The following is a 72,089-nucleotide window of genomic DNA, read 5'->3' as shown; positions in this document are numbered from 1 at the left end:
AGATTTAGTTCCCGATCCTATTGAAGCACTGTTTCCCCTACTAGCAGTTGCTATATATGGGATTGAAGATGAGTCCGGTAGAATACTGAATTATGTGGAGGAGGTGATCCCGACATAAAGTGACCACTCCTTTCGGTCTCAGTTTCGCATGGGTCAGGAGAACTTCCAGGTAATTTGCAATACATTCGCATATTATATTTTGTATCAGATGTATTATTTATGATATGTGCATACTCCTCTTTAATAATACAAACAAGCCCAGCCTCAATGATCTAGCTAGCTTGCCAACCACAGCTTTGCAGTCTCCATTTGCGTTGTTTGGTCAGTAGAATTGCCTCTTATGCAACTGAATTACAAGAAGGGGAAAAAAAGTATATTTCCATATCAAAACATAGGCCAATACATGATGTTTCACTGTCCAGATGTAAAAAGTAATGATTTACCAATGATTAATTAATTTAGTAACACCATCCTCATATGTTATATCCTACCATTAAAGATACTCTGCACTGTAAAACTTTGTAAGCTGCCTATCAATAGGCTACTGTCTCCATCTACTGGCAGATTTTGCATTGCAATTGTGCAGTAAATCAACAACACCAATGAATAACAGATTACTCAAGATTGTTGAGTGTTCTCAGCTGAAAGACAGATCTATCAGATTCTTATTTTGCTTTGTTCCAGATACTGTGTGAGGACCTGGCTCCTCTAGTGTCTCAGAGGTGGACCCATTGAAAATAGGGTGTTGGCCTCCCTGTGGCTGATGGCCAACCAGGAAAGTTTTAGGGGAGTGGTGGACCAGTTCAACCTCAGCAAAGGAACATTGCATCACCACTTCATTCAAGTGGTCACAGGCCTCACCCAGATGGTGCCTGAAGAGCAGCTGCCAGTGGTAGAGGCCACGTTCGAGAGAAAGATGAGGTACTGGCCCACAGGCCCTCTGTGTGTGTGTGTTTGTAACCTCTGCAGGTGTTCAAGGTGTGTGTGTGTGTTCTCTCCAGGTGTGTCCCATCATGTCTCTGATCATGCTGTTTCTCTGTTACCTGCCTGGTGTCCTGGCTTCCTTCCTGCAGCTCTACAGAGGCACCAAGTACAGGTCAGACCTCTGTGTGTTTGCATACATGTATGCATACATGTATGTTCATACAATGTTGCGTATTTATTTATGTTGATTGTAAGTGTTTATGTATGTTTAACATCAGGCGCTTCCCTGATTGGCTAGACGCTGTGCAGGAAACAGCTGGGTCTTCTGGCACTGGGGTTCGTTGTTATGCACATGCTCTATACACTGATCATACCCATATGCTGCTCCGTACAACACACACTTTCCTGCAACCCGCCTCACCCAATGTGGAACGGATTCTATTATTTCTTTATTTTTATCAAGAACCTACGGCTGAAAGTAGCCAGCTAACTAGCTACTTGCTATTAGCCACCGTTAGCGGTCTTCACCACTGTCCTTGGCCTGCACTACCTACCAGCCAGCTCTAGCCTGGACAATTATCGGCCAGTCTGCACAGCGTGCTATCGACCCAGAGCATATCGGATTTTCTACCGGAATCACTGTATCACTGGACCTTATCACCGGACCATCGCAACTAGCTAGCTGCAACCGAATGGCTGTTGTTTGCTAAGCACCACTTCCCGATGTACCAGTTAGCCTTGAGCTGGCCTCGAGCCAGGCCCATCTCCCAGCTATCTACCTCTCTGTCAACCGGACGGAACCTCCTAGTGTCGACACAGAGCCCCGCCGATCCATCACGACTGGTCTGCCGACGTAATCGTCTGATGTGGTTTCAACAGGCTTCCCGTTGCGACGACCACGAAGATCCATCTGCTAGCCCCAGCCCGCTAGCACGCGCAATCAACAGCCGTGCCTCCTGCTCGCCTGTGCTTTAGCAGCCTACGATCTGCTCCCGGACTTACTTAGTGCTGTTCACTGGACCTTATGATCACTCAGCTACACAGCTAATGCCTGCTAGACTGTCCCTTTACATGGTACCCCATCCTGTTTATCTGTTTAGCCTCAGCCCAAACTTTCAACGCCATTACCAGTGGTTGTCTTAGCCCTCTCGAATAACACCTGTGATTGCGTTATGCCTCTCTCCCATGTCAATATGCCTAGCCTATTGCTGATTGGGTTAGTTCTTATTATACAATGTCACTGTAGAGCCCCAAGTTCAGCTCAACCAGCCTCAGAGAGATCCTTTGTCCCACCTCCCATTACACGCGGAGACCAGCTCAATCGGTACCTCCAGTGATGCTCTCTCTTTCATAGTTAAAATTACTAAGAACTAAGAACAGATATAGGCCCTGGTTCACCCCAGACTTGACTGCCCTTGGCCAGCACAAAAACATCCTGTGGCGTACTGCATTAGCATCGAACACCTGGCTACCCCTACCCTGGCCACCAACTCTGCACCCTCCGCTGCAACTTGCCCATTCATTTGCAAATTATGGTGGAAAATAAGTATTTGGTCACCTACAAACAAGCAAGATTTCTGGCTCTCACAGACCTGTAACTTCTTCTTTAAGAGGCTCCTCTGTCCTCCACTCGTTACCTGTATTAATGGCATCTGTTTGAACTTGTTATCAGTATAAAAGACACCTGTCCACAACCTCAAACAGTCACACTCCAAACTCCACTATGGCCAAGACCAAAGAGCTGTCAAAGGACACCAGAAACATAATTGTAGACCTGCACCAGGCTGGGAAGACTGAATCTGCAATAGGTAAGCAGCTTGGTTTGAATAAATCAACTGTGGGGGCAATTATTAGGAAATGGAAGACATACAAGACCACTGATAATCTCCCTCGATCTGGGGCTCCACGCAAGATCTCACACCGTGGGGTCAAAATGATCACAAGAACAGTGAGCAAAAATCCCAGAACCACACGGGGGGACCTAGTGAATGACCTGCAGAGAGCTGGGACCAAAGTAACAAAGCCTACCATCAGTAACACACTACGCCGCCAGCGACTCAAATCCTGCTGTGCCAGACGTGTCCCCCTGCTTAAGCCAGTACATGTCCAGGCCCATCTGAAGTTTGCTAGAGTGCATTTGGATGATCCAGAAGAGGATTGGGAGAATGTCATATGGTCAGATGAAACCAAAATATAACTTTTTGGTAAAAACTCAACTCGTCGTGTTTGGAGGACAAAGAATACTGGTTGCATCCAAAAAACACCATACCTACTGTGAAGCATGGGGGTGGAAACATCATGCTTTGGGGCTGTTTTTCTGCAAAGGGACCAGGACGACTGATCCGTGTAAAGGAAAGAATGAATGGGGCCATGTATCGTGAGTGAAAACCTCCTTCCATCAGCAAGGACATTGAAGATGAAACGTGGCTGGGTCTTTCAGCATGACAATGATCCCAAACACACCGCCCGGGCAACGAAGGAGTGGCTTCGTAAGAAGCATTTCAAGGTCCTGGAGTGGCCTAGCCAGTCTCCAGATCTCAACCCCATAGAACATATTTGGAGGGAGTTGAAAGTCTGTGTTGCCCAGCGACAGCCCCAAAACATCACTGCTCTAGAGGAGATCTGCATGGAGGAATGGGCCAAAATACCAGCAACAGTGTGTGAAAACCTTGTGAAGACTTACAGAAATGTTTGACCTGTGTCATTACCAACAAAGGGTATATAACAAAGTATTGAGAAACTTTTGTTATTGACCAAATACTTATTTTCCACCATAATTTGCAAATAAATTCATTACAAATCCTACAATGTGATTTTCTGGATTTTTTTTTCTCATTTTGTCTGTCATAGTTGACGTGTACCTATGATGAAAATTACAGGCCTCTCTCATCTTTTTAAGTGGGAGAACTTGCGCAATTGTTGGCTGACTAAATACTTTTTTTCCCCACTGTAAATCTAGAATCTGCTTCCTATTTCGCAACAAAGCCTCCTTCACTCATGCTGCTAAACATGCCCTTGTAAAACTGACTATCCTACCGATCCTTGACTTCGGCGATGTCATTTACAAAATAGCTTCCAACACTCTACTCAGCAAACTGGATGTAGTCTATGACAGTGCCATCCGTTTTGTCACCAAAGCCCCATATACTACCCACCATTGTGACCTGTACGCTCTCGTTGGCTGGCCCTCACTACATATTCGTCGCCAAACCCACTGGCTCCAGGTCATCTATAAATCACTTCTAGGCAAATCCCTGCCTTATCTTAGATTATTGGTCACCATAGCAACACCCACCCGTAGTTCGCGTTCCAGCAGGTATATCTCACTGGTCATCCCCAAAGCCAACACCTCCTTTGGCCGCCATTCCTTCCAGTTCTTGGAGACACTTATCTCCCTCACTAACTTTAAGCATCAGTTGTCAGAGCAGCTTACCGATCACTGCAGCTGTACACAGCCCATCTCTAATTAGCCCACCCATCTACCTCATCCCCATATTGTTATTTACTTTGCTCATTTGCACCCCAGTATCTCTATTTGCACATCTATCACTCCAGTGTTAGTACTAATTTGTAATTATTTTGCACTATGGCCTATTTATTGCCTTACCTCCATAACTTACTACATTTGCACACACTGTATATAGATTTTCTATTGTGTTATTGACTGTACGTTTTGTTTATTCCATATGTAACTGTGTTGTTTTTAATCGCACTGCTTTGCTTTATCTTGGCCCGGTCGCAGTTGTAAATGAGAACTCGTTCTCAACTGGCTTACCTGGTTAAATAAAAGGTAAAAAAAAAAAAAATCTGCACTCATTCACTTCTGAGAACGTGTTTCTCTGAGAATTTCCTGCTGAGTCATGGCGCTGTAGTTAACATTGCTTCAACTATCAGAGCTGTAAAAATGGTTGTTAAATCAATACGTCATCATTTGACATGTGATCTCCCCCACCAGTCCAAGCTGGGCCACCTGACTCTGCGGTTGTATACAGCCCAAGGCTTACTGTATGGCTAGAACAAGTTCCTGTGTTCCTCCACCTACAAGTGGTACACCCCACCGGGGCTACATGCAGTGTCTGGTCCTTCCCTCTGTGGTGCTGGTCCCCAGATAGATCTCTTTGGTAAACATGGACAGCGGTATTATTATAATTTTTTCCTGAGAGTTTCTCCTCACCACTGGTTTTCCAGTGGTTACATGATTTAGAAAGTTATTGATCGTCTGCTCTCACGCAGGACTAAATTAACTTGTCATTGGTTGCACTGAAAAAAATATTTGTATAAAACTGCAAATGACAGTCCTATCATTCTTAATTGTCATCAGTTTTTACATTGATGAAGTAGAACGCATCACTAGAGTGTATTGGCAGGTGTAACAGCAAACAAAGTAATTATAGGTGATTTGTTTTGGACAAACGTGATACGAAACATTTATTGTATTTGAAAGTGCAACTACAACCTTATCCATTACGGCTTTCAGATAGGTATGTAATAATATTTACGTTGTATTAAGGCAACATGCTGACTATGAACTGATACTTGGCTAATGAAATAAATGTTCAGTCTCCTCACAATAATCAATTTATCTAGAATCTAGCTAATAACAACTTGCTTACCTTCTGCATTTGAGTGCTCAACCTCGACATGTCCAACGAGACTGTTTGCTGGACGTCCCACAAAATAATAAAAAAAACGGGCATAAACAGTTTCGCATTCCTTTAACATTTGTTTCAACGTCAATCATGGAGATGTAAGTTGAGGCAGACAGTTCAGCTGCAGTTTCTTCCAGGATAGTGTCCGCGATGGTGCCATTGTTTGCACAGGACACGTTGTTTCCATAAGCCGGGTTGATTTGTAATCCATTCTTTTTCTGGGTGCGTAACATTGGTCTGAATTTGATAAAGGCCCTCTTTGGCAATGCAGTTAGTGGGGTTACATTTCTGTGTTCCAACATTAAGGTTAATGAAGTAGACGGAAGTCAGCGAGTAAAGTGGAGGGAGGTGTATCTGCAGACAAGTCAGACACCATAATGGTTTTCCAACCACAAGGCTCAGATCAACATGGCAATGTCAATGTTGCTATTGTTTCTAAATGGTGTTGATGAAACAAGTTTACTGGAGAACGGAGACCAAGTAGAGACTTTTGGACAAGGTGGATGATTGTATAATATAAGGCAGTTTATTCAGAGGTAAAGATATCTGTAAATAGCGTGCACGGACCCGTTCGTCAACCTCGTAGGGAGATATCCGAGAGCGCGCCCCAAAACATTGTGTGCTGACATTTTATACAATAAAATAAAGTAGGTTGATTCTAGTAGTTCTGATCTTCCGATTGGTCCTGATGAGTTGGTCGAGGTCATCTCCATTGCATTGGCTCTGAGTCGGGTTCTCTGTCTTCAGATGTTCAGCCTAAGAGAAGGGGTTTTTTGTGTGTGTGTGCTTAACAATGATGATGTGTATGTGTGTATGTGTGTGTGTGTGTATGTGTGTGTGTATGTGTGTATGTGTGTGTGTGTATGTGTGTATGTGTGTGTGTGTGTATGTTTAACAATGATGATGTGTGTGTGTGTGTGTGTGTATGTGTGTGTGTGTGGGGGGGGTGTGTGTATGTCCTCAGAGCAATAACTCGTGAGTTTGGGAGAACTTGAGAGACCTATGGCGTGGGTGTTGTCCATAGCCACCTGCTGATAAGGCCGACAAGATAGAAGTCTTTGTGCATTGTATTAAGTCCAAAGGCCCCAACACAAGATGGGTTATGCACAAGATTTTAGTCAGACCAAGCTATAACATAATATATTTACCACGACAATGGTTAAGTGAACTTCACTGAAACCGTATGTACAATTAAAATCAGTTAAAGTCTCATCACTAATTTGTATTCCCTGTAGCTTTAAAATCGCAGCAAAGTTGGTTCCCGTTTGTCGCGTTCTCAAACCCCCCAAAAATCTAATTGATTGGTTGACAAATAGTGCCTCCCACAATGCAGATGGCTCCATGTTGCTGAAAAGCAGCAGCGACTTGGAGACTAACTGCATGACCTTTCATCACATGGTTTTTGTGAAGTTCACGCAAGTCGACATGTAGGCGCAAGTCTGAAGATTTGTATCCATAATGTAACACTTTGAAAGGCGGTGACGACCATTGTTGTCACCGTGCTGGTTCAATTGGTAGAGCATGGCACTTGTAACGCCAGGGTAGTTGGTTCGATCCCCGGGATCACCCATACGTAAAAATGTATGCACACATGACTAAGTCGCTTTGGATAAGTGTCTGCTAAATGGCATATTAAGTACCAGACCCAGCGGCGATCACATTGGGGTCTATGGGCGAGCCACCCCATTTAGCAGACAGGAAACCTAATGGTAAACAGCCTTCGTGAACGCATTTCTTTGGCCACCGCCTTTCAAAGCGTGTTGCATTATGGGGACAAAATTTAGCTGCGCCAACACGCCAATTATCTTAGTATGATCTCAAATGTTGAAAACCAACCCTACCCACCTAAAATTGCAGATAGTTTGTAAATAATGCTGGATAATACAATGCCTCTGGTTTAATGTTCTGCTTTGGGCGAGAGTTTGTATATTACTCTAACATATTGCTGGTGGGTGTGTTACGCTCATCCAATTGCTGGTGTTAATTGTAGTCTACTGTAGGGAGAATGTCAGTTCCTTATGGTATACTGTACACACAACAGATAGGGCTAGTCCAGAAAGACCAGTATGGCATTGCAATTGTGAATTACCAGACAGCATGATAGAAAATTGATTTGGTTTATTAAAAGTTTGAATGGTTACAGTCAGACTGCTTGTTCTCCAGCAGTACTCGATCTGAAATCTGGAAGTCCAGGGCCCCCCAGCTGAGAACGTTTCCAGGGGTGAAATTTGTCTGGTTAGTATACCTCTGGATCTCACAGGGAGACAGCATGTTGTCCCACATGTGGACATCAGTCAGCATGCCAACGAACGACTGCTGCGGGGCAAAAAACCTGCCAAACTTAACCTGCTCCTGAAACAGGAAACATTTGTTCAGTAATAGAATGCTTGCTTGTTCAGTTCAGTGTTAAATGCTTTATTTCACTAGAGCACTACCATATGTGGCCAAAGTAACACTGTTTGGGGAATAGGGTTTCATTTAAAAACAGCCATGGTTTTGTACTAATCCTACCTGTCCAAGGACGATGGTTTCAGATTGGAGGAATTTCCTGGTGCTGGGTTTGCCATCCATTCAGTGTGTGAGATGGTAGTGTTTACCGAAGACAAACGGTCATGGCAGTGAACGTCTCGAGAGGTCATTAGTTGCACATGAGCTGTGTTGGTCTCTTGTGGAAAGGTAAACATCTTACCTGAGAGGTCTGCAGACAGAATATAGTGAAAAAGTTACCTGATCAAAACAGCTTTATTAAATTCCGCCTTAAGGTCTATGTAGTCTTAAATATTTACATTTCACCCAACTTAGAAAAGTTGCTACAAATTTCACACTCTGGCAGGAGTTTAAATACTGACCAAACAAAATAAGTTGGTTATTTACTTTCATTACCGTTAACACAGTGACTATCTTACCTTGAGGTACAGCACAGCATGTTGTAATCACCACAAGTACTCGTAGGAATTTCTCCATTGGTAAGGACACATATATATATTTTTTCAATCAATTAACCGTTTCTGTTACAGCGTCATGCACTGCAGAATAGAGAGAAATAATGTTAGTTTGGTCAGATATAAGTAGTGGTGGCAGTGGTGATTAAGGAGAGTGAGGACAGGTGTGGAGGCTGACTGGCAATGAGTAGCAGCTGGGTCACATTGAGTTAATAGAGGAGCTGCGTTCAAGGCAGCTAGTTGAAAGAGTTATGTTCAAGTCTGGTCCATAGAGTTAGTTAGAGGACCCATCTTTGTATATTTCAGTTTGGCGTCTGTGAGAACAAGGGAAGTGCCATTGAGGCCATCTCCATTTTAAAGTAGTCCATTTTCTTCTGCTTTTGTATTTGAAAAAAAGCATAAAGCTAATATTGGTGGTGGAAGCCCCAAATGGCAATGTCCATACAGAAACGGGTTACATCCATGATGAGTCCTTTGGGTGTGTCTCTTGCATCTCCTTTGTAAGATAGTGTCTTCCAGGCGCTGAACCCCTCTGGCACAGGTGTACTGCCAGGTGCACCTGACCAGTGCTAGGGTTTCCAGGCTAGAGGGATGTATGTCGCAGCGCTTCAGCATGTCCTCCAGTGGAGCGTTTGGCTGTGTTGAGTTGACAGTAGAGAACTCAGCGGGGGAGGCGGTGATCAGGCATGTGGATCACGTGGCCGAGCCAGTAAAGGTGTCGTTTAACCATGCTTGCCTCAATGCAGGACTACTTGGTGTTGGCGAAGATCTCGATGTTGGGTACTCTGTCCTCCCAGGTTGGCCCTGGATTCTAAATAGTGTGGATTTTGTTGCCAAGGGAGCACATATGGGAGAGGGCATAGTTGAGAGGGCAGCACCGAGGTAGATGAAATGGGGTACCACTTTGAGGGGAACACTGGAGAATGCAGATGAGAGTTGAGCAATTATTTTTGTCTTCTGGGTATTGACTTGGAGGCCAACAGAGAGGTAAGAGGAGACCAGAGGTGTGTTCAACAAGGATTTAATTTGCGAATGCTCGCTGCAAACGATGTTTGTTTTCAACAGAGTTTGTTGAACGTTTTTAACGTTCCATTTCTGTTAGTCTTGGCAAACTGAAATGGATGTGGCAGGAAGAGCAGCTGTGCTTGCTGCAGCTTGAACAATTGTTGAAGATTTTGTAGATTTAGTTCCCGATCCTATTGAAGCACTGTTTCCCCTACTAGCAGTTGCTATATATGGGATTGAAGATGAGTCCGGTAGAATACTGAATTATGTGGAGGAGGTGATCCCGACATACAGTGACCACTCCTTTCGGTCTCACTTTCGCATGGGTCAGGAGACCTTCCAGGTAATTTGCAATACATTCGCATATAATATTTTGTGTCAGATGTATTATTTATGATATGTGCATACTCCTCTTTAATAATACAAACAAGCCCAGCCTCAATGATCTAGCTAGCTTGCCAACCACAGCTTTGCAGTCTCCATTTGCGTTGTTTGGTCAGTAGAATTGCCTCTTATGCAACTGAATTAAAAGAAGAAAATATAGATTTCCATATCAAAACATAGGCCAATACATGATGTTTCACTGTCCAGATGTAAAAAATAATGATTTACCAATAATTTACCAATCATTAATTTATTTAGTAACACCATCCTCATATGTTATATCCTACTATTAAAGATACTGTGCACTGTTAACCTTTGTAAACTGCCTGTCAATAGGCTACTGACTCCATCTACTGGCAGATTTTGCATTGCAATTGTGCAGTAAATCAACAACACCAGTGAATAACAGAGTACTCAAGATTGTTGAGTGTTCTCAGCTGAAAGACAGAGCTATCAGATTATTTTGTGATATGGACATGTGCCTTCTAAACAAAGTACCATGTGATTGCCAGTGCATGTGTTCTCCACAACATGGTCCTTATCCATGAAGGGATAACGGAGGAAATACCAGTGGAGGCCCCCACTGACCCTGCCCCAGAGCCCCAAACAGCAGCTGTTCGACAGGCAGCAATACTGAAGAGGGACAACCTGATGAGGCTGCTCTAAGCTACAACACACATCTACAAAAACACAGACATAAATACCCAACCACACACATTCACCCACCCATCACTGACGTCCACCTACCAAAAACAGTATAGTACATAACCACATTTAATCAATAAATTATTATTGGAATACATTAGAAAAATATTTGCATTTGTGTTATTTCAGTTTCTATTTGAATTAAACATGTTTCAAAACAATTTCAGTTAAACATACAGTCAAGGAAAATCTCAGGAGAATTCATTATTAGTGTACAATTAAACAATAAATAAATAAATAGATTTTGCTACTGTTCTTTGAAATTCTGGAGTGCAGCAGTAAACTGTTGAAGAATATCGTTCCTCTCACTCTGTGCTTGAAGTGTTTGTTTCTGAAGTTTTGCCTCAGGCATCTCCTTTGGTCTTCTTTTTGGGTTGAGTGAGGGGAGTGGTGTTGGCATGAGGGTTATAAGGTGTTGTAGTAGAGGGAGAGGGTGAGAGGGTGTCAGTGTTACTGTAGCGTGCTGTGTGTGGGGTGTCTGCGGAGGTGCTGGGTTGAGTGACAGTGTAATTAGTATTGTGTGCTGTATGTTGTGTGTGTGTAGTGATGTGTGGTCCTCTGTAGCTCAGCTGGTAGAGCACGGCGCTTGTAACGCCAAGGTAGTGGGTTCGATCCCATACACTAAAATGTATGCACGCATGACTGTAAGTCGCTTTGGATAAAAGCGTCTGCTAAATGGCATATTATATTATTATTATTATGTTGATGTGGGATGCAGTGTGAGTGTTGCGAGTGGGGAAAAAATTATATAATGACTGCGGGGGTCACCGCAGGATCACCAGAGAGGACCTCCTCCATGATGGAGTAGAACTCCCACTTCCTTCTCCCTTGCCCCGTCTTCTGATGACCATCAAGGATGGCCTTGTACCTGTGTGACACACAATTTGGCATCATGAATGATCATTAACAATATTTACATGACACTAAGCAGCAGCTGCTGCTCTCTTTTTTTTCTGTGTGTGTGTAAGTAATTGAAATAGTGAGAGAACAAGCAAGCAATATAAAAGAAAGAGGACAAAGGAAAGAAAGAGGAGAAAGTCAAAGAGAGGTTGAGACATAGCAACACACACCTGTGCTTCAGACTCCTCCACTTCGCATTGCATGTCTCCCAGGTCACAGTATAACTTTTCTCTTGCAGCATTCGAGCTACAATTTCCCAGGCCTCTCTCTTCTTGATCACAGGGCTCTCAAATTTGTCTTTAGAATTTCTCCATGTATCGATCAGCAGCATTACAGATGAGTAGGTCCATTTAAATCCTGAAATACAACAAAATAAACTACATTAGATAACAGTTCGCCTAGCTAGGTTAGCTAACGTCAGCTAAGCTAGCTAGCTAGCTAGCTAGTGAGACGCGGCTGCTTAAGTTTCTAGTTAGCTAACATAGCTAGCTAGTTTCTCTGCTAAATACGAAAAAAGTAAATTGATCAACACAATAAAATATCATAACTAACAACATTCAACATTCGCTAGTGTTTAATTACAAATTAATTGACAAATAGTGCCTTTACTCACCCATAGCGCTTCCGCTGTTCTCAAAATGTTTGTTCGCATTACAGTTGAGTCTCTTATTTAGGTCCTTACTTGGATGGCGTGGACGGATCTCAATGCGGAGCTTGGATTTGACCATACGGTGATCAGTCCAGCATTCCGCCCCACGCATGGCTCGGGTCACTAGCACCTCCTTTAGGTAGCACTAACGGACAATGATGTAATCTAGGAGGTGCCAGTGTTTGGCGCAAGGGTGTTACCAAGAGGTCTTGTATTTGTCCTTCAACTAGAACATGGTGTTGGTGATCACCAGGTGGTTTTCGGAGCATAGGGAGAGTAGCCTCAGCCCGTTGCTGTTCATCTTACCCACCCCATGCCGGCCTAGTTCGTGATTTCTTGTTTCTTGTTTTTGATTATTATTTGTGTACTTATTTGACATTTTTGCTGCACTGTTAGGACCAAGTAACACAAGCATTTCGCTGCACTCGCTAACATCTTCTAAACTGTGTACGCGACCAATAAACTTTGATTGGATTTGATTTAGTCCCAGATCTGGTGTTCGGAATCCACCCTGGCATTGAAGTCTCCCATGAGGAGTAGTTGTCTGTGTGTGGTGTGTTTTGAATGGCAGTGTCGAGAGCTTTATAGAGGGCCTTCTTTGCTTCATTGTCTGCGTCCAGTGCCAACAGGGGATTCAGTGATGCGCTGGAGGAGTGAGGTTTTTCACAGCGAACATCTTCCATAACATCCTTCAAGAAGAAAGTGTAGCACTCACCAACCTCTGTGAGAGTCTTATCCATGTGAGCAGTTTTCACTGAGCGCTGCAATGTCGATGTTGTACTTCCTGAGTTCAGATTCAGATTCAGAGATTCAGTGTTTAATAGTCACATGTACAGTGTTGACGGTGTGATTGCAGGGTACAGTGAAAATCTTAGGCTTCGAGCTCCAACATACAGGACTTAGTAAAATAAAATAACAAAAATAGTCATAAAAAACAACAATAGAAATAGAAAAAGCACTATATACATAATACCAACTGTGGCAGTGAGGAATAAATAAATGTCCATTGGGGTGGAGGCAGAGTAAAGAATGTTGAGGGGGTGGGGTGGAACGACCATAGGGGGAGCAGCAGCATGACCATTGAGTGAAATAAAAACAAGAAACATTTTAATAAAACAATTTTTTAAAAGTAATAATCTGCAACAGTGATGAATGTCATTGGGGGTGGGGGCAGAGTAAAATGTCAGTTGGGGGGGGGGGGAATGTCCATGGGGAGGACTAGCGGGGGGATGCCCATAGGGGGAGTATCAGGGGGGAGGGGGGGAGCAGATAGCTGACTAGTTGTGTTTATTCAGCAGCCTGGTTGTCTGAGGGTAGAAACTATTGGCCAGTCTTCCAGTTTTTGCCATGATGCTCCTATACTGCCCGCGTCTGAGTGATTGAAGTGGGGAGAACAGGGCATGGCTTGGATGGCTGGGGTCCCTGATGATCATCTTGGCATTCCTGCGACACCTGGTGTTGTTGTAGGTATCCTGTAGGACAGGCAGTGTGCACCCAATGGTGTGTTCGGCTGCACGTATCAACCTCTGAAGAGCCTTGTGGTCTGTGGCGACAGTATGCTCTCGATGGTGCTCCTACGGTCGTTGTGTTCATGGGCCATGAGGGCTGGCATTCTGTGTGGATGGGGAAAGGGGGGGAGCAAAAAGCATGCGCAGGGAGTGCAGTCCCTACACCCACCAACTTCACTCCAGCCAGACAGACTCCAGTGGCCTGAGGTACTCACAATGACTTTCGTCTGGCCAGTGCTGCAGGGGACTGCCGAGATCCAGTTTGTCTGTGGAATGAATTCCCATCAAGCCAAATACTGCCACAGAACATGAATAACTGCAGTTTAATCAATTAAATAGGCAGAAAACACAATTTAGGATTTGATAAGAAAATGATGAGGGATGTATGTTCTCTAAACTTTGTGTGTAGTATTTGAATCCTCAGTTGTGTTTCTGTATCAACATCTGGGAATAAAAGGTGAGTATTGGGATATGACCTGTGGTTGTTGTTTTTCTACTGTTAAACCTTCCTAACAAACGATTAGTTAAAGCTAGGGTTTACATGGCTTCTTCTCAGATAAGAATGTTTGGCAACAAACATTATCTTAGTATGGTCTCAGATGTTGAAAACCAATCCTATCCATACACACACATATACGTTATCTGAGATTGCAGATGCTGTTAGATGTTGGATAATAGGATGCCTCCTGTGAAACGTTCTGCTTTGGGCAACAGTTTTCACATTACTCTCATATTACCATATCGCGTGTGTGTGTGTGTGTGTGTGTGTGTGTGTGTGTGTGTGTGTGTGTGTGTGTGTGTGTGTGTGTGTGTGTGTGTGTGTGTGTGTGTGTGTGTGTGTGTGTGTGTGTGTGTGTGTGTGTGTGTGTGTGTGTGTGTGTGTGTGTGTGTGTGTGTGTGCACATTTTATTCTCATATTATCAGATTGCTGGTGTTAATTTTAGATTTGTTATTTTTTGCTGCAGGGTGCTGCAGGTTGTGTGTGTGTGTGTGTGTGTGTGTAGGGCATGGGTGAACGCTGATCCACAAAATGAGATATCAGTGCATATCTTCAGGATGGTATTAAGTTGTAACAACACCAGTAACACTGTGAAACACACTGGCTTACATCCTGCTTTTGCACTAATGTTTAATTTCACACCTTAGTGCAGCCATGACATCCGTAACAAGGTTATATTTATCCTAGCATGATAGAACCATGCACTGACAGCTAAATCATGCAACTGACACAGTACGTACTGTAAATTCACCGTTTATTTACATTGTCAGTTTCTTATGGTATACTGTCAGCAAAACTGAAAGACATATAGTGATGTGGCCTTTTCAATTTACACAATTATGGAAAGTTACCAGATAGCATAATAGATACTTGATTATTATTTGTTTGAGTGATAATGTTTACAGTCTGACTGCCTGTTCTGCCTGTAGTCTGGAAGTCCAAGGCCTTCCAATTGAGCATGTCGCCGGGGGTGAAGTTAATCTGGTTGGTGCACCTCTGGATCTCACAGGGAGACAGCATGTAGTCCCACATGTGGACGTCTGTCAGCAGGCCAACAAATGACTGCTGCTGGTCGAAACGCCCGCTGAACGAATCCTGATCCTGAAACAGGAAACAACAACATGTTGTGTTCTGTAATGGAATGATTTCTTGTTCTTTTCAATGTTGGACGCTTTATTTTCAAGCAGTAAACACTATCTGCATTTTTCAACTTACATTTCATTTGACTTGGAAAAACAAATAGGTGCAAATTGTGCAAAAGTTTAAATAGTAGTGAGCAAACACAAAACCTCAAAACATGTCAAAACAAAATACGTTTTACTATCTACATATTTCATTGCAGTTATAACAGTGACTATCTTACCTTGAGTTACAGCACAGGATGTTGTAATCACCACAAGTACTAGTAGGAATTTCTCCATCCGGTAAGAATAAAAAAATGGTTATTTTGTCTTAATCAATTAACTTTTTCTAATGCATATGAAAAACATCTGCCCTGTATGCTACTGAGCAGAACAGTAATACACCATTTAGCATAGCTGTGATGAAAAACATTTGCTGTGTATGCTAATAAGCAGACCACTTTAGTTAGATTCAAGGTGCTGTTTATGTATTTTTTTAATTTATTTTTTTACCCTTATTTTACCAGGTAAGTTGACTGAGAGCACATTCTCATTTACAGCAACGACCTGGGGAATAGTTACATGGGGGAAGAGAGGGGATGAATGAGCCAATTGGAAGCTGGGGATGATTAGGTGGCCATGATGGTATGAGGGCCAGATTGGGAATTTAGCCAGGACACTGGGGTTAACACCCCTACTTTTACGATAAGTGCCATGGGCTCTTTAGTGACCACAGAGAGTCAGGACACCCATTTAAAATCAAATCAAATCAAATGTTATTTGTCACATGCGCCGAATACAACAACCTTACAGTGAAATGCTTACTTACAAGCCCTTAACCAACAATGCAGTTTTAAGAAAGAATACAATATAAAATAATACGAAATAAAAGTAACAAAGAATTAAAGAGCAGCCGTAAAAATAACAATAGTGAGGCTATATACAGGGGGTACCGGTGCAGAGTCAATGTGCGGGGGCACTGGTTAGTCAATGTAATTGAGGTAATATGTACATGTAGGTAGAGTTCTTAACTATGCGTAGATAATAAACAGAGAGTAGCATCAGTGTAAAAGACGGGGGGGGGGGGGCAATTCAAATAGTCTGGGTAGCCATTTGATTAGATGTTCAGGAGTCTTATGGCTTGGGGGTAGAAGCTGTTTAGAAGCCTCTTGGACCTAGACTTGGCGCTCCGGTACCGCTTGCTGTGCGGTAGCAGAGAGAACAGTCTATGACTAGGGTGGCTGGAGTCTTTGACAATTTTTAGGGTCTTCCTCTGACACCGCCTGGTATAGAGGTCCTGGATGGCAGGAAGCTTGGCCCCAGTGATGTACTGGGCCGTACGCACTACCCTCTGTAGTGCCTTGCGGTCGGAGGCCGAGCAGTTGCTGTACCAGGCAGTGATGCAACCAGTCAGGATGCTCTCAATGGTGCAGCTGTGGAACCTTTTGAGGATCTGAGGACCCTTGCCCTTTTCAGTCTCCTTAGGGGGAATAGGTTTTGTCATGCCCTCTTCACGACTGTCTTGGTGTGCTTGGACCATGTTAGTTTGTTGGTAATGTGGACACCAAGGAACTTGAAGCTCTCAACCTGCTCCACTACAGCCCCGTCGATGAGAATGGGGGCGTGCTCGGTCCTCTTCTTTTTCCTGTAGTCCACAATCATCTCCTTTGTCTTGATCACAATGAGGGAAAGGTTGTTGTCCTGGCACCACACGGCCAGGTCTCTGACCTCCTCCCTATAGGCTGTCTCGTTGTTGTCGGTGATCAGGTCTACCACTGTTGTGTCATTGGCAAACTTAATGATGGTGTTGGAGTTGTACCTACCTGGCCATGCAGACAGGAGTACAGGAGGGGATTGAGCACGCACCCCTGAGGGGCACCCGTGTTGAGGATCAGCGTGGCGGATGTGTTGTTACCTACCCTTACCACCTGGGGGCGGCCAGTCAGGAAGTCCAGGATCCAGTTGCAGAGGGAGGTGTTTAGTCCAAGGGTCCTTAGCTTAGTGATGAGCTTTGAGGGCACTATGTTGTTGAACACTGAGCTGTAGTCAATGAATAGTATTCTCACATAGGTTTGACGTCCCATCCGAAAGATGGCACCCTACACAGGGCAATGGTTTAACATCAATTTGTAAAAATATATGATCTTACCTTGTGGGTTGTCAGAGTGCCTTGTTGGTGTATGTGAGGGAGAGAGCTGAATATTTATCTTCTACTTGTTTCCTCATTCATTTCTATCATCAGCAGTTATGACACAAAAAGGAAACAGGTATATTATACAAACATGACAGATATTATTGACAAAAACAGGTATTATTATTTACCAGTTCCCTTCCTCATAGAAATACTGACACATGAGGAAATAATAGAGACTTTTGCAACTTGAAAAGTTCTTACCATTTTTTGATTTCTTCTAGAAATTATTCCTAAACAGTGAATTCCACATCATGGTTTTCATTAATACTGTAGATATGTATTGAAGAACATAAAAATATAAATATTTATTTGACCCAGATGAACAATAGCAGTGACCAGTTTTGATATAACATTGATAAACGTGCAGCCCTAAGTACTTTACAAGCACTAACAAAACACATTCATAAAAAGAGCATTATACCAAGTACATACAATGAAAGAAAGGGAGATGAGGCTAAAACAACAGAAAAGGAATCAAACAAATCGACAGAACATTTAAAATATGTGTCACGACTTCCTCCGATGCTGCCTCTTCTCCTTGTTCGGGCAGGCTTCGGAGTTCGGTCCCTCATCGACCATTTCCGATGCAGCCTGCGTGAGGACATCTGAAGGGAGATAGCCTGCCGGGATACCACTCTGACCTTCAACCAACTGGTGGACATGGCCATCCAGTTGGACAACCTGCTGGCTTCGAGAGGACGTCCTGGAAGGGGCCTGCCCGTTTCACCCCCCCCCCCCCCTCTCACCTTGGCTCACGTTCCGATGGAGCTGGGTGGTGCAGCGTTCCGGGAGAACGGAGGACGACAGATCCAGTGTCACTCTTGTGACACAAGAAGACATTCTGCTGCACAATGTCATCAGAGTTCTTCTGGTTGTGGAGGCAGCAGGCAGGGCACTCTCGCGTCACCCCAGGAAGTGCAAACCCACACTCGTTCATAGCCCTCTGCTGCACATTTAACCATCCACGTCAACTTCCCTGATTACACGGTAGGTCCCCAGTGTAAGGTGCTGGTAGATTCAGGCGCAGCTGGGAACTTTATGGACAGGTCGTTAGCTCTTAGTCTACGTATTACATTGGTTCCCCTGTCCATTCCATTGCCCATCAAAGCACTTGACAGTCGACCATTAGGGTCAGGGTTTGTTAGGGAGGTTACAGCACCAGTCACTATGATTACGCAGAAGACCCATAAAGAGCAAATCACCTTTCATATTATTGAGTCCCCTGATTTCCCTGTTGTGTTGAGCCTTCCCTGGCTAGCACTACACGACCCCACCTTTTCATGGCCGCAGAGGGTTCTCACGGGGTGGTCGCGAGAGTGTCAGGGTAGGTGTCTAGCTGTTTCCGTTGGTGCGACCACGGTGGAAAAGTACAAACACTGCCTCCACTGTGTGCATTCCCCCCGAATACCTCGACTTGGCGTACGCTTTTTCCAAAACGCAGATGACCAAATTACCACCCCATCGGGTGGGGGATTGCGTGATAAACCTCAGGTTAGACGCTGTGCCGCCCAGGAGTCATGTATATCCCCTGTCGCAGGCTGAAACGGAGGCTATGGAGACATACGTCTCCAAGTCCCTACGTCAGGGGTTCATATGTCCCTCCACTTCACCCGCCTCCTCTAGTTAATTTTTCGTGAAGAAGAAAGACTGGGGTCTGTGCCCTTGCATTGATTACCGTGCACTTCGCTATAGCTACCCCTAATTTCCTCTGTGATCGAATTAATGCATGGGGCGTGCTTCTTCCCGAAATTAGATCTCAGGAGTGCGTACAACCTGGTGCGTGTCCGGGAAGGGGACGAATGGAAGACAGCAGTTAGCACAACCACGGGCCATTATGAATACCTGGTGATGCCGTACATGTTGATGAATGCTCCACCAGTCTTCCAGTCCTTTGTGAAAGAGGTGTTTCGGGACATGCTTGGTCGTGGTGTGGTGGTCTACATCGATGACATCTTGGTGTATTCCACCACGCATGCCGAGCATGTGTCCCTGGTTCGCAGAGTGCTTGGCCGACTGCTGGAGTATGACCTGTATGCCAAGGCAGAAACATTTCTGTTCTTCCAACAATCAGTCTCCTTCCACGGATACGACATCACCACCTCAGGTGTGGAGATGGCGGGAGACCACATTTCAGCCGTTCGTAATTGGCCGACTCCAACCTCGGTAAAGGAGGTGCAGCGCTTCATTGGCTTTGCCAATTACTATCAGAGGTTTATCCAGGGCTTTGGCAAGGTCACAGCCCCCATCACCTCTCTGTTGAAGGGTGAGCCGTTCCGGCTCCACTGGTCTGCTGAGGCTGACAGGGCTTTCAGTAACCTGAGGGCTCTGTTCACCTCAGCCCCGGTACTGGCCCATCCCGATCCATCATTGCCATTCGTAGTGGAGGTGGACGCGTCCGAGGTAGGGGTAGGCACTGTCCTCTCCCAACACTCGGGTATGCCACCCAAGCTCTGCCCCTGTGACTTCTTCTCTAAGAAGCTCAGCCCGGCGGAGCAGAACTATGACGTTGGTGATCGGTAGCTGTTGGCAGTTGTCAGAGCCCTGACAGCGTGGAGGCACTGGCTCGAGGGGGCTAAACACCTTTTCCTCGTCTGGACTGACCACCGTAACCTGGAATACATCCGGGCAGCGAGGAGGCTGAACCCTCGCCAGGCCAGGTGGGCCTTGTTCTTCACCCGGTTTGATTTCACGCTGTCCTATATACCAGGCACTAAGAACGTGAAGGCAGACGTACTGTCACGGCTGTATGACACAGAGGAGAGGCCCATTGACAACACCCCCATACTCCCGGCCTCTTGCATTGTGGCGCCGGTGGTGTGGACGATGGACGCGGACATAGAGCGGGCCTAACGCACAGAGCCCTCTCCACCTCAGTGGCCAGCTGGGCTTCTATAAGTGCCGTCTATTGTCCGTGATCATCTTATCTATTGGGCACACACGTCCCCATCCTCTGGTCACCCAGGCATCGGCCTTACAGTCTGCTGCCAGACCAGGAAGTACTGGTGGCCTACCTTGGCTAAGGACGTGAGGGTGTATGTCTCCTCCTGCTCGGTGTGCGCCCCCAGAGTAAGGCACCTAGGCACCTTCCAGCGGGTAAGTTATATCCCTTACCAGTTCCACAACGGTCATGGTCCCACTTATCGATCGATTTTCTAACTGATCTTACCCTCTCTCAGGGTAACACCACCATCCTGGTCGTTGTGGACCGCTTCTCTAAAGCCTGCCGCCTCCTTCCTCTTCCTGGTCTCCCCACGGCCCTGCAAACTGCGGAAGCCCTCTTTACTCACATCTTCCAGCACTACGGTGTGCCAGAGGACATAGTGTCTGACCGGGGTCCCCAGTTTACATCTAGGGTCTGGAAGGCATTCATGGGACGTCTAGTTGTCTCGGTCAGCCTGACCTCTGGGTTTCACTCCGAATCTAATGGGCAGGTGGAACGGGTGAATCAGGATGTGGGTAGGTTCCTGCGGTCCTACTGCCAGGACCTGCCGGGGGAGTGGTCGGTGTTCTTGCCATGGGCCGAATATGCCCAGTACTCTCTCCGCCACTCCTCCACTAACCTGTCACCCTTTCAATGTGTTTTGGGTATCAGCCGGTCCTGGCACCATGGCATCAGAGCCAAACTGAAGCTCCTGCGGTGGACGACTAATTTTGGCGCATGAAGGAGATGTGGAACGCCGCCAACGTCCACCTCCAGCGCACCGTGCGTCGCCAGAAGGCCAACGCTGACCGCCACCGCAGTGAGGCCCCGGTCTTTGTAACGGGGGATCGGGTTTGGCTCTCGACCCGGAACCTGCCCCTCCGCCTGCCCTGCCGGAAGCTGAGCCCGCGGTTTGTGGGGCCGTTCAAAGTCCTGAGGAGAGTGAACAAGGTTACGTGTAGGTTGCTGCTCCCTCCTGATTACCGTATTAACCCCTCGTTTCATGTGTCTCTCCTCAGGCCGGTGGTGGCTGGTCCGCTCCAGGAGTCTGAGGTGCGGGAGGTCCCTCCGCCCCCTTTGGACATCGAGGGGGCCCCGGCATACTCCGTCCCATCCTGGATTCGAGGCATCGGGTGGGGGGCCTTCAGTACCTCGTGGAGTGGGAGGGGCACGGTCCGGAGGAGCGGTGCTGGGTCCCGGTGAAGGATGTCCTCGATCCCTCCCTGTTGCGGAATTTCCACCATTGCCATCCGGATCGCCCTGCTCCGCGTCCTCCTGGCCGTCCCCGAGGCCGTCCCCGAGGCCGGTGTCGGCACGCTCCTTGAGCTGCTCGTCGGGGGGGGGGGGTTTACTGTCACGACTTCCTCCGAAGCTGCCTCCTCTCCTTGTTCGGGCAGGCTTTGGCTTTTGTCTTCACTGGCCTTCTAGCCACTGCCGCTCCTCTTTTCATCATTCCATTTGTTTTGTCTTGTTTTTCACAAACACCTGGTTCATATCCCCTCATCAGTCTCTGTATAAGTATTCCCTCTGCTCCCAATGTCTTTGTATGTTATTGTTTCTATGTGGAGGTGTGGAGGTGTGGCTAGCTCGGTTGAGCATTCATGTTACTTTTGTCGCCGGGATATTCACCCATGTGTTTTGTTTTCCCAGTGCGCATTGAAGTGGCACTGTATTTGGTTTTCGCATTGCTGCGAACTGCTGCATTGGACGAATAAACCATATTCTGTGATTCACACCTCCTGTGCCTGACTCTGTCCTCATCACCCACTACAATGTGGAAACAAACTTTTTTGAGCATCAACAAATTAAAAGGTAAATTTAAACAGTATGGTCCATTTTAAACATTTAAATAGCCTGCATTATTCACCTGTGCATTTTTTGTTTCCTCATAAACCAGGTTTCCATCCAACCTTTTTATGCAAGTAAAGTATACAGTACCAGTCAAAAGTTTGGACACATCTACTCATTCAAGGGTTTTTCTTTATTTTTACTATTTTCTACATTGTAGAATAATAGTGAAGACATCAAAACTACAAAATAACACACATAGAATCATGTAGTAACCAAAAAAGTGTTAAACAAATCAAAACATATTTTATATTTGAGATTCTTCAAAAAGCCACCCTTTGCCTTGATGATAGCTTTGCACACTCTTGGCATTCTCTCATCCAGCTTCATGAGATAGTCACCTGGAATGCATTTCAATTAATAGGATTGCCTTCTTAAAAGTTAATTTGTGGAATTTCTTTCCTTCTTAATGCGTTTGAGCCAATCAGTTGTGTTGTGACAAGGTAGGGAGGGGGGCTATACAGAAGATAGCCCTATTTGGTAAAAGACCATGTCCATATTATGGCAAGAACAGCTCAAATAAGCAAAGAGAAACAACAGTCCATTATTACTTTAAGACATGAAGGTCAGTCAATACGGAACATTTCAAGAACTTTAAAAGTTTCTTCAAGTGCAGTTGCAATAACCATCAAGCTCTATGATGAAACTGGCTCTCATGAGGACCACCACAGGAAAGGAAGACCCAGAGTTACCTCTGCTGCAGAGGATAAGTGAGGATGACCTTGAGGCTTCTTGGATGGGCACATCTAATGTAAATCTATGACAGCACCCAAGGGGCTTGAATTTTCGAGCTCTGCCCGTATATTTTGCGGTGACGTAGTGTCCCCATGAGTGACAGAACACTGAGCCAATCACGGTGCAACTAGAGAACATTACCAACCCCTACACTCCGTATTTTCCGCTGGCTGCCCCACCACCACAGAAAGCACTGAGCTAGGCTGAAACACCTACATTTTGGAGCTGCCTTATTCAAGAAAGCAAAAAAGAGACCATGTTTGTATGTGGCTTTATTAACTCAAACTGATATGTGACACGTATAAATGCCAAAATAACATGCAAAACAGGCAACAACAAAAAACAGGTGGGGCTCTGCCCTGAATGATGGGTCGCCACTGATGGTGTGTCACTTTTGCCACATGAACAAATGGAAGTGCTCCCCATAACAGAAGACACTGTGGGCCACTCTGTCTATCTAGTGATGAAAGGGAAGCCTGTTGGTGGGATTCAGAGAGTCTGTTTTCTGGAGGAAATAACAACACTCTGCCCCAGAGAGGTTCACATTGATAGAATACATGTTTTTATGTGTCTGACCTGCCCCTGGAGATGTATCAGACAGACACAAAATATATGAAACCTGTATTTCATCCAGGGATAACTATACAGTCAGTCAAAGAAGAGAGAGGATAGAGAGAGAGAGAGAGAGAGAGAGAGAGAGAGAGAGGGAGTGAGAGAGCTTTCACCATTCTCTTTACATAAGAGAGACAACTTGTTTCACCAAGTGAAAACTAGTGTCTGGTTTACGTACGGTTGAAAATATTTCTATTAAAATGCAACAATGTTTACAGTGTAATACAAAAAGAAATACAAATGCATATCAATTAAATTGTTGGTTTTTGATCCCAGAAACATGGCAACCGATGATTGAATGGTAGCCAACATCTGAGGGTATAATAGCCAGAACAAAGAAACAAGAGTTCATGCCTCGATGACAAAGCTGTCATCACACTGAGGGTGTTATTTTGTGTCTGTGTGTGTGTCTCTGTGTGTGTGTCTGTGTGTGTATTTGTGTCCTCTAAGGGATCAGTGGTTGGCTGTCTTTAGGGTTCCTCCAGTCTGCCCCCCTCTCCCAGCCCTGGCGTATGCGGGTGATGGTTCGGTCCACACAGGGGGTGATGAGCAGCAGCTTGAGCAGCAGCACCACAGAGGGAAGCACCAGACACAGCATGTAGCCCGGTGGGGTGTACCACTTGTAGGTGGAGGAACGCAGGAACCTGTTCCAGCCATACAGGTAGGTGTGAGCCGTACACAACAGCAGAGTCAGGTGACCCAGCTTGGACTGGTGGGGGAGAAAATAACACATAAACACATGAACCACGCACACGCGCCAGTCTCATGCACAGATAGAGGTCTAAGGGTGCCTGAGCACCTGCCCTTTTGCCCTCCTATGAGAAATGAAACTTCTTTGTTACAATTTGTGTCTATTTTCTCTATTGTTATTTAAATTAATTGCCCATCAAACTAGCTAATTTCTAAAAAATATATATTGGAAAGTTTCCCCTCCCTAGCTGCCAAGAAGCCATGTCAGGCTATCAATCAAGTTAGAGTAGCTAGCTTATTGAACTGTCTTAGCTGGCATGCCTGCTGGCAAGGTTGGTAGACTTTAGAAAAGCAAGCAATAACGAAATGTACTAAATAAGACTCACATTCCTTTCAATCTTTTACCCAGATTTTAGCAGAGATGCAGAGAATAATATTTAGTTTCTTTAAAAAAGAACCACCAGTCAGGAGGATACAGACAGCTCAAGAGGTTTGCTTAGATATGCAGAAAAATAGTGTATATATATATATATACAGTGGGGAAAAAAAGTATTTAGTCAGCCACCAATTGTGCAAGGTCTCCCACTTAAAATGAGAGAGGCCTGTAATTTTCATCATAGGTACACGTCAACTATGACAGACAAAATGAGAAAAAAAAATCCAGAAAATCACATTGTAGGATTTGTAATGAATTTATTTGCAAATTATGGTGGAAAATAAGTATTTGGTCAATAACAAAAGTTTCTCAATACTTTGTTATATACCCTTTGTTGGCAATGACACAGGTCAAACGTTTTCTGTAAGTCTTCACAAGGTTTTCACACACTGTTGCTGGTATTTTGGCCCATTCCTCCATGCAGATCTCCTCTAGAGCAGTGATGTTTTGGGGCTGTCGCTGGGCAACACAGACTTTCAACTCCCTCCAAAGATTTTCTATGGGGTTGAGATCTGGAGACTGGCTAGGCCACTCCAGGACCTTGAAATGCTTCTTACGAAGCCACTCCTTCGTTGCCCTGGCGGTGTGTTTGGGATCATTGTCATGCTGAAAGACCCAGCCACGTTTCATCTTCAATGCCCTTGCTGATGGAAGGAGGTTTTCACTCAAAATCTCACGATACATGGCCCCATTCATTCTTTCCTTTACACGGATCAGTCGTCCTGGTCCCTTTGCAGAAAAACAGCCCCAAAGCATGATGTTTCCACCCCCATGCTTCACAGTAGGTATGGTGTTCTTTGGATGCAACTCAGCATTCTTTGTCCTCCAAACACGACGAGTTGAGTTTTTACCAAAAAGTTAAATTTTGGTTTCATCTGACCATATGACATTCTCCCAATCCTCTTCTGGATCATCAAAATGCACTCTAGCAAACTTCAGACGGGCCTGGACATGTACTGGCTTAAGCAGGGGGACACGTCTGGCACTGCAGGATTTGAGTCCCTGGCGGCGTAGTGTGTTACTGATGGTAGGCTTTGTTACTTTGGTCCCAGCTCTCTGCAGGTCATTCACTAGGTACCCCCGTGTGGTTCTGGGATTTTTGCTCACCATTCTTGTGATCATTTTGACCCCACGGGGTGAGATCTTGCGTGGAGCCCCAGATCGAGGGAGATTATCAGTGGTCTTGTATGTCTTCCATTTCCTAATAATTGCTCCCACAGTTGATTTCTTCAAACCAAGCTGCTTACCTATTGCAGATTCAGTCTTCCCAGCCTGGTGCAGGTCTACAATTTTGTTTCTGGTGTCCTTTGATAGCTCTTTGGTCTTGGCCATAGTGGAGTTTGGAGTGTGACTGTTTGAGGTTGTGGACAGGTGTCTTTTATACTGATAACAAGTTCAAACAGGTGCCATTAATACAGGTAACGAGTGGAGGACAGAGGAGCCTCTTAAAGAAGAAGTTACAGGTCTGTGAGAGCCAGAAATCTTGCTTGTTTGTAGGTGACCAAATACTTATTTTCCACCATAATTTGCAAATAAATTCATAAAAAATCCTACAATGTGATTTTCTGGGCGGGATTTTTTTTTCTCAATTTGTCTGTCATAGTTGACGTGTACCTATGATGAAAATTACAGGCCTCTCTCATCTTTTTAAGTGGGAGAACTTGCACAATTGGTGGCTGACTAAATACTTTTTTCCCCCACTGTATATATATATATATATATATATATCTTTTTTTTTTTTTTTACATATAATTAAGGTGTTTGACAAATGCCAAATTCTCCAACTTCCAGACGGGGGGCCTAGCCATCACCCAGCCATCCTCACGTACCTTGTGCCCCCAAATTTTTTAGGGTGCATGACGCCCTTGCACACACACACACACACACACACACTAACAGGATCTCTAGGTGAATTCTCCTGGCCTGTTCTAATATATTCCTTCTAAATTACATTTGATGAATAACTTAACATTTAAATCACTGCATCAATTTGAGGGTAATGAATGAATTTGAGAATGAGCCGGAGTTTCTCCTGACCCAGTTACATTTATGAATGAGTGTGTGTGCTCCCTGTAGTGATGGGAATACAGCTTCATATCCCCAGCGCATAACCTCTGGCTTGTCTGCTGAAAATCTGATTACTTTCCTGGAGTATTATTGCATTCTGTCCTGGATGTTGGCTCTGCAACCCGCATGAATATGTCAGTAGGGGAAACACTGAAGGAGATAAGTGTACAAATTAGGGCTGGGAATGGCCAGGGACCTCACAATACGATATTATCACAATACTTAGGTGCGATACGGTATGTATGGCAATTCCCACGATTCTATATGTATTGTGATTTGATACTTTGATTTTATTGGGATTTGATGTTCCAAAAATATTGTTCAACTATTCTGTATGTCTGCTGCAGAGAGACAAGAGAGAGCATGAGAAAAATAGTTTTTTTTATCAGTCATGAAAATAAAAGTGCTGAAAACATTGGCTCACTATTTAAAAAGAAGATGGAGAACAAGCTATAGGATGAAAAATACCAGAGGCACAGCCGACCACTAGCGGTTCTGGGGGGGCCAGTGCCCCTGTGACAACAAGCTTGGACCTCCTTGTGGCCCCCACAAGGAGGTCCAATGCAAAATGCAAAATATACAAGCAAAGGGATTCAGAATGAGGTTCTGAGTTGTTTGGCAGACATGGTTCGAACATAAATTATAGAAGAAGTGAAAGACAGTGAGATATTTAGCATAATGGCAGACCAAAAAAAAAAGGAGAAGATATCTCTAGTACTCAGGTACTATTTCAGTGGAGCTGTCCATGAGAGCTTTCTCCACTTTGAATCGGCGGATCGACTAGATGCAGCAGGGCTTACTGACAAAATCATACACATATTAGAAAGTCATGGTCTTCAATACAAAAACAACCTAGTAGGCCAAGCATATGAAGGTGCTTCAGTTATGAGTGGCAAGCATTCAGGCATCCAGGCACGCATTAAAGAACAAGCAACACATGTTTTTTACATCCACTGCAGTGCACACTGTCTAAACTTAGTTTTAGTGGATACAGTCAAAGCTGTCCCTGAGGTAGGACAGTTCTTCTCCTTACTAGAAAGACTGTATGTCTTCACATCTGGGTCATATGTGCATCAAAAATGGCTTAGTGTACAAAGAGAGATGTACCTAGGTGCACCTAGAGAGCTTCAGAGACTAAGTGACACTCGCTGGGCATGTCAATATATGGCTCTACATACTATTATGGATAGATTGCCTGCCATTAAGCGAGTCCTGCAAGACATAGTCCAAGAACACAACGGTGACAGATCTGTTGAGGCACGATGTCTGCTTGCACAGATGGATTTACAATTCATTGTGTGTCTTGTTACGCTCCATCAAGTTTTTGGAGAAGCAACATTTCTATCAGCTATGCTACAGTCTTCATCACTTGACCTGTCAAAGGCTGTTGATTTAGTTGAAGCCTTAGTTCAAACTTTGAATGACTACAGGGATGAGTCATTTTTTAATGACCTATGGAATAAAGTGTTGAACACAGCTGAGCAATGTGATACTGCAATACAGCCCCCTGCAAATGACCAAAAAAGCTAAGCTCTCAATTTAATGGAGACTGTGTACTCAGTACAGGTCGTCAGATTCAGAAATAGATAAAGACAGTTTTCTTACAACCTTTTTCTACCCTGTCTTAGATCAGATGCTCAATGAGCTTAACAGACGGTTCTCTAGCAAAAACTGTGACAATGAATGGCATCCAAACTTTAAACCCCAAAAGTGATGCATGTCTCAAAGAGAAGTCCCTGTTTCCATTTGCTAGAATGTATGAATCAAATATTGAGGACTTGGGGCATGAACTACATAAATTCAGAAGATTGTTACAAAGGAAAGTACAGAGTGGCATGCAGACCCTCCAGTGTAGTAGAGCTAGCATTATTCATTGAGCCTCATAAAGAAGTTTTCTTTGAGCTCTTTAAACTGTGCAAAATAGCTGTTTCAATCCCTGTTAGTACCGCTTCTTGTGAAGAGTTTTTCTGCACTAAAGCTGGTGAAAACGTATCTTAGGTCCACAATGTCAGATGAGAGATTAAGCAATTTAGGTGTATTGAGTCAAGGAGGGCAAAGGCCTTGAATCTAGATGAATTTGCTGATCTTTTTGCAAGAAACCACAAAAACCGTAGAATACAGTTGATGTAACTGATACTGAATATGTAATGCAAATGTAAAAATAATGTAAATGCAAATAAACATTTGTTGAATGATTATAAACATGGTATTTTGCCTATTAATGCCTGCAATGCAGTGAAGAAAACAATATGACAACAATAATGTCTAATGTAACTGGCCCCAGCCTGGCCCTCCCAGTTGAAATGGTCTAGAACCGCCACTGCAGCCAACTAGCGCTAGCTAACGCTACCTGGCAAAAAAAAATGAACACGTTTTTTTTTACAAATCGATACTTGGGAGTCAAAGTATCAATATAATATCGTTCAAAATAATATTGCGATATGTAACTGTATCGATTTATTCCCCCATCGCTAGTAAAAATGGGCAGAAAATTAGTGCCTAGAATTAGTGTCTGGTCTAAGCATCAGTGTGTCCAGTCCTGGTGATCCCACCTGTACGAAGCTGAACTCCCTCCAGCTGAGAGCGTTACTGACGGAGGGAAGAGATGTGATTCCTAACAGGACGTACAGGCCAAATCCCAGAATTCCCAGGGATAAGTAGGAGTCGCCACGCCAGGCCATTGTGGTATCAAACTCAGTGGTCCTGTTCTCTCTGATCTGAGAGAGAAAGAGAGAGAAAAGGAGAGTGAGAGCAAGAGAGGTGTAAACCAGTGTTTATATTCAAAACCAGTGCCTGAATCCTGCTATATACTGTAGGTGTGTGTCCAATGTACAGATGTTTGATCTTAATATGACCAGTATTGTGTCACAGCAAAATAATCCTGCAGCAACAGCATTTGAAAGTTTAGTCCATTCACACTTTTCTGGCGATATAATGTTACTTGATTGGTGGTTAGGCTATTAGCTGGCCAAAATTAGGCTACATTAAAAGTGCAATACTGTTAAGATATGCTCTGGTGCATTGGCGACTAAGAAAATATTTTTTAAACCTCCTGCTTTGGGCTGGATATCTCAATGTGTAGTTCATACATTCATAATCTATGAGAATAATTACTTTCTTACCTTGATTAGCCATGAAATACTTAGTTTGAAAGTGACTGTTTTCTTGAAGCTGTGCCACACCATTTTCCCTACATTTCCCCCATGTGGACCAGCCCCCTAGCAATTTGAGTTCTAGCCAAAAAGCTTCAGCCCCTCGGATTTGAGTGACAGTTAGCAAGTGGCCTGCCCAGCATTAACCAATGAGGTTGCAGGGCGGGCCTAATGGTTCAGTGGTCACAGCAGAGACAGAGAGTAAGCAATGATAAGCTGCACATATGTGACATAGTATGCGTTTTCGGGGACCACTTTTGGCTGATGAGTGCTACTTTCAGAACTACTGCCTAAAACGTATACAAAAGTTCAGGAGAATCTCTTTAATATAACCATGTATTAGCATGAATTTATGTCAATCCTGCAATACAGGAACATTTTCAGTGACAACAGAGCGATCAAATTAAGATTTATACACAATTTTGTCTATCCAATGTTCACTGTTTTGAAAGTGTTTACTTTGGCCTTAAAGCTGGGTAGGTGTTCTTACCAGAGAGACAGTGCGTTCAGTGGACTTGAACCTCACATAGTACCTGGGAACAAAATCAATACTTTCTTTACTAAAACCAAAGGAAGATACATTTCACTGTGTGTGTGTGCGCACATGCGTGTTTGTGTACATTTGTGTATGTGCTCCACTGACCGTATGGGTATGATCAGTGTATAGAGCACGTGCAGAAAGGCGAACCCCAGCGCCAGTAGACCCAGCTGTTTCCTGCACAGCATCCAGCGGTCCAGCCAATCAGGGAAGCGCCTGATGTTAAACATACACAAACACTTATAATCAACATAAATACAATATATATACAAAAGTATGTGGACACCCCTTCAAATTAGTGGATTTGGCTATTTCAGCCACACCCTTTGCTGACAGGTGTATAAAATCGAGCACACAGCTATGCAATCTCCATAGACAAACATTGGCAGCAGAATGGCCTTACTGAAGATCTCAGTGACTTTCAACGTGGCACTTACATAGGATGCCACGTTTCCAACAAGTCAGTTAGTCAAATATATGCCCTGCTTGAGCTGCCCCAGTCAACTTTAAGTGCTGTTATTGTGAATTGGAAATGTCTAGGAGCAACATGGCTCAGCCGCGACATGGTAGGCCACACAAGCTCACAGTACGGGACCGCCGAGTGCTGAAGCCATTTGCAATGCCAAGCGTCGGCTGGAGTGGTGTAAAGCTTGCCGCCATTGAACTCTGGAGCAGTGGAAATGCATTCTCTGGAGTGATGAATCACGCTTTACCATCTGGCAGTCCGACGAACAAATCTGGGTTTGGCGGATGCCAGGAGAACGCTACCTGCCCGACTGCATAGCGCCAACTATAAAGTTTGGTGGAGTAGGAATAATGGTCTAGGGCTGTTTTTCATGGTTCGGGCTAGGCCCCTTAGTTCCAGTGAAGGAAAATCTTAACGCTACAGCATACAATTACATCTGCTTCCAACGTTGTGGCAACAGTTTGGGGAAGGCCCTTTCCTGTTTCAGCATGACAATGCCCCTGTGCACAAAGCGAGGTCCATACAGAAATGGTTTGTCGAGATCGGTGTGGAAGAACTTGACTGGCCTGCACAGAGCCCTGATCTTAACCTCATGGAACACCTTTGGGATGAATTGGAACGCTGACTGCTAGCCAGGCCTAATCGCCCAACATCAGTGACGACCTCACTAATGCTCTTGTGGCTGAATGGAAGCAAGTCCCCGCAGCAATGTTCCAACATCTAGTGGAAAGCCTTCCCAGAAGATTGGAGGCTGTTATAGCAGCATAGGTGGGACCAACTCCATATTAATGACCATGATTTTGGATTGAGATGTTCAACAAGCAGGTTTCCACATACATTTGGTCATGTAGTGTACATACGTACGCAACATTGTATGCAAACACACTCCCATACATACACACACACACACACACACGTCTGACCTGTACTTGGTGCCCCTGTAGAGCTGCAGGAAGGAAGCCAGGACACCAGGCAGGTAACAGAGAGACAGCATGATCAGAGACACGATGGGACACACCTGGAGAGAACATACACACACACCTTGAACAGCTGGTAACACACACAGAAACAAACAGAACACAAACACTCAGAGGGCCTGTGGGCCAGTACCTTGTTTGCCAGTGAGACCATGATTCTGAAGGAGATGTCTTTGCCCTGGGTGACGTATGAGTAGATGATGTCTCTGATCAGCAAGTAGAAGAAGAAGGCAGCACTGAGGCCGATGGCGATGCGCAGTGGGAGCCTCCACTGGGGGAACAGCTGCAAGGGGAAGTCTTCCAGCTCCCGGGCTGCTGAGAGAGAGCCCCGGTCCAGGGCACTGAAACCCAGCTTGGTGGCTACCGCCATCACCACCTGCTTGGCCTCTGCACTTTCCCCGCAGATATACACCTGACATACAGTGGGGAGAACAAGTATTTGATACACTGCCGATTTTGCAGGTTTTCCTACTTACAAAGCATGTAGAGGTCTGTAATTTTTATCATAGGTACACTTCAACTGTGAGAGACGGAATCTAAAACAAAAATCCAGAAAATCACATTGTATGATTTTTAAGTAATTCATTTGCATTTTATTGCATTTATTGCATTGACACCCCCGTTTTCAATACCTTTCAATACCTCACTTTGCGAGGATAACGACACTGAGCCTTTTTCTAACATTTTAGAAAAATGTAAATGCCTGGAGTTTGCAAAATGGCATTGGCACTTTGATTGGTACAGGTGCTTTTGTCAGATGACATGAAAATAGAGCACGCCAGTTGTAGATTTGGTGTTGAAAAACAGAAGCATATGCAGAAAAGTACTTAAAATCCACTGTTAAATATTTGACTCGTTTCAGGACACTAGGCATACGTCACACGTCACTACTTCACAGGAGAGGCATTTGAATGTAAACAAAAATAAATTAATAATAATAATATTAGTTTTCTGGCAGAAATGCCTTCTGGAACATGTGAACTTGCATGTGCCTTAATAACAAACTTGTATGCCATCTGTAAATACAAATACAATTGTTAAATTACGAGCCAAGTTGGTTTAGGTACGGAAAAAGACAGGAACCTTCCCGCTAGCCATGATTGGCTGAGATAATGGATGGGCTGGACATGCCGAGAGATGAGTTCGGATTGGTTGCCATGTAGCACGCTTCTGTCTATAACATGAGCTGGCCAGTATGTGTAGGTAATCCTTTCTAACGCTGCTTTTTTTTAAAGATATCACGTAGTAGAACTGCAAAAGTGTTGTTTTCTCCTTTCTGGAGGACTGAGTTTTGAAATCAGTGGAATGTGCCTGGTGGAATTAAATAATGATAGCTAAGAAGAAATTCTGGCGTTTGATTGCAAATATGCAGAGGGAGTCGAAAAGAGAACACCCAGAAGGCTGTTGTATAAAACACCTGTCTCCGGATTACATCTTCAAACTAAGGACAACCATGGCATCCGTGACAGACAGGGAGAAGCGTCCATCCATGTATACGGGTAAGATAGTCTAGCTAGCTACATTTTCAGATGTTATACGTTTCTTTTTCTTTCTTTCTTTTTTTAACCTTTATTTAACCAGGTAAGCCAGTTGAGAACAAGTTCTCATTTACAACTGCGACCTGGCCAAGATAAAGCAAAGCAGTGCGATTAAAAACAACAACAAAGAGTTACATATGGGATAAACAAAACGTACAGTCAAAAACACATTAGAAAACCTATATACAGTGTGTGCAAATGTAGTAAGTTATGGAGGTAATGCAATAAATAGGCCATAGTGCAAAATAATTACAATTTAGTATTAACACTGGAGTGATAGATGTGCAGAAGATGATGTGCAAATAGAGATACTGGAGTGCAAATAAGCAAAATAAATAACAATATGGGGATGAGGTAGTTGGGTGGGCTAATTACAGATGGGCTGTGTACAGCTGCAGTGATCGGTAAGCTGCTCTGACAACTGATGCTTAAAGTTAGAAAGGGAGATAAGTCTCCAGCTTCAGAGATTTTTGCAGTTTGTTCCAGTCATTGGCAGCAGAGAACTGTAAGAAATGGAGGCCAAAGGAGGTGTTGGCTTTGGGGATGACCAGTGAGATATACCTGCTAGAGCGCATACTACGGATGGGTGTTGCTATGGTGACCAATGAGCTAAGATAAGGCTGGGATTTGCCTAGCAGTGATTTAGAGATGACCTGGAGCCAGTGGGTTTGGCGACTAATATGTATTGAGGGCCAGCCAACGAGAGTGTACCGGTCACAATGGTGGGTAGTATATGGGGCTTTGGTGACAAAACGGATGGCACTGTGATAGACTACATCCAAATTGCTGAGTAGAGTGTTGAAGGCTATTTTGTAAATGACATCGCCGAAGTCAAGGATCGGTAGGATAGTCGGTTTTACGAGGGCATGTTTGGCAGCATGAGTGAAGGAGGCTTTGTTGCGAAATAGGAAGCAGATTCTAGATTTAACTTTGGATTGGAGATGCTTAATGTGAGTCTGGAAGGAAAGTTTATGGTCTAACCAGACACCTAGGTATTTGTAGTTGTACACACAAGTCAGACCCGCCGAGAGTAGTGATTCTAGTCGGGCAGGCGGGTGCAAGCAGCGTTCGATTGAAGAGTATGCATTTAGTTTTACTAGCGTATAAGAGCAGTTGGAGGCCACAGAAGGAGTGTTGTATGGCATTGAAGCTTGTTTGGAGGTTTGTTAACACCGTGTCCAATGAAGTGCCAGATGTATACAAAATGGTGTCGTCTGCATAGAGGTGGATCTGAGAGTCACCAGCAGCAAGAGCAACATCATTAATATATACAGAGAATAGAGTCGGCCCGAGAATTGAACCCTGTGGCACCCCCATAGAGACTGCCATAGGTCCAGAAAACAGGCCCTCCAATTTGACACATTGAACTCTATCTGAGAAGTAGTTGGTGAACCAGGCGAGGCAGTCATTTGAGAAACCAAGGCTATCTAGTATGCCAACAAGAATGTGGTGATTGACAGAGTCGAAAGCCTTGGCCAGGTCGATGCAGACGGCTGCACAGTACAGTTTTTTTGATCGATTGCGGTTATAATATCGCTTAGGACCTTGAGCGTGGCTGAGGTGCACCCATGACCAGCTCGGAAACCAGATTGCATAGCGGAGAAGGTACGGTGGGATTCGAAATGGTCGGTGATCTGTTTGTTAACTTGGCTTTCAAATACTTTCGAAAGGCAGGGCAGGATGGATATTGGTCTGTAACAGTTTGGATCTAGAGTGTCACCCCCTTTGAAGAGGGGGATAACCGCGGCAGCTTTCCAATCTCTGGGGATCTCAGACGATACGAAAGAGAGATTGAACAGGCTAGTAATAGGGGCTGCGACAATTTCGGCGGCTAATTTTAGAAAGAAAGGGTCCAGATTGTCTAGCCCAGCTGATTTGTAGGGGTCCAGATTTTTCAGCACTTTCAGAACATCAGCTGTCTGAATTTGGGTGAAGGAGAAGCGGGGGGGGGGGGCATGGGCAAGTTGCAGCACAGGGTGCAGAGTTGGTGGCCGGGGAGGGGTAGCCAGGTGGAAAGCATGGCCAGCTGTAGCAAAATGCTTGTTGAAATTCTCGATTATCGTAGATTTATCAGTGGTGACAGTGTTTCCTAGCCTCAGTGCAGTGGGCAGCTGGGAGGAGGTGCTCTTATTCTCCATGGACATTAGTGTCCCAAAACTTTTTGGAGTTAGTGCTACAGGATGCAAATTTCTGTTTGAAAAAGCTAGCCTTTGCTTTCCTAACTGATTGTGTATATTGGTTCCTGATTTCCCTGAAAAGTTGCATATCGCAGGGGCTGTTCGATGCTAATGCAGTACGCCACAGGATGTTTTTGTGCTGGTCAAGGGCAGTCAAGTCTGGAGTGAACCAGGGGCTATATCTGTTCTTAGTTCTGACTTTTTTGAATGGGGCATGCTTATTCAAGATGGAGAGGAAAGCACTTTTAAAGAACAACCAGGCATCCTCTACTGACGGAATGAGGTCAATATCCATCTAGGATACCCGGGCCAGGTCAATTAGAAAGGCCTGCTCGCTAAAGTGTTTTAGGAAGCGTTTGACAGTGATGAGGGTTGGTCGTTTGACCGCGGACCCATTACGGATGCAGGCAATGAGGCAGTGATCGCTGAGATCCTGGTTGAAGACAGCGGAGGTGTATTTAGAGGGTAAATTAGTCAGGATAATATCTATGAGGTTGCCCATGTTTACGGATTTAGGGTTGTACCTGGTAGGTTCCTTGATAATTTGTGTGAGATTGAGGGCATCTAGTATAGATTGTAGGACGTCCGGGGTGTTAAGCATATCCCAGTTTAGGTCACCAAGCAGTACGAACTCTGAGGATAGATGGGGGGCAATCAATTCACATATGGTGTCCAGGGCACAGCTGGGGGCTGAGGGGGGGCTGTAGCAAGTGACAACAGTGAGAGACTTGGTGGATTATTAGAAGTAGAAGCTCAAACTGTTTGGGCACAGACCTGGATAGTATGATAGAGCTCTGCAGGCTATCTCTACAGTAGATTGCAACTCCACCCCCTTTGGCAGTTCTATCTAGAAGGAAAATATTGTAGTTGGGTATGCACATTTCTGAATTTTTGGTCGCCTTCCTAAGCCAGGATTCAGACACTGCTAGAACATCAGGGTTGGCGGAGTGTGCTAACGCAGTGAGTAACTCAAACTTAGGGAGGAGGCTTCTGATGTTAACATGCAAGAAACCAAGGCTTTTACGGTTACAGAAGTCAACAATTGATAGCGCCTGGGGAGTGGGAGTGATACTGGGGGCTACAGGGCCTGTCAGAAAGTCGTTTTTATTTCAAGTTAAAGTGTACTGTTAGATAGCTAGCCAACGTTAGCTGGCTGCCTCGCTAGCTAGCTAACGTTACGTGTATGATCTGTGTAGTAATATTATTCGTATCTCAGATCCATTTGCATTGCTAGTTATAGCCTAACGTTAGCTAGCTAGCTAACATTGAACCTGGTTGGTTAGCTACCTGCAGATTCATGCAGGGTAGTGACGTTATGAGTTGGGATTATGGTTCAATGTTTAGTTAGCTAGCTACATGTCTAAACAAAAGACTCCACTATGCAAGTAAACATTTCACTACACCTTCTGTATCCTGTGCATGTGACAAATAAACTTTGATTTTATTTGATATAGTATGTGTTTACCAGAGACGGTAATGTGAAGAACATGACCTACACCAAAGTCAACTTAGGGTATAATGTTAGGCCAACGAGACATTGTCGAAGTTCTAAAATGCTCCGGTAGAATGCCCTGCTTTTATTTAGTCACACTCACAACCGTGAGCTATTTTCTGTAATTGGCTCACCATTAACTTGTAAATAAAGATCTTGTTGTGAGTTTATTTTCCTGTAATAATGAAGACAAATGAGCTAAAGTGAAGATGTTGTCAGCTACAGCGGCTTGCGAAAGTATTCACCCCCCTTGGCATTTTTCCTATTTTGTTGCCTTACAACCTGGAATTAAAATGGATTTTTTTTGGGTTTGTATCATTTGATTTACACAACATGCATACCACTTTGAAGATGCTAAATATTTTTTGGGGTGAAACAAACAAGAAATAAGACAAAAAATCAGAACTTGAGCATGCATAACTATTCACCCCCCCAAAAGTCAATTATTTTTAGAGCCACCTTTTGCAGCAATTACAGCTGTAAGTCTCTTGGGGTATGTCTCTATAAGCTTGGCACATCTAGCCACTGGGATTTTTGGCCATTCTTCAAGGCAAAACTGCTCCAGCTCCTTCAAGTTGAATGGGTTCCGCTGGTGTTCCGTTGGTGTACAACAATCTTTAAGTCATACCACAGATTCTCAATTGGATTGAGGTCTGGGCTTTGACTAGGCCATTCCAAGGCATTTAAATGTTTCCCCTTAAACCACTCGAGTGTTGCTTTAGCAGTATGCTTAGGGTCATTGTCCTGCTGGAAGGAGAACCTCTGTCACAGTCTCAAATCTCTGGAAGACTGAAACAGGTTTCCCTCAAGAATTTCCCTGTATTTAGCGCCATCAATCATTCCTTCAATTCTGACCAGTTTCCCAGTCCCTGCCGATGGAAAAACATCCCCACAGCATGATGCTGCCACCACCATGCTTCACTGTGGGGATGGTGTTCTCGGGGTGATGACATAGCGTTTTCCTTGATGGCCAAAAAGCTCAATTTTAGTCTAATCTGACCAGAGTACCTTCTTCCATATGTTTGGGGAGTCTCCCACATTCCTTTTGGCGAACACCAAATGTGTTTGCTTATTTATTTCTTTAAGCAATGGCTTTTTTCTGGCTACTCTTCTGTAAAGCCCAGCTCTGTGGAGTGTACGGCTTAATGTGGTCCTATGGACAGATACTCCAATCTTCGCTGTGGAGCTTTGCAGTTCCTTCAGGGTTATCTTTGGTCTCTTTGTTGCCTCTCTGATTAATGCCCTCCTTGCCTGGTCCGTGAGTTTTGGTGGGCGGCCCTCTCTTGGCAGATTTGTTGCGGTGCCATATTCTTTCAATTTTTTAATAATGGATTTAATGGTGCTCTGTGGGATGTTCAAAGTTAAGGATATTTTTTTATAACCCTGCCCTGATCTATACTTCTCCAGATCTTTGTCCCTGACCTGTTTGGAGAGCTCCTTGGTCTTCATGGTGCCGCTTGCTTGGTGGTGCCCCTTGCTTAGTGGTGTTGCAGACTCTGGGGCCTTTCAGAACAGGTGTGTATATATACTGAGATCATGTGACAGATCATGTGACACTTAGATTGCACACAGGTGGACTTTATTTAACTAATTATGTGACTTCTGAAGGTAATTGGTTGCACCAGATCTTATTTAGGGGCTTCATAGCAAAGGGGGTGAATACATAATCACGCACCACTTTTCCGTTATTAATTTTATTAAAAATGAGGAAAAAATATCCAGAAAATCACATTGTAGGATTTTTAATGAATTTATTTGCAAATTATGGTGGAAAATAAGTATTTGGTCAATAACGAAAGTTTCTCAATACTTTTTTATATACCCTTTGTTGGCAATGACACAGGTCAAACGTTTTCTGTAAGTCTTCACAAGGTTTTCACACACCGTTGCTGGTATTTTGGCCCATTCCTCCATGCAGATCTCCTCTAGAGCAGTGATGTTTTGGGGCTGTCGCTGGGCAACACAGACTTTCAACTCCCTCCAAAGATTTTCTATGGGGTTGAGATCTGGAGACTGGCTAGGCCACTCCAGGACCTTGAAATGCTTCTTACGAAGCCACTCCTTCGTTGCCCAGGCGGTGTTTTTGGGATCATTGTCATGCTGAAAGACCCAGCCACGTTTCTTCTTCATTGCCCTTGCTGATGGAAGGAGGTTTTCACTCAAAATCTCACGATACATGGCCCCATTCATTCTTTCCTTTACACGGATCAGTCGTCCTGGTCCCTTTGCAGAAAAACAGCCCCAAAGCATGATGTTTCCACCCCCATGCTTCACAGTAGGTATGGTGTTCTTTGGATGCAACTCAGCATTCTTTGTCCTCCAAACACGACGAGTTGAGTTTTTACCAAAAAGTTATATTTTGGTTTCATCTGACCATATGACATTCTCCCAATCCTCTTCTGGATCATCCAAATGCACTCTAGCAAACTTCAGACGGGCCTGGACATGTACTGGCTTAAGCAGGGGGACACGTCTGGCACTGCAGGATTTGAGTCCCTGGCGGCGTAGTGTGTTACTGATGGTAGGCTTTGTTACTTTGGTCCCAGCTCTCTGCAGGTCATTCACTAGGTCCCCCCGTGTGGTTCTGGGATTTTTGCTCACCGTTCCTGTGATCATTTTGACCCCACGGGGTGAGATCTTGCGTGGAGCCCCAGATCGAGGGAGATTATCAGTGGTCTTGTATGTCTTCCATTTCCTAATAATTGCTCCCACAGTTGATTTCTTCAAACCAAGCTGCTTACCTATTGCAGATTCAGTCTTCCCAGCCTGGTGCAGGTCTACAATTTTGTTTCTGGTGTCCTTTGACAGCTCTTTGGTCTTGGCCATAGTGGAGTTTGGAGTGTGACTGTTTGAGGTTGTGGACAGGTGTCTTTTATACTGATAACAAGTTCAAACAGGTGCCATTAATACAGGTAACGAGTGGAGGACAGAGGAGCCTCTTAAAGAAGAAGTTACAGGTCTGTGAGAGCCAGAAATCTTGCTTGTTTGTAGGTGACCAAATACTTATTTTCCACCATAATTTGCAAATAAGTTCATTAAAAATCCTACAATGTGATATTCCGGAATTTCTTTTCTCATTTTGTCTGTCATAGTTGACGTGTACCTTTGATGAAAATTACAGGCCTCTCTCATCTTTTTAAGTGGGAGAACTTGCACAATTGGTGGCTGACTAAATACTTTTTTTCCCCACTGTAACTTAATGTTCTCCAACTCCTAAAACATTTTTGAAAATGGATCAGTGTCATTATCCTTGCAAGGGGAAGGTGCTAGAGTATTGAAAACAGGGGTGCCAATCATTTTGAACCCTATCTTTTTCAGATTTGTTAACAATTACTTTGTCTGAGCAATTGTATTAGTATACAATAATATAATTTCCCATTTTTGTTGCATAGAATATAGCTTAGTAATTTAATTCTTTATTTTCTACAGTCTATTTTGCAAAAAAATGTGCTCAAGAGTGCCAATAAATATTGACCTGACTGTATTTGGACTAATTAACTAACTGTTGTAGTTTATATTTGGCAGCCATCAAATAAATATGTTTTTGTTTCTTTTCAAATAACTCATATTATTTGGTTTTCTGAGAAGTATTCAAAATCCTTCAAATATGATTTGGTTTTCTGAAAGAAAATGTCAAAGAAAAGTATTGCCTTTGAAAACTCAATATTCAACTACATAAAGTATTTGAAAAGTTGGTATTTTCAAATAAAATACAAAAACATTTGCTCAGGTCTGGTGTGTGTGTGTGTGTTAACGTGTGTGTGTGCATGCTTTTATATGCTTCTCTTTACAGAGGATGCACAGTACAGGTTTGTAGCTCCAGAATGAAGCTGTTCTTATTCAGCACAGAGGAAAAAAAGTAAAATCAACATGTTGACAGTCAACATGTACAGTGGATTCAGAATGTATTCACACCCCTTGACTTTGACCCCATTTTGTTGTGTTACAACCTACATTTATAATGGATTAAATGGAGATTATGTGTCACTGGCCTACACACAAAACCCCATAATGTCAAAGTAGAATTATGTTTTTTAGAAATGTTAAAAAGTTTATACAAATTGAAAAGCTGAAATGTGTTGAGTCAATAAGTATTCAACCCCTTTGTTATGGCAACCCTAAACAAGTAAAAATATGCTTAACAAGTCACATAATAGGTTGCATGGACTCAATAATAGTGTTTAACATGATTTTTGAATTACTACCTCATCTCTGTACCACACACATACAATTATCTGTCAGGTCCCTGAGTCGAGCAGTGAATTTCAAACACAGATTCAACCACAAAGACCAGGGAGGTTTTCCAATGCCTCGCAAAGAAGGGCACCTGTTGGTAGATGGGTTAAAAAAAAGCAGATATTGAATATCCCTTTGAGCATGGTGAAGTTATTAATTACACTTTGGATGGTGTATAAATACACCCAGTCCCTACATACTTATTGACTCAAGATATTTAAGCTTTTCATTTTTTATTAATTTGTAAAATGTTTGAAAAACATAATTCCACTTTGACATTATGGGGTATTGTGTGTAGGCCAGTGTGAGAGAATCTAAATGTAATACATTTTACATTCAGGCTGTAACACAACAAAATGTGGAAAAAGTCAAGGTTTGTGAATACTTTCTGAAGGCACTGTGTATAAACGACATATACAATAGTATGTGGACACCCCTTCAAATGAGTGGATTCGGCTATTTCAGCCTCACCCATTGCTGATAGGCGTATAAAATCGAGCACACAGCCATGCAATCTCCATAGACAAACATTGGCAGTAGAATGGCCTTACTGAAGAGCTCAGTGACTCTCAAAGTGGCACCGCGTTTGGATGCCATCTATCCAACAAGTCAGTTCGTGAAATGTCTGCCCAGCTAGAGCTGCCGCAACGTGGTAGGCCACACAAGCTCACAGAACGGGACCACTGAGTGCCGAAGTGCGTAGCGCGTAAAAATCATCTGTCTTCGGTTGCAAACTGCCTCTGGAAGCAACATCAGCATAATAACTGTTCGTCGGGAGCTTTATGAAATGGGTTTTCATGGCCGAGCAGCCGCACAAATGCCTAAGATCATCATGCGCAATGCCAAGCGTCGGAGGTTGGAGTGGTGTAAACCTTGCTGCGATTGGACTCTGGAGCGTTCTCTGGAGTGATGAATCACGCTTCACCATCTGGCAGTCCGACAAACAAATCTGGGTTTGGCGGATGCCAGGAAAATGCTACCTGCCCCAATGCATAGTTCCAACTGTAAAGTTTGGTGGAGGAGGAATAATGGTCTGGGGCTGTTTTTCACGGTTCGCGCTAGGCCCCTTAGATCCAGTGAAGGGAATTCTTAACGCTACAGCATACAATGACATTCCAACCGATTCTGTGCTTCCAACTTTGTGGCCCTTTCCTGTTTCAGGATGACAATGTCCCTGTGCACAAAGCGAGGTCCATACAGAAATGGTTTGTGGAGATCAGTGTGGAAGAACATGACTGGCCTGCACAGAGCCCTGACCTTAACCCCATTGAACACCTTTGGGGTGAATTGGAACACCGACTGCGAGCCAGGCCTAATTGCCCAACATCAGTGTCCGACCTCACTAATGCTCTTGTGGCTGAATGTTAGCAAGTCCCCGCTGCAATGTTCCAACATCTAGTGGAAAGCCTTCCCAGAAGAGTGGAGGCTGTTATAGCAGCAAAGGGGGGACCAACTCCATATTAATGGCCATGATTTTGGAATCAGATGTTCAACGAGCAGGTGTCCACATACTTTTGTTCATGAAGTGTATATATACTTTAATCTAGTAGTCAATTGGTTTCATGGACATGGCTTGAACCTCGTTTGTGTACCTGTCTGTTGGCATCTGAAGGTCCATTCTGCAAAGCCCAGGCAGACAGGGTGTTGAATCCTTTAACCACCTCAGCTCCAGGGACCAGACTGCTCAGGTACATATAACCACATTTACAGTACAGCAACATACACATACTGTAGATATACATCAACATATAAAAACATTTCTAATTAACAAAAAAACATACACATAATAACAACAACACACTGTATAGTTCTCACCTTTGCAGGTACTCCGCATTGGCCTCTGGGTACTGATTCTTCCTCAGGTTATTACTGAGGTCCACCAACACCTGCAATTCAACTATACAGTTACATATTGACAAAGCAGACATTCATACATATAGCAGAAGTAATAAAATATATATGCTACCTTCCCCTTTAGCTGATTGGCCAGTGGTACCAGGAAGTCGTAGTGTTCTCTCTGGACAGCGATGAAGATCAGACGGGCTGACTGGGCAGCTGCAGCATGGCCCAGGACCTGCATATACATCATCAACATATTGATACACACATAAACACACATACAGTATATTCACATATACTCCTTCAAACATAAACAAACATATTCAAATACATTTACAACTCAGTAAAAACACATATCCACATTTAACATATTATCATATGAAACCAGATCTACTTTATTTTGTACCTGTGCTCCGTGTGGTAGGAGGCTGCTGCTGTGGGGCCGTCCGCTGCCGAACACCAACCCATACCCCGCCTGCAGCAGACGCAGGCCCAGAGAGCGCCCCATGTCCCCCGTCCCAAACACACACACCCTCTCATACTCAGGTGGGGCAGGGACAGCCTCCCTCATCAGTGACAGGGACACACACTCACTCTTCTCACTCCTCTCCTGACCCGTCATGCCTGAACAGAGACAGGCAAAGATCTCCTTGAGTCGTAGGTAGAGTCAACAGAAAGTGTCAGAAAGACCAAAGAGTTTAAAATACCTTCCTGAAGTTGCAATTACAGAAAAAGCACAGCCACATAAATGGAGCTCACAGCATGAACGTCCCTTTCACTTCGCAAAGTTTTTCAGCAGACACCTCCTCTAGACGGAGTCTTACAGTCCAGACAGAGCACTGTCAATCAATGCTAGGACAGCTTACTGTAGTTGAACTCCTGCAATGAAATGTTCTCTGCATTACATGTCCCAAAACAATAATCTTCAGAGTTGGAGCAGCTCCTCTGAGTTATCAAGATGAATGTCTGACTGAGACACTACTGACTGTCTATTTATGTCTGGGCACGCTCCTGGAGGGAGGAGGGAAGGAAGTAGTCTCTCTGCCAAGCTGGAAACTCTGTTCGAAGAGGAAGGGTGTGTTTTTGCTTGTGCATTTGTGTGTGTGTGTGTGTGTGTGTGTGTGTGTGTGTGTGTGTGTGTGTGCAGGAAAGCCCATGGCACTCACTCTGTAGTGTCTCTGAGGAGAGGTCAGTGGTTTCTGGGAAGCAGGGAATTACATAATAGTGGAATACCAGACCGGGAGAGATGCCAGATCACTGTGGTCTTTCTGGGTTCACACAAGCACAGGTCCTTTCACAGTTCAGGACAATAACACAACAGCAGCTGCACTTTGGTTTGTTGTAATACTACCGTCTTCATAAGCTGCCTTACCTCAGATGGCTTTTGCTCAAAGATGTGACAACCTTCCATTGTGTGCAACAATAAGCTTGTAACTCCACAAAGCACAGAATGTGAAATACCAGAAGAAATGTGTCACATCACCATGAACAGTGTTTCCCAAATACAGCAGGTTAAATGTGGCTTGAAACACTGGTTTCATCAAGGCAAGAAAAATCTAAATGCTTGAATTGGTGTCAGAGCACAGTAGAATTAGTGAACCCAAGCTTTAGACTGGGCTTAGTTTACAGTAAACCAGTAACTGCATGGGTAAAATCACTGGGGAAGCTAAGCCAGAAAAAAAGCCATATTACAACCTACAGTGGGGAGAACAAGTATTTGATACACTGCCGATTTTGCAGGTTTTCCTACTTACAAAGCATGTAGAGGTCTGTAATTTTTATTATAGGTACACTTCAACTGTGAGAGACGGAATCTAAAACAAAAATCCAGAAAATCACATTGTATGATTTTTAAGTAATTCATTTGCATTTTATTGCATGACATAATTATTTGATACATCAGAAAAGCAGAACTTAATATTTGCTACAGAAACCTTTGTTTGCAATTACAGAGATCATAAGTTTCCTGTAGTTCTTGACCAGGTTTGCACACACTGCAGCAGAGATTTTGGCCCACTCCTCCATACAGACCTTCTCCAGATCCTTCAGGTTTCGGGGCTGTCGCTGGGCAATACGGACTTTCAGCTCCCTCCAAAGATTTTCTATTGGGTTCAGGTCTGGAGACTGGCTAGTCCACTCCAGGACCTTGAGATGCTTCTTACGGAGCCACTCCTTAGTTGCCCTGGCTGTGTGTTTCGGGTCGTTGTCATGCTGGAAGACCCAGCCACGACCCATCTTCAATGCTCTTACTGAGGGAAGGAGGTTGTTGGCCAAGATCTCGCGATACATGGCCCCATCCATCCTCCCCTCAATACGGTGCAGTCGTCCTCTCCCCTTTGCAGAAAAGCATCCCCAAAGAATTATGTTTCCACCTCCATTCTTCACGGTTGGGATGGTGTTCCTGGGGTTGTACTCATCCTTCTTCTTCCTCCTAACACGGCGAGTGGAGTTTAGAACAAAAAGCTCTATTTTTGTCTCATCAGACCACATGACCTTCTCCCATTCCTCCTCTGGATCACCCAGATGGTCATTGGCAAACTTCAGACGGGCCTGGACATGCTCTGGCTTGAGCAGGGGGACCTTGCGTGCGCTGCAGGATTTTAATCCATGACGGCGTAGTGTGTTACTAATGATTTTCTTTGAGACTGTGGTCCCAGCTCTCTTCAGGTCATTGACCAGGTCCTGCCGTGTAGTTCTGGGCTGATCCCTCACCTTCCTCATGATCATTGATGCCCCACGAGGTGAGATCTTGCATGGAGCCCCAGACCGAGGGTGATTGACCGTCATCTTGAACTTCTTCCATTTTATAATAATTGCGCCAACAGTTGTTGCCTTCTCACCAAGCTGCTTGCCTATTGTCCTGTAGCCCATCCCAGCCTTGTGCAGGTCTACAATTTTATCCCTGATGTCCTTACACAGCTCTCTGGTCTTGGCCATTGTGTAGAGGTTGGAGTCTGTTTGATTGAGTGTGTGGACAGGTGTCTTTTATACAGGTAACGAGTTCAAACAGGTGCAGTTAACACAGGTAATGAGTGGAGAACAGGAGGGCTTCTTAAAGAAAAACTAACAGGTCTGTGAGAGCCGGAATTCTTACTGGTTGGTAGGTGATCAAATACTTATGTCATGCAATAAAATGCAAATTAATTATTTAAAAATCAAACCATGTGATTTTCTTGATTTTTGTTTTAGATTCCGTCTCTCACAGTTGAAGTGTACCTATGATAAAAATTACAGACCACTACATGCTTTGTAAGTAGTAAAACCTGCAAAATCAGCAGTGTATCAAATACTTGTTCTCCCCACTGTATGTGTTGTAATATTTGTGTTGTTTGTTCTCTAACCTGTTAGGTCATATGCCTTGCGACCGTGATATATAGGCCTGAGGCCGAGACAATAAGATGACACAGTGGCAGAATAAATTCAACCACACCTTTGTTTCATCACAAAACCGGAGAGCAACCTCTGTCTGGTGAAGTCCACAAAGCATATGTAACAAACAGTTACGTGGCCTAAAGCATGGTCAAGTAAGTTAATGTTTCCGATATTTTTGGATTACTAAACTACTATTGATTTAGAACCACAGAGAGTTACCGCAAGTTGCAAAGAAAACAGGAGCTGCCTCCACTATTCCAGCACCATTTCAACTTCAACGTTTCAACATCATCAAATCACCTCTGCTTAGTCTAAAACAGTGACAACTAAAAGATACCAAAAACAATTTAGTCCAATCAAAGTAAGCTAAATATGATGTGGCTGTCAATGGTTCTGATTTCTCTCTCTCTCTCTGTGTGTGTGTGTGTGTGTGTAGGGCATTGGTGAACGCTGATCTACAAAATGAGATATCAGTGCATATCATCAGGAAGGCATTAAGTTGTAATAACACCAGTAATACTGTGAAACACACTGGCTTACATCCTGCCTCAGCACTAATGTTTAATTTCACGCCTTAGAGCAGCCCTGACATCCGAAACAAGGTTATATTTATCCTAGTATAATAGAACCACTGACAGCAAAATCACGCAACCGACACAGTACGTACTGTAAACTCACTGTTTATTTACATTGTCAGTTTCTTATGGTATACTGTCAGCAAAGCTGAAAGACATATAGTGATGTGGCCTTTTCAATTTACACAATTATGGAAAGTTACCAGATAGCATAATAGATACTTGATTATTATTTGTTTGAGTGATAATGGTTACAGTCTGACTGCCTGTTCTGCTTGTAGTCTGGAAGTCCAAGGCCTTCCAGTTGAGCATGTCGCCGGGGTGAAGTTAATCTGGTTGGTGCACCTCTGGATCTCACAGGGAGACAGCATGTAGTCCCACATGTGGACGTCTGTCAGCAGGCCAACAAATGACTGCTGCTGGTCGAAACGCCCGCTGAACGAATCCTGAAACAGGAAACAACAACATGTTGTGTTCTGTAATGGAATGCTTTCTTGTTCTTTTCAATGTTGGACGCTTTATTTTCAAGCAGAAAACACTATCTGCATTTTTCAGCTTACATTTCATTTGACTTGGAAAAATAAACACGTGCAAATTGTGCACTCTAGAAATGTTTTAATTGTAGTGAGCAAACACAAAACCGCTAAACATGTCAAAACATAATACGTTTTACTAGCTACTATTTACTGTCATATTTCATTGCAGTTATCACAGTGACTATCTTACCTTGAGGTACAGCACAGCATGTTATAATCACCACAAGTACTAGTAGGAATTTCTCCATCTGGTAAGAATAAAAAAATAGTATTTTGTGTTAATCAATTAACTTTTTTTAATGCATATGAAAAACATCTGCCCTGTATGCCACTGAGCAGAACGGTAATATACCATTTAGCATAGCTGTGATGAAAAACATCTGCCCTGTATGCTACTGAGCAGAATAGTAATATACCATTTAGCATAGCTGTGATGAAAAACATTTTCCGTGTATGCTAATAATACATGATCTTACCTTGTGGGTTGTCAGAGTGCCTTGTTGGTGTATGTGAGGGAGAGAGCTGAATATTTATCTTCTACATGTTTCCTCATTCATTTCTATCATCAGCAGTTATGACACAAAAAGGAAACAGGTATATTATACAAACATGACAGGCATTATTGACCTAAACAGGTACAGTTGAAGTCGGAAGTGTACATACACCTTAGCCAACTACATTTAAACTCAGTTTTTCACAATTCCTGACATTTAAACCTTGTAGAAATTCCCTGACTTAGGTCAGTTAGGATCACCACTTTATTTTAAGAATGTGAAATGTCAGAATAATAGTAGAGAGAATGATTTATTTCAGCTTTTATTTATTTCATCAAATTCCCAGTGGGTTAGAAGTTTACATACACTCAATTAGTATTTGGTAGCATAGCCTTCCACAAGCTTCCCACAATAAGTTGGGTGAATTTTAGCCCATTCCTCCTGACAGAGCTGGTGTAACTGAGTCAGGTTTGTAGGCCTCCTTGCTCGCACATGCTTTTTCAGTTCTGCCCACACATTTTCTATAGGATTGAGGTCAGGGCTTTGTGATGGCCACTCCAATACCTTGACTTTGTTGTCCTTAATCCATTTTGCCACAACTTTGGAAGTATGCTTGGGGTCATTGTCCATTTGGAAGACCCATTTGCGACCAAGCTTTAACTTCCTGACTGATGTCTTAAAATGTTGCTTCAATATATCCACATAATTTTCCTTCCTCATGATGCCATCTATTTTGTGAAGTGCACCAGTCCCTCCTGCAGCAAAGCACCCCCACAGCATGATGCTGCCACCCCCGTGCTTCATGGTTGGGATGGTGTTCTTCGGCTTGCAAGACAGAACGCGTTTCTTTTGATTTTCCCATGATGTCAAGCAAAGAGGCACTGAGTTTGAAGGTAGGCCTTGAAATACATCCCACAGGTACACCTCCAATTGACTCAAATAATGTATATCAGAAGCTTCTAAAGCCATGACATCATTTTCTGGAATTTTCCAAGCTGTTTAAAGGCACAGTCAACTTAGTGTATGTAGACTTCTGACGCACTGGAATTGTGATACAGTGAATTATAGGTGAAACAATCTGTCTGTAAACAATTGTTGGAAAAATTACTTGTGTCATGCACAAAGTAGATGTCCTAACCGACTTGCCAAAACTATAGTTTGTTAACAAGAAATTTGTGGAGTGGTTGAAAAACGAGTTTTAATGACTCCAACCTAAGTGTATGTAATCTTCTGACTTCAACTGTATTATTATTCACCAGTTCTCTTCCTCATAGAAATACTGACACAAGAGGAAACATCAGTATAATAGACAACTTGAACTTGAATAGATCTTACCATTTTTAGATTTCGTCAAGGAATTATTCCTAAACCGGGAATTTCACATCAGGGTTTTCCTTAACACTGTAGATATGTATTGCAGAATATAAAAATATAAACATTTATTTGATCCAGGTGAACAATGGCAGTCACAAGTTTTGATATAACATTAATAAAATTGCAGCCCTAAGTACTTTACAAGCACTCACAAAACACATTCATAAAAAGAGCATTATACCAAGTACATAATGAAAGAAAGGGAGATTAGGCTAAAACAACAGAAAATGAATAAAACTAATAGACAGAACACTTAAAATGTGTAAACAAACCTTTTTGAGCATAAACAAATTAGAAGGTACATTTAAACAGTATGGTCCAGTAGAGAGAGAGAGCTTTCACCATTCTCTTTAATTAAGAGAGAGAACTAGTGTCTGGTTTACATATGGTTGAAATTATATGTATTAAAATGCAACAATGTTTACAGTGTACAATAAGAAATACAACTGCAAATCAATTAAATGTTATTGTTGGTTTTTGATCGCAGAAACATGGCAACCGATGATTGAATGGTAGCCAGCATCTGAGGGTATAATAGCCAGAACAAAGAAACAAGAGTTCATGCCTCGATGACAAAGCTGTCATCACACTGAGGGTGTTATTTTGTGTCTGTGTGTGTGTCTCTGTGTGTGTGTCCGTGTGTGTATTTGTGTCCTCTAAGGGATCAGTGGTTGGCTGTCTTTAGGGTTCCTCCAGTCTGCCCCCCTCTCCCAGCCCTGGCGTATGCGGGTGATGGTTCGGTCCACACAGGGGGTGATGAGCAGCAGCTTGAGCAGCAGCACCACAGAGGGAAGCACCAGACACAGCATGTAGCCCGGTGGGGTGTACCACTTGTAGGTGGAGGAACGCAGGAACCTGTTCCAACCATACAGGTAGGTGTGAGCCGTACACAACAGCAGAGTCAGGTGACCCAGCTTGGACTGGTGGGGGAGAAAATAACACATGAACCACACACACGCGCCAGTCTCGTGCACAGATAGAGGTCTAAGGGTGCCTGAGCACCTGCCCTTTTGCCCTCCTATGAGAAATGAAACTTCTTTGTTTCAATTTTTGTCTATTTTCTCTATTGTTATTTAAATGAATTGCCCATCAAACTAGCTAATTTCTCATTTTTTTATTTTGGAAAATGTCCCCTCCCCCACCCCTTTATGAAGTTGGCTTTAGCTAGCCCAGATAGGTGCCCAATCTCACAACCTCATAACTAGCCACCAAGAAGCTATTTCAGGCTATCAATCAAGTTAGTGTAGCTAGCTTGTCTAACTATCTTAGCTGGCACACCTGCTGGCAAGGTTTTATCCAGATTTGAGCAGAGATGCAGAGAAACATATGTTGTTTCTTTAAAAACAATAACCACCAGTCTGGAGGATACAGACAGCTCAAGAGGTATGCTTAGATACGCAGAGAAATAAACATGATTTAAAAATTTTTTTTTACATAGAATTAAGTATATTGATTATGGTTCTAGATTACAGGAAAAATCTCTCTGAAAAATGCCAAATTCTCTAACTTCAGGGCCCCGTCCGGACCATCACCAAGCCATCCTCACATACTGTACTTTGTGCCCCCTCAAATTTTTGGGGCGGATGACGCCCCTGCACATACACACACACACACTAACAGGATCTCTAGGTGAATTCTCCTGGCCTGTTTTAATATATTCCTCCTAAATTATATCTGATGAATAACGTAACATTTAAAACACTGCACCAATTTGAGGGGAATGAATGAATTTGAGAATGAGCCGGAGTTTCTCCTGACCCAGTTACATTTATGAATGAGTGTGTGTGCTCCCTGTAGTGATGGGAATACAGCTTCATATCCCCAGCGCATAACCTCTAGCTTGTCTGCTGAAAATCAGATTACTTTCCTGGAGTATTATTGCATTCTGTCCTGGATGTTGGCTCTGCAACCCGCATGAATACGTCAATAGGGGAAACACTGAAGGAGATAAGTGTAAAAATTAGGGCTGGGAATGGCCAGGGACCTCACGATACGATATTATCACGACACTTAGGTGCGATACGGTATGTATTGCAATTCTCACGATTCTATATGTACTGTGAGTCGATACTTCGATGTTATTGCGATTTCATGTTCCCAACATATTGTTCACTATATGTCTGCTGCATATAGACAAGAGAGAGCATGAGACAAATAGTTTTTTTTTTATCAGTCATGGAAATAAGTGCTGAAAACATTGGCTCACTAATTAATAATTAATAATTAATAATTAATAAGAAGATGGAGAACAAGCTGTAGGATGAAAAATACCAGCGGTACAGCCAACTAGCGCTAGCTAACGCTACATAGCAAAACATTTAAATAATAATTATTTACAAATCAATACTTGGAGTCAAAGTATCAACATAATATCGTGCAAAATATATATATATATATATTTTTTTTTTTTTTTTTGGGGGGGGGGGGGGGGGTTAGATCAGCTTTAATATTGCAGATAGATTGTAACTTCCATCAATGTAATTGTCTGCATCACTTCCAATCCCCCATGTTTTTTTTCTCTCGCAAATATATATATATGTGTGTGATATATATATATATATATATATATATATATATATATATATATATATATATATATATATATATATATATATATCTACAGTGGGGGAAAAAAGTATTTAGTCAGCCACCAATTGTGCAAGTTCTCCCACTTAAAAAGATGAGAGAGACCTGTAATTTTTATCATAGGTACACGTCAACTATGACAGACAAAATGAGGAAAAAATTTCCAGAAAATCACATTGTAGGATTTTTTATGAATTTATTTGCAAATTATGGTGGAAAATAAGTATTTGGTCCATAACAAAAGTTTCTCAATACTTTGTTATATACCCTTTGTTGGCAATGACACAGGTCAAACGTTTTCTGTAAGTCTTCACAAGGTTTTCACACACTGTTGCTGGTATTTTGGCCCATTCCTCCATGCAGATCTCCTCTAGAGCAGTGATGTTTTGGGGCTGTCGCTGGGCAACACAGATTTTCAACTCCCTCCAAAGATTTTCTATGGGGTTGAGATCTGGAGACTGGCTAGGCCACTCCAGGACCTTGAAATGCTTCTTACGAAGCCACTCCTTCGTTGCCCGGGCGGTGTGTTTGGGATCATTGTCATGCTGAAAGACCCAGCCACGTTTCATCTTTAATGCCCTTGCTGATGGAAGGAGGTTTTCACTCAAAATCTCACGATACATGGCCCCATTCATTCTTTCCTTTACACGGATCAGTCGTCCTGGTCCCTTTGCAGAAAAACAGCCCCAAAGCATGATGTTTCCACCCCCATGCTTCACAGTAGGTATGGTGTTCTTTGGATGCAACTCAGCATTCTTTGTCCTCCAAACACGACGAGTTGAGTTTTTACCAAAAAGTTATATTTTGGTTTCATCTGACCATATGACATTCTCCCAATCCTCTTCTGGATCATCCAAATGCACTCTAGCAAACTTCAGACGGGCCTGGACATGTACTGGCTTAAGCAGGGGGACACGTCTGGCACTGCAGGATTTGAGTCCCTGGTGGCGTAGTGTGTTACTGATGGTAGGCTTTGTTACTTTGGTCCCAGCTCTCTGCAGGTCATTCACTAGGTCCCCCCGTGTGGTTGTGGGATTTTTGCTCACCGTTCTTGTGATCATTTTGACCCCACGGGGTGAGATCTTGCGTGGAGCCCCAGATCGAGGGAGATTATCAGTGGTCTTGTATGTCTTCCATTTCCTAATAATTGCTCCCACAGTTGATTTCTTCAAACCAAGCTGCTTACCTATTGCAGATTCAGTCTTCCCAGCCTGGTGCAGGTCTACAATTTTGTTTCTGGTGTCCTTTGACAGCTCTTTGGTCTTGGCCATAGTGGAGTTTGGAGTGTGACTGTTTGAGGTTGTGGACAGGTGTCTTTTATACTGATAACAAGTTCAAACAGGTGCCATTAATACAGGTAACGAGTGGAGGACAGAGGAGCCTCTTAAAGAAGAAGTTACAGGTCTGTGAGAGCCAGAAATCTTGCTTGTTTGTAGGTGACCAAATACTTATTTTCCACCATAATTTGCAAATAAATTCATTAAAAATCCTACAATGTGATTTTCTGGATTATTTCTCCTCAATTTGTCTGTCATAGTTGATGTGTACCTATGATGAAAATTACAGGCCTCTCTCATCTTTTTAAGTGGGAGAACTTGCACAATTGGTGGCTGACTAAATACTTTTTTCCCCCACTGTCTATCTATATATATAAACACTGCTCAAAAAAATTAAGGGAACACTAAAATAACACATCCTAGATCTGAATGAATGAAATAATCTTATTAAATACTTTTTTCTTTACATAGTTGAATGTGCTGACAACAAAATCACACAAAAATTATCAATGGAAATCAAATTTATCAACCCATGGAGGTCTGGATTTGGAGTCACCCTCAAAATTAAAGTGGAAAAACACACTACAGGCTGATCCAACTTTTTTAAACTCAGTTTTTCACAATTCCTGACATTTAAACCTTGTAGAAATTCCCTGTCTTCGGTCAGTTAGGATCACCACTTTATTTTAAGAATGTGAAAAGTCAGAATAATAGTAGCGAGAATGATTTATTTCAGCTTTTACTTATTTCATCACATTCCCAGTGGGTCAGAAGTTTACACACACTCAATTAGTATTTGGTAGCATTGCCTTTAAATTGTTTAACTTGGGTCAAACGTTTCGTGTAGTCTTCCACAAGCTTCCCACAATAAGTTGGGTGAATTTTGGCCCATTCCTCCTGACAGAGCTGGTGTAACTGAGTCAGGTTTGTAGGCCTCCTTGCTCGCACACGCTTTTTCAGTTCTGCCCACACATTTTCTATAGGATTGAGGTCAGGGCTTTGTGATGGCCACTCCAATACCTTGACTTTGTTGTCCTTAAGCCATTTTGCCACAACTTTGGAAGTATGCTTGGGGTCATTGTCCATTTGGAAGACCCATTTGTGACCAAGCTTTAACTTCCTGACTGATGTCTTAAAATGTTGTTTCTATATATCCACATAATTTTCCTTCCTCATGATGCCATCTATTTTGTGAAGTGCACCAGTCCCTCCTGCAGCAAAGCACCCCCACAGCATGATGCTGCCACCCCCGTGCTTCATGGTTGGGATGGTGTTCTTCGGCTTGCAAGACAGAACACGTTTCTTTTGATTTTCCCATGATGTCAAGCAAAGAGGCACTGTTTGAAGGTAGGCCTTGAAATACATCCACAGGTACACCTCCAATTGACTCAAAGTATGTCAATTAACCTATCAGAAGCTTCTAAAGCCATGACATCATTTTCTGGAATTTTTCCAAGCTGTTTAAAGGCACAGTCAACTTAGTGTATGTAATCTTCTGACCCACTGGAATTGTGATACAGTGAATTATAAGTGAAATAATCTGTCTGTAAACAATTGTTGGGAAAATTACTTGTGTCATGCACAAAGTAGATGTCCTAACCGACTTGCCAAAACTATAGTTTGTTAACAAGAAATGTGTGGAGTGGTTGAAAAACGAGTTTTAATGACTCCAACCGAAGTGTATGTAAACTTCCGACTTCAACTGTATATATACACACACATACAGTGGGGGAAAAAGTATTTAGTCAGCCACCAATTGTGCAAGTTCTCCCACTTAAAAAGATGAGAGAGGCCTGTAATTTTCATCATAGGTACACGTCAACTATGACAGACAAAATGAGAATTTTTTTCTCCAGAAAATCACATTGTAGGATTTTTTATGAATTTATTTGCAAATTATGGTGGAAAATAAGTATTTGGTCCATAACAAAAGTTTCTCAATACTTTGTTATATACCCTATGTTGGCAATGACACAGGTCAAACGTTTTCTGTAAGTCTTCACAAGGTTTTCACACACTGTTGCTGGTATTTTGGCCCATTCCTCCATGCAGATCTCCTCTAGAGCAGTGATGTTTTAGGGCTGTTGCTGGGCAACACAGACTTTCAACTCCCTCCAAAGATTTTCTATGGGGTTGAGATCTGGAGACTGGCTAGGCCACTCCAGGACCTTGAAATGCTTCTTACGAAGCCACTCCTTCGTTGCCCGGGCGGTGTGTTTGGGATCATTGTCATGCTGAAAGACCCAGCCACGTTTCATCTTCAATGCCCTTGCTGATGGAAGGAGGTTTTCACTCAAAATCTCACGATACATGGCCCCATTCATTCTTTCCTTTACACGGATCAGTCGTCCTGGTCCCTTTGCAGAAAAACAGCCCCAAAGCATGATGTTTCCACCCCCATGCTTCACAGTAGGTATGGTGTTCTTTGGATGCAACTCAGCATTCTTTGTCCTGCAAACACGACGAGTTGAGTTTTTACCAAAAAGTTATATTTTGGTTTCATCTGACCATATGACATTCTCCCAATCCTCTTCTGGATCATCCAAATGCACTCTAGCAAACTTCAGACGGGCCTGGACATGTACTGGCTTAAGCAGGGGGACACGTCTGGCACTGCAGGATTTGAGTCCCTGGCGGCGTAGTGTGTTACTGATGGTAGGCTTTGTTACTTTGGTCCCAGCTCTCTGCAGGTCATTCACTAGGTCCCCCCGTGTGGTTGTGGGATTTTTGCTCACTGTTCTTGTGATCATTTTGACCCCACGGGGTGAGATCTTGCGTGGAGCCCCAGATCGAGGGAGATTATCAGTGGTCTTGTATGTCTTCCATTTCCTAATAATTGCTCCCACAGTTGATTTCTTCAAACCAAGCTGCTTACCTATTGCAGATTCAGTCTTCCCAGCCTGGTGCAGGTCTACAATTTTGTTTCTGGTGTCCTTTGACAGCTCTTTGGTCTTGGCCATAGTGGAGTTTGGAGTGTGACTGTTTGAGGTTGTGGACAGGTGTCTTTTATACTGATAACAAGTTCAAACAGGTGCCATTAATACAGGTAACGAGTGGAGGACAGAGGAGCCTCTTAAAGAAGAAGTTACAGGTCTGTGAGAGCCAGAAATCTTGCTTGTTTGTAGGTGACCAAATACTTATTTTCCACCATAATTTGCAAATAAATTCATTAAAAATCCTACAATGTGATTTTCTGGATTTTCTTTTCTCAATTTGTCAAAAGGCCTCTCTCATCTTTTTAAGTGGGAGAACTTGCACAATTGGTGGCTGACTAAATACTTTTTTTCCCCACTGTATATTTCAACCGTACTGTGATGTTTTACAAAAGTTCTGAACCTTTCTATTCTCATTGCTTCTACAGATTGTGAATTAAAAATAAACATTTTTGCTAAAAGTATTATTATATTATTGATCGATTGACTATGACTTTTCAGATCACCCAGTAATGCAATCTGCAAGGTTAGCTCCAGGTAAATATTGCAATCCTTTAGCCATTCCTGGACTCTTAACACCATCCATATTGGATTTCTATTTGACATATATTTTTCAACTCTACTGTGATGTTTCCAAAATAATATTGCGATATGTAACTGTATCAATTATTCCCCCATCACTAGTTAAAATGGGCAGAATATGTGTGCCTAGCAAGTGTGTCTGGTCTAAGCATCAGTGTGACCGGTCCTTGTGATCCCACCTGTACGAAGCTGAATTACTTCTTAGCTCAATTAGCCACAGAATACTTTGTTTGAAAGTGACTGTTTTCTTGAAGCTGTGCCACACCATTTCCCCTACATTTCCCCAATATGGGCCAGCCCCCTAGCAATTCAAGTTCTAGCCAAAGAGCTTCAGCCCTTCACATTTGAGTGACAGCTAGCAAGAGGCCTGCCCAGCAGTATCCAATGAGGTTGCAGGGCGGGCCCAATGGCTCAGTGGCCACAGCAGAGCGAGAGAGAGAACCCAATGACGTGGTGCACATATCTGCACATATGTGACGTAGTACGCGTTTTTGGGGACCACTTTTGGCTCGTGAGTGCTACTTTCAAAACTACTGTCTAAAAAGTATACAACAGTTCAGGAGAATCTCTTTAATATAACCATGTATTAGTGTAAATTTAGGTCAATCCTGCAGCGCAGGACAATTCTTAGCGACAACAATGACCAAATTAAGATCCTACATCTGTACACCCTTTTGTCTATTCAATGTTCACTGTTTTGAAAGTGTTTAATTTGGCCTTAAAGCTAGGTAGGTGTTCTTACCAGAGAGACAGTGTTTTCAGTGACCCAGAACATCAGATAGTACCTGAGAACAAAATCAATAGTTTCTTTACTAAAAACTAAAGGAAGATACACGTCACAGTGTGTGTGTGTGTGTGTGTGTGTGTGTGTGTGTGTGTGTGTGTGTGTGTGTGTGTGTGTGTGTGTGTGTGCGCGCGCGCATGCATGCGTGTGCATTTGTGTATGTGCTCCACTGACCGTATGGGTAAGATCAGTGTATAGACCACATGCAGAAAGGCGAACCCCAGCGACAGTAGACCCAGCTGTTTCCTGCACAGCATCCAGCGGTCCAGCCAATCAGGGAAGCGCCTGATGTTAAACATACATAAACACTTATAATCAACATAAATACATACATAACATTGTATGAACATACATGTATGCAAACACACTCACATACACACACAGGTCTGACCTGTACTTGGTGCCCCTGTAGAGCTGCAGGAAGGAAGCCAGGACACCAGGCAGGTAACAGAGAGACAGCATGATCAGAGACACGATGGGACACACCTGGAGAGAACATACACACACACCTTGAACAGCTGGTAACACACACAGAAACAAACAGAACACAAACACTCAGAGGGCCTGTGGGCCAGTACCTTGTTTGCCAGTGAGACCATGATTCTGAAGGAGATGTCTTTGCCCTGGGTGACGTATGAGTAGATGATGTCTCAGATCAGCAGGTAGAAGAAGAAGGCAGCACTGAGGCCGATGGCGATGCGCAGTGGGAGCCTCCACTGGGGGAACAGCTGCAAGGGGAAGTCCTCCAGCTCCCGGGCTGCTGAGAGAGAGCCCCTGTCCAGGGCACTGAAACCCAGCTTGGTGGCTATTGCCATCACCACCTGCTTGGCCTCTGCACTTTCCCCGCAGAAATACACCTGACATATATGTATGCACATACAGTGGGGTCTGAAATTATTGACACCCTTGATAAAGATGACAAAAATGCCTGTATAAAATAAGTAATTCAAATACTGAGCTATATTGTATGCTCCCAAAATGTGGAAAATTATATTATTTTGTACTAATATAAATGCTGAGAGAAATCAAGTAATAAAAAAAATCTCTAAAAGGTAGGGGTTAAAATTATTGACACCCCTGTTTTCAATACCTTTCAATTTCTCACTTTGCGAGGATAACGACACTGAGCCTTTTTCTAAAATGCTAGAAAAATGTAAATGCCTGGAGTTTGCTAAATGGCATTGGCACTTGGATTGGAACAGGTGCTTTTGTCAGATGACATAAAAATAGAGCTTTTTGGCCAAGCACACAAGTGGTGTATTTGGCGTTGAAAAACAGAAGCATATGCAGAAAAGTACTTACATTTAAGCAATAAGGCCCGAGGAGGTGTGGTATATGGCCAATATACCACGGCAAGGGCTGTTCTTAAGCACGATGCAACGCGGAGTGCCTGATACAGCCCTTAGCCATGGTATATTGGCCATATATCACAAACCCCTGAGGTGCCTTATTGCTATTATAAACTGGTTACCAACGTAACTAGAGTAGTAAAAATACATGTTTTGTCATACCCGTGGTATACAGTCTGATATACCACGGCGGTCAGCCAATCAGGGCTCGAAGCACCTAGTTTATAATTACATTTTAGTCATTTAGCAGACGCTCTTATCCAGAGCAATTGGGGTTAAGTGCCTTGCTCAATGGCACATCAACAGATTTTTCACCTAGGGGATTAGAACCAGCGACCGTTCTGTTACTAGCCTAACGCTCTTAACCACTAGGCTACCTGCCACCCCATACCTACTGTTAAATACGGCGGTGGATCTTTGATGGTATGGGGCTATTTTGCTTCCACTCGTCCTGGGGCCCTTGTTAAGGTCAACGGCACAATATACTTTACCCAGTACCTTGACATTTTAGCGAAAAACCTGGTTGCCTCTGCCAGGTTTTAGTAACTTGCCAGCAAATGGATCTTCCAGCAAAGCAATAACCCCAAACACTAATAAAAATCCACAAAGAAAATGTTAATTGGTCAGAAAAAAAAAAACGCTCCAAATGTGTTCTTCAACTCATAAAACACTTTAGAAAAAGGCTCAGTGTCATTATCCTCACAAGGGGAAGGTGCTAGAGTATTGAAAACAGGGGTGCCAATAAGATTTTTTTATTACTTTCTCTGAGCAATTGTATTAGTATACAATAATACACTGCTCAAAAAAATTAAGGGAACACTTAAACAACACAATGTAACTCCAAGTCAATCACACTTCTGTGAAATCAAACTGTCCACTTAGGAAGCAACACTGATTAACAATACATTTCACATGCTGTTGTGCAAATGGAATAGACAACAGGTGGAAATTATAGGCAATTAGCAAGACACCCCCAATAAAGGACTGGTTTTGCAGGTGGTGACCACAGACCACTTCTCAGCTTCTATGCTTCCTGGCTGATGTTTTGGTCACTTTTGAATGCTGGCGGTGCTTTCACTCTAGTGGTAGCATGAGACGGAGTCTACAACCCACACAAGTGGCTCAGGTAGTGCAGCTCATCCAGGATGGCACATCAATGCGAGCTGTGGCAAGAAGGTTTGCTGTGTCTGTCAGTGTAGTGTCCAGAGCATGGAGGCACTACCAGGAGACAGGCCAGTACATCAGGAGATGTGGAGGAGGCCGTAGGAGGGCAACAACCCAGCAGCAGGACTGCTACCTCCGCCTTTGTGCAAGGAGGAGCAGGAGGAGCACTGCCAGAGCCCTGGAAAATGACCTCCAGCAGGCCACAAATGTGCATGTGTCTGCTCAAACGGTCAGAAACAGACTCCATGAGGGTGGTATGAGGGCCCGACGTCCACAGTTGGGGGTTGTGCTTACAGCCCAACACCGTGCAGGACGTTTGGCATTTGCCAGAGAACACCAAGATTGGCAAATTCGCCACTGGCGCCCTGTGCTCTTCACAGATGAAAGCAGGTTCACACTGAGCACGTGACAGACGTGACAGAGTCTGGAGACGCCGTGGAGAACATTCTGCTGCCTGCAACATCCTCCAGCATGACCGGTTTGGCAGTGGGTCAGTCATGGTGTGGGGAGGCATTTCTTTGGGGGGCCGCACAGCCCTCCATGTGCTCGCCAGAGGTAGCCTGACTGCCATTAGGTACCGAGATGAGATCCTCAGACCCCTTGTGAGACCATATGCTGGTGCGTTTGGCCCTGGGTTCCTCCTAATGCAAGACAATGCTAGACCTCATGTGGCTGGAGTGTGTCAGCAGTTCCTGCAAGAGGAAGGCATTGATGCTATGGACTGGCTCGCCCGTTCCCCAGATCTGAATCCAATTGAGCACATCTGGGACATCATGTCTCGCTCCATCCACCAACGCCACGTTGCACCACAGACTGTCCAGGAGTTGGCAGATGCTTTAGTCCAGGTCTGGGAGGAGATCCCTCAGGAGACCATCCGCCACCTCATCAGGAGCATGCCCAGGCGTTGTAGGGAGGTCATACAGGCACGTGGAGGCCACACACACTACTGAGCCTCATTTTGACTTGTTTTAAGGACATCAAAGTTGGATCAGCCTGTAGTGTGGTTTTCCACTTTAATTTTGAGGGTGACTCCAAATCCAGACCTCCATGGGTTGATCAATTTGATGTCCATTGATAATTTGTGTGTGATTTTGTTGTCAGCAAATTCAACTATGTAAAGAAAAAAGTATTTAATAAGATTATTTCATTCATTCAGATCTAGGATGTGTTATTTTAGTGTTCCCTTTATTTTTTTGAGCAGTGTATAATTTCCAAAACATTTTTTGCATGGAATATAGCTCAGTAGTTGAATTCTTTATTTTCTACAGTCTTTGTTATTGGCACCCTTGAGCATTTTTTTGCTCAAGGGTGCCAATAACTATTGACCTGATGGTATTTGGACTAATTCAACTAACTGTTGTAATTTATAATTGGCAGACAACAAATAAAGATATTTTTTTTTATTTTCAAATAACTCAAATATTGTTTGGTTTTCTGAGAGGTATTCAAAATACCTTCAAATATTATTTGGTTTTCTGAGAGCTGAATTTGAATATCAAAGAAAAGTATTGCCTTTGAAAACTCTATATTAATTTACCTACAGTATTTTCAAATGAAATAAATACCAGGTCTGGTGTGTGTGTGTGTGTGCATGCTTTTATATTGTATGCTTCTCTTTACAGAGGATGCACAATACAAGTTTCTAGCTCCAGAATGAAGCTGTTCTTATTTAACACAGAGGAGAGAAAGTAAACTCTACATGTTGACAGTCAACATGTACAGTGCCTTCAGAAAGTATTCACACCCCTTGACTTTGTCCCCATTTTGTTGTGTTACAACCTGCACTTATCATGAATTAAATTGAGATTGTGTGTCACTTGCCTACACACAATACCTATAATGTCAAAGCGGAATTACATTTTCAGAAATGTTAAAAAATGAAAATCTGAAAAGTCTTGAGTCAATAAGTATTCAACCCCTTTGTTATGGCAAGCCTAAACAAGTTCAGGAGTAAAAATGTGCTTAACAAGTCACATAATAAGTTGCATGAACTCACTCTCTGTGCAATAATAGTATTTAACATGATTTTTGAATGACTACCTCATCTCTGTACCACTCACTTACAATTATCTGTAAGGTCCCTCAGTAAAGCAGGGAATTTCAAACACAGATTCAACCACAAAGACCAGGGAGGTTTCCAATTCCAAAAGCAGACACTGAATACCCCTTTGAGCATGGTAAAGTTACTAATTATACTTTGGATGGTGTATAAATACACCTAGTCACTACAAAGATACAGGCGTCCTTCCTAACTCAGTGGCCGGAGAGGCAGGAAACCGCTCAGGGATTTCACCATTAGGCCAATGGGGACTTTAAAACAGTTACAGAGTTTAATGGCTGTGATAGGAGAAAACTGAGGATAGATCAACAACATTGCAAAAATCTCTGAAGCTGGAGACTCTTATCTCCCTCACTAACTTTAAGCATCAGTTGTCAGAGCACCTTACCGATCACTGCACCTGAACACAGCCCATCTGAAATTAGCCCACCCAACTACCTCATCCATATATTGTTATTTATTTTGCTCATTTGCACCCCAGTATCTCTATTTGCACATCATCTCTTGCACATCTATCATTCCAGTGTTAATACTAATTGTAATTATTTTGCACTATAGCCTATTTATTGCCTTACCTCCATAACTTGCTACATTTGCACACACTGTATATATATTTTCTGTTGTATTTTTGACTTTATGTTTTGTTTTACCCCATATGTAACTCTGTGTTGTTGTTTTTATCGCACTGCTTTGCTTTATCTTGGCCAGGTCGCAGTTGTAAATGAGAACTTTTTCTCAACTGGCTTACCTGGTTAAATAAAGGTGAAAAAAAAGAAAGAAAAAAAAAGAAAATTGTAGTTACTCCACAATACTAACCTAATTGACAGAGTGAAAAGAAGGAAGCTTGTACAGAATACAAATATTCCAAAACATGCATCCTGTTTGCAATAAGGCACTAAAGTAAAACTGCAAAAAATGTGACTAAGAAATTAACTTTGTGTCCTGAATACAAAGCGTTATGTTTGGGGCAAAACCAACACAACATATCACTGAGTACCACTCTTCATATTTTCAAGCATGGTGGTGGCTGCATCATGCTACGGGTATGCTTGTCATTGGCAAGGGAGTTTTTTTATGATAAAAAATAAATGGAATAGAGCTAAGCATAGGAAAAATCCTATGAATGTTCCTGAGTGGCCTAGTTACAGTTTCACTTAAATCGGCTTGAAAATCTATGGCAAGACTTAAAAATGGTTGTCTAGCAATGATCAACAACCAACTTGCCAGAGCATGAATAATTTTTTAAAGAATAATGTGCAAATATTGTACAATCTAGCTTTGTTAAGCTCTTAGACACTTACCCAGAAATACTCACAGCTGCAATCGTTGCTAAAAGTGATTCTAACATGTATTGACTCAGGGGGTTGAATACTTCTCTAATCAAGATATATTAGTGTTTTATTTTTCATTATTATTTTTTACAAATGTTAGAATCTTTTTTCCACTTTGCCATTACATTGTATTTTGTGTAGATCCTTGAAAAAAAAGACAAATCAATTATAATCCCACTTTCTAACACAACAAAATGTGGAAAAGGTAAATGGGTGTGAATACTTTCTGAAGACACTGTATGAATGTTTATATACAGACTCTTTGAATGCCTGTATATGGTTATATGTATATAAACATTATATTCAAAGGTATGTGGACACCGCTTCAAATGAGGGGATTTGGCTATTTCAGCCACACCCGTTGCTGACATGTGTATAAAATCGAGCACACAGCCGTGCAATCTCCATAGACAAACATTGGCAGTAGAATGGCCTTACTGAAGAGCTCAGTGACTTTCAACATGGCACTGTCATAGGATGTCACCTTTCCAAGAAGTCAGTTCATCACATTTCTGACCAGCTAGAGCTGCCCCGGTCAACTGTAAGTGCTGTTATTGTGAAGTGGAAAAGTCTAGGAGAAACAACGGCTCAGCCGCGAAGTGGTAGGCCACACAAGTTCACAGAACGGGACCACTGAGTGATGAAGCATGTAGTGCGTAAAAATCATCTGTCCTCGGTTGCAACACTCACTACCGATTTCCAAACTGCCTCTAGAAGCAACGTCAGCACAATAACTGTTCTTCGGGAGCTTCATGAAATGGGTTTCCATGGAAGAGCAGCCGCACACAAGCCTAAGATCACCATGCGCAATGTGAAGCGTCAGCTGCAGTGGTGTAAGATTAGTCGCCATTGGACTCTAGAGCAGTGGAAACGCGTTCTCTGGAGTTTTGAATCACGCTTTACCATCTGGCAGTCCGACGGACGACTCTGGGTTTGGTGGATGCCAGGAGAAAGCTACCTGCCCCAATGTATAGTGCCAACTGTAAAGTTTGGTGGAGGAGGAATAATGGTCTGGGGATGTTTTTCATGGTTCGGGCAAGGACCTTAGTTACAGTGAAGGGAAATCTTAACGCTACAGCATACAATGACATTCTAGTTGATTCTGTGCTTCCAACATTATGGCAACAGTTTGGGGATGGCCCTTTCCTGTCTCAGCATGACAATGGCCCCGTTTACAAAGCGAGGTCCATGCAGAAATGGTTTGTTGAGATCGGTGTAGAAGAACTTGACTGACCTGCACAGAGCCCTGGGGGGGGGGGGGGGGGTCCAACTCCACATAAATGCCCAAAATGTTGGAATGAGATGTTCGACGATCAGGTGTCCACATACTTTTGGTCATGTAGTGTATATAGAATTGAATCTAGTAGCCAATTGGTTTCATGGGCATGGCTTGAACCTCGGTGTGTGTACCTGACTGTTGGCATCTGAAGGTCCATTCTGCAGAGCCCAGGCAGACAGGGTGTTGAAGCCTTTAACCACCTCAGCTCCAGGGACCAGACTGTTCAGGTACATATAACCACATTTACATTACATCAACATACACATACTGTAGATACACATCAACATATAAAAACATTCCTAATTAACTAAAAAACATACACATAATAACAACATATACTGTATAGCTCTCACATTTGCAAGTACTCTGCATTGGCCTCTGGGTACTGATTCTTCCTCAGGTTGTTACTGAGGTCCACCAACACCTGCAATTCAAAATGGCATCAAATACACTGATATGTGCAACATATGGGCCAAATACACTGGAATATACATTATATTGGCAAAATACACTGGGACATAGAATATATTGGCAAAATACACTGGGACACAGACTATATTGGCTAAATACGCTGGGACATACATTATGTTAGCCAAATATACAGTTACATGCTGACAAAACAGACATTCATACAGTGGGGGGAAAAGTATTTAGTCAGCCACCAATTGTGCAAGTTCTCCTACTTAAAAAGATGAGAGAGGCCTGTAATTTTCATCATAGGTACACGTCAACTATGACAGACAAATTGAGAAAAGAAAATCCAGAAAATCACATTGTAGGATTTTTAATGAATTTATTTGCAAATTATGGTGGAAAATAAGTATTTGGTCACCTACAAACAAGCAAGATTTCTGGCTCTCACAGACCTGTAACTTCTTCTTTAAGAGGCTCCTCTGTCCTCCACTCGTTACCTGTATTAATGGCACCTGTTTGAACTTGTTATCAGTATAAAAGACACCTGTCCACAACCTCAAACAGTCAAACTCCAAACTCCACTATGGTCAAGACCAAAGAGCTGTCAAAGGACACCAGAAACAAAATTGTAGACCTGCACCAGGCTGGGAAGACTGAATCTGCAATAGGTAAGCAGCTTGGTTTGAAGAAATCAACTGTGGGAGCAATTATTAGGAAATGGAAGACATACAAGACCACTGATAATCTCCCTCAAGATCTCACCCCGTGGGGTCAAAATGATCACAAGAACGGTGAGCAAAAATCCCACAACCACACGGGGGGACCTAGTGAATGACCTGCAGAGAGCTGGGACCAAAGTAACAAAGCCTACCATCAGTAACACACTACGCCGCCAGGGACTCAAATCCTGCAGTGCCAGACGTGTCCCCCTGCTTAAGCCAGTATATGTCCAGGCCCGTCTGAAGTTTGCTAGAGTGCATTTGGATGATCCAGAAGAGGATTGGGAGAATGTCATATGGTCAGATGAAACCAAAATATAACTTTTTGGTAAAAACTCAACTCGTCGTGTTTGGAGGACAAAGAATGCTGAGTTGCATCCAAAGAACACCATACCTACTGTGAAGCATGGGGGTGGAAACATCATGCTTTGGGGCTGTTTTTCTGCAAAGGGACCAGGACAACTGATCCGTGTAAAGGAAAGAATGAATGGGGCCATGTATCGTGAGATTTTGAGTGAAAACCTCCTTCCATCAGCAAGGGCATTGAAGATGAAACGTGGCTGGGTCTTTCAGCATGACAATGATCCCAAACACACCGCCCGGGCAACGAAGGAGTGGCTTCGTAAGAAGCATTTCAAGGTCCTGGAGTGGCCTAGCCAGTCTCCAGATCTCAACCCCATAGAAAATCTTTGGAGGGAGTTGAAAGTCTGTGTTGCCCAGCGACAGCCCCAAAACATCACTGCTCTAGAGGAGATCTGCATGGAGGAATGGGCCAAAATACCAGCAACAGTGTGTGAAAACCTTGTGAAGACTTACAGAAAATGTTTGACCTGTGTCACTGCCAACAAACGGTATATAACAAAGTATTGAGAAACTTTTGTTATTGACCAAATACTTATTTTCCACCATAATTTGCAAATAAATTCATTAAAAATCCTACAATGTGATTTTCTGGAATTTTTCTCAAATGACAGGCCTCTCTCATCTTTTTAAGTGGGAGAACTTGCACAATTGGTGGCTGACTAAATACTTTTTTCCCCCACTGTACATTTAGCAGAAGTAATAAAACATATATGTTACCTTTCCCTTTAGCTGATTGGCCAGTGGTACCAGGAAGTCGTAGTGTTCTCTCTGGACAGCGATGAAGATCAGACGGGCTGACTGGGCAGCTGCAGCATGGCCCAGGACCTGCATATACATCATCAACATTTTGATACACACAAACACAGATACAGTATATTCACATATATTCCTTCAAACATAAACAAATATATTCAAATACATTTACAACATATCACCACATAAAACTAGATCTACTTTATTTGTACCTGTGCTCCATGGGGTAGGAGGCTGCTGCTGTGGGGCCGTCGGCTGCCAAATACCACCCCGTACCCCGCCTGCAGCAGACGCAGGCCCAGAGAGCGCCCCATGTCCCCCGTCCCAAACACACAAACCCTCTCATACTCAGGTGGGGCAGGGACAGCCTCCCTCATCGGAGACAGGGACACATACTCACTCCTCTCCTCACTCTTCTCCTCACTCCTCTCCTGACCCATCATGCCTGAACAGAGACAGGCAAAGATCTCCTCGAGTCGTAGGTAGAGTCAACAGAAAGTGTCAGAAAGACCAAAATGTTTAAAATACCTTCCTGAAGTTGCAATCACAGAAAAAGTACATCCACATAAATGGAGCTCACAGGATGAATGTCCCTTTCACTTCACTAAGTTCTTCAGCAGACACCTCCTCTAGACGGAGTCTTACAGTCCAGACAGAGCACTGTCAATCAATGCTAGGACAGCTTAGTGTAGTTGAACTCCTGCAATGAAATGTTCTCTGCATTACATGTCCCAAAACAATAGTCTTCAGAGTTGGAGCAGCTCCTCTGAGTTATCCAGATGAAAGTCTGACTCTGTCTTTCTCTGTCCTGACTGACTGACTGAGACACCACAAACTGAGTATCTGTTTGTGTCTGGGCTCCTGGTGTGAGGAGGGAAGGGATTAGTCTTTCTGCCAAGCTGCAAACTTTGTTGGAAGAGGAGCGGTGTGTTTTTGCTTGTGCATTTGCATGTGTGTGTGTGTGTGTGTGTGTGTGTGTGTGTGTGTGTGTGTGTGTGTGTGTGTGTGTGTGTGTGTGTGTGTGTGTGTGTGTGTGTGTGTGTGTGTGTGTGTGTGTGTGTGTGTGTGTGTGTGTGTGTGTGTGTGTGTGTGTGTGCAGGACAGCCAATGGTGCTCACTCTGTAGTGTCTCTGAGGAGAGGCCAGCAGTTTCTGGGAAGCAGGGAGGTTACATAATAGTTGAAAAACAGACCTGGAGATTCCAGGTCACGGTGATCTTTCTGGGTTTAGGCAATGTACATGTCTCACACACACACACACACACACACACACACACACACACAGTCTGTGCTCTATCATGCAGAAATATCACTATTAAATACATATTTAAACCAGTATGTATTTTGCAACAAGAGTTTACTAAATGGCATACAAGCACAGGTCCTTTCACAGTTCAGGACAATAACACAACAGCAGATGCACTTTTGTTTGTTGTAATACTACCGTCTTCATAAGCTGCCTTACCTCAGATGGCTTTTGCTCAAAGATGTGACAACATTCCATTGTGTGCAACAATAAGCTTGTAACTCCACAAAGCACAGAATGTGAAATACCAGAAGAAATGTGTCACATCACCATGAACAGTGTTTCCCAAATACAGCAGGTCAAATGTGGCTTGAAACACTGGTTTCATCAAGGCAAGAATAATCTAAATGCTTGAATTGGTGTCAGAGCACAGAATATTTAATAAACCCAAGCTTTACACTGGGCCTAGTTTACAGTAACCCCACCCCCACGCTCATCCTACACACCTTTCCCATTCATATACTGTCTATACAAACTGTTATATACATATACACTGAGTGTACAAAACATTAGGAAAACCTTTTGCTCTCAGAACAGCCTCAATTCGTCGGGTCATGGACTCTACAAGGTGTCAAACGCATTCCACAGGGATGCTGGCCCATGTTGACTCCAATGCTTCCAACAGTTGTGTCAAGTTGGCTTAAATCTTTCGTCTTGCCCATTCACAATCTGAATAGCACACAAACACAATCCATGTCTCGATTGTCTCAAGGCTTAAAAATCCTTCTTTAACCTGCCTCCTCCCCTTCATCTACATCAATTAAAGTGGATTTAACAAGTAACATTAATAAGGGATCATATCATTCACCTGGACTCACCTGGTCAGTCTTTCTGTTAAGTTCACTCAGTGTGTGTGTGTGTATATATATATATATATATACACACACACACAGTACCAGTCAAAAGTTTGGACACACCTACTCATTCAAGGTTTTTTCTTTATTCTTTACTATTTTCTACATTGTAGACTAATAGTGAAGACATCAAAATTATGAAATAACACATATGGAATCATGTAGTAACCAAAGAAGTGTTAAACAAATCAAAATATATTTTATATTTGAGATTCTTCAAAATAGCCACCCTTTGCCTTGATGATAGCTTTGCACACCCTTGGCACTCTCAACTAGCTTCATGAGGTAGTCACCTGGAATAAATTTCAATTAACAAGTGTGTCTTCTTAAAAGTTAATTTGTGGAATTGATTTCCTTCTTAATGCGTTTGAGCCAATCAGTTGTGTTGTGACAAGGTAGGGGGGGTATACAGAAGATAGCCCTATTTGGTAAAAGACCAAGTCCATATTATGGCAAGAACAGCTCAAATAAGCAAAGAGAAACGACAGTCCATCATTACTTTAAGATATGAAGTTCAGTCAATACGGAACATTTCAAGAACTTTGAACGTTTCTTCAAGTGCAGTCGCAAAAACCATCAAGCGCTATGATGAAACTGGCTCTCATGAGGACCGCCACAGGAATGGAAGACCCAGAGTTACCTCTAATGCAGAGGATAAGTTCATTAGAGTTACCAGCCTCAGAAATTGCAGCCCAAATAAATGCTTCACAGAGTTCAAGTAAAAGACACATTTCAACATCAACTGTGCAGAGGGGTCTGTGTGAATCAGGCCTTCATGGTCGAATCGCTGCAAAGAAACCACTACTAAAGGACACCAATAAGAAGAACAGACCTGCTTGGGCCAAGAAACACGAGCAATGGACATTAGACCGGTGGAAATGTGTCCTTTTGTCTGGAGTCCAAATTTGAGATTTTTGGTTCCAACCGCCGTGTCTTTGTGAGACGCGGTGTGGGTGAACGGATGATCTCTGCATGTGTATTTCCCACCATAAAGCATGGAGGAGGAGGTGTTATGGTGTGGGGGTGCTTTGCTGGTGACACTTTCTCTGATTTATTTTGAATTCAAGGCACACTTAACCAGCATCGCTACCACAGCATTCTGCAGCGATACACCATCCCATCTGGTTTGTTTTTCAACAGGACAATGACCCAACACACTTCCAGGCTGTGTAAGGGCTATTTTACCAAGAAGGAGTCACGGAGTGCTGCATCAGATGACCTGGCCTCCACAATCCCCCGACCTCAACCCAATTGAGATGGTTTGGGATTAATCGGACCGGCCTTCAGAAAGTATTCAGACCCCTTAACTTTTTCCACATTTTGTTACGTTAAAGGCTTACTCTAAAATGGATTAAATCAATGTTTTTCCTCATCAATCTACAAAAAATACCCATAATGACAAAGCAAAACAGGTTTTTATCAAGTTTTGCAAATTTATAAAACATAAAAAACTGTAATACCTTATTTACATTGTTATTCAGACCCTTTGCCATGAGACTCGAAATTGAGCTCAGGTATATCCTATTTCCATTGATCATTGTTGAGATGTTTCTACAACTTCATTAGAGTCATCTGGGGTAAATTCGATTGATTGGACATGATTTAGAAAGGCACACACCTGTCTATATAAGGTCCCACAAAAACCAAGTCATGAGGTCAAAGGAATTGTCCGTGGAGCGCCGAGACAGGATTGTGTCGAGGCACACATCTGGGGAAGGGTACCAAAAAATGTCTGCAGCATTGAAGGTCCCCAAGAACACAGTGGCCTCCATCATTCTTAAATGGGAGAAGTTTGGAACCACCAAGACTCTTCCTAGAGCTGGCCGCCCGGACAAACTGAGCAATCGGGGGAGAAGGGCCTTGGTCAGGGAGGTGACCAAGAACCCGATGGTCACTCTGACAGAGCTCCAGAGTTCCTATGTGGAGATGGGAGAACCTTCCAGAAGGACAACCATCTCTGCAGCACTCCACCAATCAGGCATTTATGGTAGAGTGACCAGATGGAAGCCACTCCTCAGTAAAAGACACATGACAGCACACTTGGAGTTTGCCAAAAGGCACCTAAAGACTATCAGACCATGAGAAACAAGATTTTCTGGTCTGATGAAACCAAGATTGAAATCATTGGCCTGAAAGACAAGGGTCACGTCTGGAGGAAACCTGGCACCATCCCTACGGTGAAGCATGGTGGTGGCATCATGCTGTGGGGATGTTTTTCAGCGGCAGGGACTGGGAGACTAGTCAGGATCGAGGCAAAGATGAACGGAGCAAAGTACAGAGAGATCCTTGATAACCTGCTCCAGAGTGCTCAGGACCTCATACTAGGGCAAAGGTTCACCTTCCAACAGGACAACGTCCCTAAGCACACAGCCAAGACAACGCAGGAGTGGCTTCGGGACAATGTCCTTGAGTGGCCCATCCAGAGTCCGGACTTGAACCCAATCAAACATCTCTGGAGAGACCGGAAATAGCTGTGCAGCAACGCTCCCCATCCAACCTGACAAAGCTTGAGAGGATCTGCAGAGAAGAATGGGAGAACCTCCCCAAATACAGGTGTTCCAAGCTTGTAGCGTCATACCCAAGAAGACTCGAGGCTGTAATTGCTGCCAAAGTACTGAGTAAAAGGTCTAAATACTTATGTAAATGTGATATTTCCGTTTTTTATATGCAGTACCAGTCAAAGGTTTGGACACACCTACTCATTCAAGGGTTTTTCTTTATTTTTACTATTTTCTACATTGTAGAATAATAGTGAAGACATCAAAACTATGAAATAACACATAT

General features: G+C 43.3%; 1 pseudogene across 1 annotated transcript; it reads right to left on the bottom strand.

Moving 5' to 3' along the window:
• Positions 1–23,238: 23,238 nt before the first annotated feature.
• On the bottom strand, positions 23,239–67,967 carry LOC311118058 (annotated as a pseudogene). The gene is made up of 21 exons (XR_014615280.1): positions 67,360–67,967; positions 67,112–67,219; positions 65,252–65,322; positions 65,030–65,117; positions 58,295–58,573; positions 58,108–58,202; positions 57,891–58,001; positions 57,675–57,717; positions 50,256–50,474; positions 47,496–47,596; positions 44,070–44,173; positions 43,610–43,827; positions 43,331–43,438; positions 43,180–43,250; positions 42,957–43,044; positions 32,055–32,333; positions 31,868–31,962; positions 30,584–30,694; positions 30,431–30,473; positions 29,341–29,505; positions 23,239–24,304 (listed from the first exon to the last, which is right to left on the bottom strand). The product of XR_014615280.1 is annotated as an uncharacterized misc_RNA (transcript).
• Between the last annotated feature and the right edge of the window lie 4,122 nt (positions 67,968–72,089).

This window comes from Coregonus lavaretus, assembly GCF_964263955.1.
Source record: "Coregonus lavaretus genome assembly, chromosome: 3".
Taxonomy (NCBI): domain Eukaryota; kingdom Metazoa; phylum Chordata; class Actinopteri; order Salmoniformes; family Salmonidae; genus Coregonus; species Coregonus lavaretus.
The sequence above is the reverse complement of the archived record's forward strand: the minus strand, read 5'-3'. Positions and strand labels throughout refer to the sequence as shown.